Raw genomic sequence first — 72,089 nt, 5'->3', positions numbered from 1 at the left:
GAAGCATAGCTCATGTGAAGAAATCTATCCTATAATCGAGAATCTGAGCTAGCTATGATCTTAGCCATGTTTGAGTGATCAAATATTATTGGATTGGCTTGAAATTTGGTGTGCATGCTCTAGACTCATGGTATAAGATTCTGTACAAATTTTATGAGAATTGGATAAGAAATGCTTTGGTTTTAGAGTGAATTTTGTCAGCTATAGTGTAGCAGTTTTCAGCATGTAGCAGTGGCGGAAGAATTAAAATCTGGTAGCAATCTAGAAGTCAACTGAAGCTCAAATTTTACAGCTGCTAGATGACTTAGTGAAGCACATCTCCACCAAATCTCGTGGCATTTGGATCTGTACATTGGGAGATATGAATTTTTCATGGAAGGGTACAGAATCTGCCAGGAAAGTAACAATTATTAGATTGATTTGGAGTCACTTTGATTGAAAGGTCCTCAAGTTGAAAATATGTTTACAAGTGTTTGAGATACCTAAGTTTGGTTTTGGATTGATCTAGAAGCATGGCAAGCAAAGAGTACAAGGCCATTTGATTGTGGAGTGTACTTGTCACATATTTGGTACTCAAATTAAAGATGAAGATCAAGCTCAAGATGAAGATGAGGTTTAAGTTCCAGTGATAATTGGAAATCATTTGGTAGAAAGAAAATGACTTAAATAAGTAGAAAGAAAATGACTTAAATAAGGAATCAAGGTTACTCATCAAGTTAAGCCCATCACTTGGATCAATCAAACAAGTCATTTCGAGTGATTATCAATGATGATTCTTTGGAGAGAGATCACTTTTTCCTAGTGTAGGGGCTTGCCGCCTATGTGTAGGTAAACCAAGTGTGGTACTTGGAAGGCTAATATGGAAGTGGTGATCCTAGGAACATTTGAGATGCTTAGTTGAAGCAATCAAAATGATTCATCAAGAAAAGCAAGCAACACCCAAAAGAGAACTAGTCATGATATTTCAAGTGATATTCTCACATTGATGCTCTCATGCAAGCAAAGATGAAATGAAGAAGTAAGCAAACCACAACATGAAAGTGCACTTGATCATTAGTGGTTCTTAAATCATATGGGTGAAGAATAGATTTCATATTGATTATTGGTCTTCACCAAGCTACTGAATTGGACTTCACATTGTGTTTACAACAAAATTTGGGGAGAAGAATGCGGGAACTCGAAGCTTCTAAAATTGTGTCGATCAAGGACTCGATTGCATGAAGATCGATATTAGCTGATTCAGAGGAGGCACTAGAATCGGCTCTCTTTGAATGACGTCAACAGATAACAATAATGGGCTACGATTGGCATTAGAAAATACATATTAGACTCTACAAAAAGAGAAAGATTAGGGTTTAAGTTATCTTAAGTTAGGAATATTCTCTTTTATACCAAAGATTGTAATGAGTCGTGCCTGAGTAGGATTCATGTTTAAGCTTCGGGTATAAATATTAGACCCCAGCTATTGTAAAGGGACATCCAATCAATCAAACACAAGTTATTTACTTTTTTGGCTCCGACCAACCCTTAGGAGTAGGAGTAGAGTAGATCTCAGCGAGTTCTTCAGTAAGCAGGGTTGCATCGGTCTGGCCGACCACCGGTTTGTCTGTAAGTACCATCATGGTTTATACTTTGGTTTGTACGGCTGCATCGATCCGGTCGACCTCCACTGCAAACTTTAGTATAAGCTAGTTATCGACTCTTGTCTAGTTCAAGTACAGCTGCATCGATCCAGTCGACCTCCACTACTCAAACTAGATTAAGGTCAAGTTATCGGCTCTATCTAAGGGTGACGTCCCTCGGGTAGATTCATTAAGTTACCAATCTTGCTAATGTTTTTCATTGTTATTAGTTTACAGCAACATCAATCCATCCGATCAAGATCGAGTTAGATCAGCCTTATATCATTTCATTCCGTCGTTCGCTTTACTATAACGTGGTGTTTCTTACTCTAAGTGAGGGGTTACGTTTCATCGGCCATTCTATTTCGATCCTGATCATGCATAGTACGCGGTTAAGGCATGCATAATCTTGAAGAGGTTTGCTGGCTAGTTAAATCTAGTTTATAGTTCACCATTATGGCTATAACGATCCGGTCGATCCCCACTGATGGCACTATAGATTGGAGGATGCTAGTTAGTAGATTTGTTCCTGATTAGGTGTGACCTTAGCTATTTACTATGCCTGCATCAGCTAAATAGCTAATCGCCTGTGCGTTAACGCATACAGCGTGCATCCAAGATTTTGTTAAGCGTGAATAGATCTGTGTACTTTAAGGGTTTGATTTGTTGTCTTTATCATAGCTGCATCGATCCGGTCGAACCCTACTGTTAGATATAATAGGTTAAGTCTGAGGAGTCCATAGGTTTATCCATATGAAATAGTCGATTGTTCACACGCTGTAGTCCCTTTTCACCTAAATCGGCTATTTCAGCCGATTCATCTGAGCCTTCACGTATAGCATGTTTTTTCGGAAAGTCTGTCGAAGTGTAGATGGTTTTATGGATTCTTCGGTTTTGGTTTGTTATTATCATCATAGCTGCCATCAATCCGGTCGAACCTCACTATTGATAGTAACAGATTAGATTCAGAGCATTTGCAGATCCATTGGTATTAGACAGTCGATTTGTTTGCATGCTATATCTTTTCCTGATTAGATTCATCGGCTCAACAATTAATACTGGTAATATCCACCTAGCTGATGATCTCATTTACGTCTATGGACATTGTACCTATCAACATAAAATTAATCGCTATCGATGAGCTTTACTATCCGTAACAGCCAATTTCTGTGTGTATCGTCTATTTAGTCGATTTTCCCGTCTGGCTGCTCCTGAAGTGACACACTTGGAACTGTCTGAGCATAGACCAGCATGTTCCACCTTAAATTACTGATAAACTTTCTCTCCTTGTCAATTGCAGGGTCAAATTGACTAGCACGCCTCGAGAGGAATACGCAGGATCGGTTATCCCTGCGTTGAAGCCAAGCGGATCTCCAGCTCCATCAAGCAGATCCTTCTGGCTTGTTGCGTGTCGACGCATTTTTCGTTCCGGCACATTGCTATTGGAGTAATAAATTGGAATCTATGTGACTATCCTCTACTCCAAGATAGCAAATGTATCATTGTAATATGCATGATCATTTCATCCCTTACTAGTATGCGGCTAGTACATATAGAACATGCTTAAAGGATCATGCATAACAAATGAAAATTTTAAATTCATAACCTACCACTATTACTTGAATGGTTGATTAATCTAGTGGTATGAGTATGAGTTTGTTTAAGAGCTAGTGAACCCATGTACTTGATTTAATTTGGATTGCTAACAAGTGACAAGTACAATATTGGCAAGATAACCCTTGCAAGAGGTGTGAAGAATCTTGTTATTGGTTCAAACCGGACTTGGAAGATTAGGCAAATCAATTTAGTTCAAGCCAACTTAGAAGCTCATGATTAGTAACAAGAGTACAAGCACAAGACAACAATACAAATGGATATCTAGTTTGAATTGTGTCATAAATTCAAAACTAGAGAGCTAATATTAGGTAAGTTAATACTTGTAGGAATATTTGTGGATAATTGGTGATAGATATAGCCACACTTGTTGTAAATGTTGTAGCCTTAGAATGAGTTGTTAGATAGAGTAGCTATTACCTTTGCTTTATCGTATATTGCGTAAATTAGTATTAGGAGTAAGAATATTTGTAGTTGCTATAATAATCATGAACATCATACTTCAAAATGGTTATCGGTAACAATAGGTAGCCTCGTACCGTGGTCGGTAGCAGCAGTTTGGTAGTTATAGATGTAATTTTATTTTAAGGGTTGTTGTTGTCATATTGTTAATCATTGCATCATTATTTCATGTAGATCATGAACTGGTAGACTTCGTGCCCGTCGGCGAGCCGGAGTACGATGAGATGATCGAGGAGTACGAGGAGGAGATCCTCGTGCAGGAGGGAGCCTAGGAGCCTGTTGGTGCTGACCCTACTGACCCGGCGCCTGCCCAAGGCAAGCCCCGGAGCATAGCCCATATTTTTATGATCACTGAATATATATATATATGTGATGCACATTTAAGTTACAGACATTTTATGGAAACTACCTGCATAAACATACTTACCCATGATCCTACTAGTATAGGCCGAGTAGCTACTATGCTCAGGATACCGGTAGCGTGAGTAACCTGCCGTTACTCGCAAATAGGTAATAAAATATGAACACTCATGATAAAATGATGGAAAGAAAAATGGTGACTGGGCAGGGATATGAATTGGGTACGGGTGGGTGTAAGGGGTTGTGTCCTGCGGCCAACAGGGCATGACTCGGTTACACTTTTCCCTGTCCGTGTCGATTAAGGACTGGTCGTTGCATATGGCTCTAGGCAAGTCACAGATTTATTGTCCCGAGCGCATACTTGGGTATGGGTGCAGGGGAGACTTGTTGCTCTCTTGTCGCAGATCCGGCTCTTTCCGGACCGACTGATTGGAGGCGGGAATGGTGGAGGTCCTTGCACCACACGGAGTCAGGGACTCAAGATGTGGGGGCTTGGAGTCCAAGTTTGGACGGGGACCTGAACACCCGGGACAGGAGAGTGATGGGTTAGTCCTGCTTGTGCCTGGGGTACAAGCGGGGCGTGTGTTTCGGGGCACCCAGCTGGGCACATTGATTCGTTAATCGCCGGGAAATCCGGTACGGCTTGTCTGCGGTTTAGCACCGTAGTAAGAACTGAAAATGGAAAGGAGAAGAAATATAACTGATTGCTCAACTCTTGCTTGAAAATAGAACAGGTGCTTATATAGACTGGCTAGATGCTAACTTAATACGGCTAATGATAATAATACATAAATAAGGACTCAATATTAGTATTGCTTTCTGCTAAAGAAAACCAGCAAACCATAAAATCTATCATATTCCTTGGAGTCGGGAAATTATTCTCACTAGTCAGATAAGTCTTGCGAGTACATTGTGTACTCAGGGTTCATTTACCCCTGTTGCAGGTGAGGCTTGAAGAGTACCTATGTTTGGAGGATCCTTCTGGTGGGCTCAGACGGAATCCTCGCCCCTACCGCTAGATGTTATTTTTAAATTCCGTTGTTATCATTCCGCACTCTGGTATTTGGTATTGTAATAATGTACTTTTTAAGAAACTCTGATGTATGAAATGAACTGGTATTGTAACTCGTTCTCATTACTGGATACTTGGGAAAAATGTGGATCTTTTGGGTTCTCCCTCGGGGTGCGCCCGACAGACACCGCTCATTGTAGCCTGCTTTCGGGGTGCTTAGTGTCTGATGGAAGACGAGCGCCTCCGTGAGTATGCTATTTCGGACGGTTCTGCCACAGACATGACATGGAGTCATGTGATCAAGGTGGAGAAGATCGTGACAAGACTTGACTCGACAGACCGATTGCAAGTGTGAAGGGCAAGTTGAGTGGTGACTTGGCGCCGATGGACCGAAGCAACGGTGAAGAGCAAGTGAAGTCAAGATCGATGAACCAATACGTCCACGTGATGATATGAAGTGGCTAACTCCTTTAGAAAAATGTTTGTGAAATGCTAACACACTTGCATAAGTTGTTGTACACTTGGTGGTGTTGGCACATTTGCAAAGGAGAAGATGTTGGAGTTGATGTGGATTAACTCGGTGAAGAAACGGAGGTGAAAAGAGGTCACTGTGAGTGACCAGACTCTGGCTCCGAGGTGACCGGACTCACCCCGGGAGAGTCCGGTCATCACGCGCAGAGAATGGCGCGGCTCAGTTCAATGACCGGACGTTGAGAAGAAGGAGGTGACCGGACGCGGGCAGAACAGTGTTCATGTGTCAGGTCATGGTGATGTGGCGGCGTTTGAACTTGGCGCGCAGCGGGAGAGGGGTCGGACGCTGGCTTGTGTCCGGTCGAGTTGGACCTGACACGTCCAATCATCTTTCAGCGTCTCTTGGCTAGACCGATAGTTATAATTCCGCATTTGTTTCGGTTAGCCAACGCGATTAATTTTAGAAATGATTATTCACCCCCCTCTAGTCCGCCATCTCGACCCTACAGTACTGAGATAGCACCTTCAACTTTTTTCAGCACTAGGATTTAAAATTTGGTACTGAGATAGCACCTTCAACTTTTGTTTGCATTTGGATTTGAAATTTGGTACTGAGATAGCACCTGCAGCTTTTGTCAGCACTAGCATTTTGTACAACTTTGAACACTGATGCTCTGATTCATGCACAACTGATTAGTCCAGCTTTGCGCACTTCGCTGTCTTACCCATTGTCTTTTTTTTTTGAAAGATCTGGTAATCCGGGTTACCCATTGTCTTACCCATTGTCAATATTCAACTCACTTGCATTGTTAGTTTAGTGTTAGGAGCTAGCTAGTAGGACGCTGACACTGACGATATAAATATATTTTTTGAAACATAAACGATATAAATATTTTAGAATATGCCTGATCGATGTGTCATACAAGTGCTAGAGAAGGTAATGCTAGCTGCTACTGATCTGTTGAAGGTACACATAGAAATGGATTCACCTATAACTGTGAAATGGTAGCTGATGCAATTCTGAAACTTGAGATTCATATTTCTTTACCTCTCTGTCATCTGTCCATCATGAACCTACGATCTGAAAATGCTTATCTGAAAATATTGCAAGCTGTAGCTTATCTGAAAATTTGGACTAAAAACTTGTTATTGAGAATTACTTGTTCTGAAAATTATGGGTTCAGGTTCAAGAAATTTATGCTTTTTCCTGAAGTTCTGACTTTTGTATGAATGTTCAGGTTCATTTGATATAATTTACTATGTATGTATTAGGCTGAATGTTTTGTTGTTCTGTAATTAAAGTTCTCTGAAAATAGCTTATTTTTTGAACTTCTGAAACTAGCTTTCAATTGCAGTCTAACTGAATTGCTTGTCACTTCTAAAAGTATGCTGCCTTCTTCTCTGCAGTTACAAGTACCTGGCGAACCAGAAGATCAAGATGAGACTAGTTGTTGTCATCATGACTCATTAACTATGTAGTATGTTACTCTCTGTTTGATTCTGGAAATGGCAGTGTGAAATGTTACATGATAGTGTGAGTCTGAATGTGAAATGACAGTTTTGCTTGTTTTTTAGTGAACTGAATGATGACAAGTGGTAGCTGTACTTGTGCATTTTACTTGTAGTGATCATCCCAGGTTTCTGTTCCCTGTACAGATTTCTGGTCCCTGTATATTTTCTGAAATTTCAGTGAGGGCACTCATCAGGATGCTACCTGCACAGGTTTCTGAATATAACAGTAACAGTAACAGGAAAAGTAGAGCAATTGATAGTATGAATGCTTTTTTTTTTGTGCTAGCGTGAGTTAAATATTGGTTTATATGATCAGCTAGCCACATAATGGTATATAGGAATCATATTTATACTTGATCATAGCTATATAAAAACATTAAACAGCTTGCAGACAGTCAAATAAACAGCCCATTGTATGATCTGTCTGTTTAGCTGTGTGTTAGATTCTAGGAACTTGTAGACAACCCCGTGTCTGTGGGCTGTACATGCCCTAAGGAGCCGGTGAAGTGGTTGCTTGAGAAGTCAAGGCGAATCAGTTTGGTGCAACGGCCAAGGCTCTCTACTGGTATCTGCCCCGACAGTTAGTTCCTCTGCAGCGAGAGAACACGGAGCTCGGCAAGGCTCTCGATGCTGCTCGGGATGCTCCCTGAGAGCATGTTGCCTGAAAGGTCCAGCACACCGAGGTTTGTGGAGTTGCCAATGGACGGCGGGATCTCGTCCATCAAGGCGTTGTTGGACAGCACGATCTGCAGCAAGTACCGGGATGAGATCATCGATATGAGCCAGCTCGGCAACGGTTGTTGTCGTCGTGGCTCCGGAAACGGTTGTCAGACAAATCCAGGTACATCAAGCCCTTCATGCCCGAGATGATGCTCGTAGGCAGCTCGTCGTCCAACAAATTGTTCTCCACATCTAGAATCATCAGAGTGGTTCAGTTGGCGAGCCACCGTGGCAGCGTCCCTCTCAGATTGTTGGAGTAGAGGTTGAGGACGAGAAACCAGCAGCCTTCGGTGCTCATCGAGATGGCACGGGGGATCTCGCCAGAAAGATGGTTATTGCCGAGGTCGAGGACGCCGAGGTGTGTGGCATTGCCAATGCACGCTAGAATTTCGCCTGTCAAGGCATTGTTGGACAGCACGAGCCGCTCCAGGCTCTCCAGACGGCAGAGGGACGTTGGGATCGTCCCATTCAGCAAGTTGCTAGACAGGTTCAACGGCATGCTGGTCATATCCCCGATAGACGCCGGGATCGGGCCGTCAATGGCGTTCAACTTCAGGTTGAGGTGCCACATGTTGCTCGGGAGCAGCGAGCCCAGCCGACTGGGCAGCTGCCCACCCATCCCCACGGCGGCGGCTTCCACCTCCTGTAAGAATGGATCCAAGTTGCTGTTGTCATCGTGGCTCCGAAAACTGTTCTTAGACAAATGCACGTATTGTTAGATTGATCTCCATCGGTTGATTCAACGGTCAATTGGGCCCTTGATCTGCGTCCTGATCGAGGGCGCCCAGCTGTTCTCCTAGCTGATGGCTCCCCGTCGCGCAGCGCTATAAGGAGGAAGGTGGGGGCCGAGGTGCAAGGTACGAGGTTCACCATAGCCGTCAGTGCCCCACCGAGGTTCCTAACCTTAGTCCGATCTAGAAGGGCACGTTGTAAGCGACGGGAAGTCCATACCGCCTTCACTGTCGCAACTGGTCCGTGCCTACGCTGCTGCTACCGTCGACGACCTAACAGGCGCCTGCACGGCTTCCCCTACACCGACACGTCGCGGCCACCTTGTTGGCGGCGCCACGGCCGCGACTACACTCGACGAGGTACATTACCAAGTCTGCTTATCTAAGTTAAGAATTTTCCCACTGATCTACACCTAGAGGTCCTACAAGTCTATCAATGATATCAGAGCCATGGTCCTAGTGTGTAGATCTAGCAGATTGAGGTAGAAAACAGAATAGAAATCAAGAATCAAGTGATTCAAATCGGATCAGAACCCTAACCCTAACCCTAACCCTAGAAGAGAGGTCGGCGAGGGGAGAGACCTACCCAGGTTCTCCTCATCGCCGATGGTACCGCCGTCGTGTGGGAAGACCGCGCGCGCTGGAAGAGAGTCACCGCCTTGCCGACGCTCTGCGGCGCCACGTACACGTGCGCAGGGCGCAAAGAGCACCACCACGGTGCCGCTCGACGGCGCCACGCGCGGCTCCGGCCGCACGCCTGCACCGGCGAAGGGCGCCATGGCGACACCGCCACCTGCGTCGTGTCCGCCCTTCAGATCTCAGGTGCGGCAGCTATGGTGTGCGGCGAAGAGAGGGATAGAGCTAGGGTTAGCGCGTATGGGGGACTAGGGTACCATCGCCCAGACCACTCGACGACGGCGCACTCAGCCAAGGGCGAGCGCGCACGCCGGCGAGGGGACCGGCGGCGGCGTCGCTACACCGCTGCTCCTTTTGTTTCTGGCTGCGGCAATGAAAGAGAAGAAGAAAGGTAGAAATGAGTTAGGGTTAGGGCATACCGTCGAGGCAACCGGGTTTTGATCTCGCGAAAATGAAGGCTGTCGTCGGATGAAGATGCACGGCTCAGAGAGATTTAGGCCGAAACCGGCCCAGGCGGGGTTGGAAAATCCCGGCCTAGGCCCAGGTTGCAGCCTGGGCGCGGGGAGTGGGCGCACGCGCGCGGCAAAGTAGGCCGCTGGGTTGACGCTGAGCCGCGCGCGTGGATCCGCAGAGAAATGGGCTGCGCACTGTTTCCCCGGGCTGGGCCGAATGCACAGTAATGAGTGTGAATTTGCTTATTATTTTTAGAAACAAATTTTGATGAATTTTGATTAGTTTTTCATCTCTATTCAATTTTGAACCAACGGGATAAATTATCTAGAGAGTAGATAAGTACACAGTAAAATGCTTCTGAAAAGTAGATAAATTATTTTTTCTTGTTTCCACTGCAAAGTTTAATGTTGATTATCTTCTAATTAAATTTGAACCAACGGGAGAATTTAATTTGAAGAGTCGTTACTTTTAGTAAATTATGATTATGTTTATTCTCTAATTAAATTAGAATCAACGGAAAAATTTAAATTAGAGGAGTAGTCTGATTTGTTTATGTTAAATTATGGTATTGTTATTTTCTATCCAACGTTGATGATAACAATATTATAATGAGTTTAAGGTAGAAGTTTAAATCTCTGATAAATTTTACACCAACATGGTCAATTTTTCAGAGAGTAGATAATGACCAAGAAATGCTCCTGAACTAATAGAATGTATTTTATTATTGTGTTTCGCTGCAATGATGTTGATTATCTTTTAATTAAATTTAAACCAACGGGAGAATTTAATTTTGAAGAGTAGTTATATGTCTTTCAAGTTAATTTATGAGTTTTATACATTAATTCTATTTTCTGCCCAACGGTGATGTAGAATTGATGCAGAAGCATCTTGTGAGTTTTATTTTTTAACCGACGAGATCACTCGGCTACATGCCAACGGGCTGTAATACTAGGGTATGTGAATGAAAGGGCTTGAGTCAAGCCAGTTCAGGATAGTTTTTTGTTAGTTTACTAATTTTCTGATTAAATTGGAACTAATGGGAAGATTTAATTGAAAAATAAAGTATAAGTGAATGTTTTAGTCATTGTGACTAAATTTTTCGTTATCGTAATTTGTATATAGATTTATCCCGCATGGGGATAAGTTTAGCATAGTACTTATGCTAGTCAATCCTGTATGGCAGGAGAAGTTTTGTGATGACATATGTTTTTGTATCCCGCATAACGAGAGAAGTTTGGGTAGCTCTTATGCTATCCTAGTATTGATCATGGCATAATAGAAATGCACCGTCATGGTCAATACTAATCAAAGGACAAGAAAAAGATGCAAGTGTAACTTGCAAAAGTACAATTAATAAAAGACCTCATCGAGTTCTTGAAGTGGAATGAGGAAAGTGTACTCCTATACGGATCAAGAAATAACTTTATGTGTGGCATAATCGTGTGAATGAAGTAAGTCATAAGTGTCTCCTTGTTCACCGTTTTCTGAATAGTTCTCGAAATTATGGCAGTATGGTTCATGCCATATTTCAAGGGGGGAATTGTGAGATGAATTAAGAGTAAGAATTAAGATCAATTAAGAAATTACTCTTCATTAAGAGTGAGATAAAGATGTTGATGAATGTGTATTCTTCATTAAGAGTGAGATACAGATTTTATAAGAAACTAAGTGAGATAAAGATTTTGATGAATATGACTGTCGGTCATAACAATGATACCCCTAAGCAGAGAAACAGCTAAATTTCTAGATTTTTTAAAGTTCCAAGAGAAAAATAGCATAGTCACCATCAAAGATATTAAAGCGGTGCTTAAAACGCCATATAAGGTTTTAACAGATTGAACCCAAATAAGAAATTAGAAGTTATACTATCTTTATAAAAGATGGGATGATTTGGAGGAGCACAGTATGTAGAGACCTATGACTTGAAGAGAAACGGGACTGCGTGCCCACTTTAGTGATTCAAAATAACAAATTTCTCGATACCTGTTGATGTTGTATGACTTATACAACACCTGTTGTCGGCTCTTGAAAGATGAATAATATAAACAAAGATCTTGTGATATAGGAGCCTGTAGAATCAATTGCCTCTTGGCAATGAAGAGCAACAACAGCCCCACATGAAAGTGCCAGTAGCTGAGGCCCTAGAAGGTCTTAAAGAACTAGTAAACCAGTTTTCTGATGACTATGAAGTCTATGTTAGTGAAGAAATTCAAATGAAGGGTGATCCCACCTCATTTGAAGAAGCTATGAGAAGCATTTACTCTTTTGAATGGCAAGAAGCTATGGAAGTTTAAATGAATTCGATGAATACCAATGATGTTTGGGACTTAGAAGAAATTCCTAATGGATCCAAAACAGTAGGCTGTGAAAGGGTCTACAGGACAAAATGTGACTCTAAAGAGAATGTGGAAAGATATAAAGCATAAATTGTAGCAAAAGGCTTTACGCAAAGAGAATGAATAGATTACGATGAGAGTTTTCTCTCCAGTCTCATGCAAGGATTCTTTTAGAATCATAATGGTGTTATTGGCACATTACGATTTAGAGTTACATCAGATGAATGTAAAGACGACATTCCTCAACGGGGATTTGTATGAAAACGTTTACATGGCACAACCCAAAGGTTTTGTCGTGGAAGAAAAAGAACATATGAGAAGCCGCCTATAAAATCCATTGATGGGTTAAAACAAGTCTCTAGACAGTAGTATTTGAAGTTGATGAAACGATAAGAAAGTTTGTATTTAAAGAAAATGAGAAGGACAATAGCGTTTATGCGAAATTCTAGAATAGAAAATTCTTTTTCCACATCCTGTGTATAGATGACATCCTACTCACTAGTAGTAATGTTAATCTGCTATTGAAGAAGAAGAAGTCTTTGTCCTCAAGTTTCAATGTGAATGATCTTGGTGAAGCCTCATTGATTTTAGGAATTAAAATTCACCGAGATAGATGAAAAGGGGTATTAGGACTATCGCAAAGGCATACTTAGAAAATATTATAAAGAAATAAAGTATACATACGAGTAAACATAAGCCTGCTCCTATAGTCAAGGGTAATAGATTTGAGAACTTTCAGTGTTCTAGGAACCGATATGAGATCGATCAAATAAACATGGTTCCATATGCTTCAGCTGTTGGAAGCTTAATGAATGTACAAGTAAGAATTTATCCTGACGTAGCTTACGTATCCAGGATATTTTGGTAGAAGTCCAGTCCAGGTATAAATCACTGGAATGGAGTTAAGAATGTCTTGCAATTTTTGCAAAGTATCATATGACTCATGCTGAATAAGAAAGAACAAGTACTCTCAAATAGTTGTCGGTACAAATGTTAAGTTTTGACGAGATGTGTAGTAAAATCCACAGTAGTTGCTAACACTCACAGTTAGAGTATTATTGTGGAAAAGCTCCAATAAAACAGTTGTGATGTCATCAATGATGCATACCATAGTATAGCTTGTCATAAGTCCTCAGGAACAGGCAAAAGTGGTTAAGGGAATATGTACCCGGATTTAACAATGGTAGTCAACAGCAATAACCATTTAAAGTAATTAACTCCTAAGACAACAGATCAAGTGTGCTGCCAAACACATTGACATTAAGTTATATGTTGTAAAGGAGAAAACCCAGAATCATTTTGAAAGCATTGAGCATATAAGTACCAAGCAAGTACTTGCGGATCTGCTTACCAAAGGCTAACCACCCAGTGCATTCAAAGAACACACAGTCGACATGGGTTTACAGGAAATCCTATGATTTCTGGATACTAGGGATATAGTTGAGAATTTGTTTTAAAACAGAAAGGTGTATTGTAGCTGTTTAACCTAATGACAACTGACCGTGACAATGAGGCACGCTCTATGCACTGATCTGCGATGGAATGGGAAAAAGATAAAGTAAGTTAAGTTTAAGTCATAAGGTGAGATCAAGTGGGAGAATGTTAGATTGATCTCCACCAGTTGGTCCAATGGTCAATTAGGCCCTTGATCCGCGTCCTAATCGAGGGCGCCCAACCGTTCTCCTAGCTGATGGCCCCCGATCACGCAGCGCTATAAAGAGGAAGGTGGGGGCCGAGGCGCAAGGTATGAGGTTCACCGTAGCCGCCAGCGTCCCACCGAGGTTCCTAGCCCTAGTCCGATCTAGAAGGGCTCGCTGTAAGCGACGGGAAGTCCACACCGCCTTTAACGTCACCACTGGTCTGCGCCTACGCTGCTGCTATCGTCGATGACCTAGCGGGCGCCTGCATGGCTTCCCCTACACCGATACGTCGTGGCCACCTTGTTGGCGGTGCCACGGCCGCGACTGCACTTGACGAGGTACATTACCAAGTCTGCTAAGTTCAGAATTTCCCCACTAATCTACACTAGAGGTCCTACAAGTCTATAAGGTACATGAACTTCTTCTTGCCCGAGATGATACTCGTAGGCAGCTTGTCGTCCAGCAAGTTGCTCTCCACATCTAGCGCCATCAGATCAGTGCAGTTGGCGATCTACCGTGGAAGTGTCCCTTGGAGCTTGTTGGAGTAGAGGTTGATGACGACGAACTGGCACTTGGTGGTGCTCGAGATGGCACGGGGGATCTCGCCAGAAAGACTATTATTGCCGATGTCGACGAGGCCCAACTGTGTGCAGCTGAGGAAGATAGCTTGTGGGATGGTCCCGGATAGGTTGTTTTGACGTAGTCCGAGATAGCTCATGGCCGTCAGCTCGGAAAGGGAAGGTGGTATTCCTCCGTGGAGTTGGTTACTGCCGAGGTCAATGGCTTCAATGTTCCGGAGGTTGAAGAGCTCGGCTAGAATCTGCCCCGTCACCTTGTTGCCGGACATTTCAATCACCTGGAGGATTGTTAGGTTGCTGAAGGCCAGAGGGATGCCTCCAGAGATGAAGTTGTCTTGCATGTATAGGAACTCAAGGAGAGTCAGGTTGCCGATGGACGGAGGGATGGTGCCAGAGATGTTGTCGGAGACGTTGAGGCTTTGGAGCTGCAAAAGGCTGCCGATGGCCAGCGGAATGGCACCGATGATGCGATTGTAGGCGGTGAGAAAGCCAGAAAAAAAATTAGCAGGGGCTTAACAAAAGAATAGAGATTTTTTTTATCTTCTTTTAACCTTAGTTCCTCCTACATAATACATATATGCATAAAATTTCAAGAGAGGGCTTAGGGGGCTCCACGTGTCCCAGATTGGTGGCTAGAGCCCCCCAGCCCCACCGCTGCCTCCGTCGCTGATTGTAGGAGACGTCGAGGTTCCGGAGCCTCCGGAGTGGTAACAGGTTACTGAAGATGGAAGCCGTGGTGCCATAGATATTGTTGTTGTTCATGAAGAGACTCTCGAGACGCGTGAGGTTGCCGACGGACGTCGGTACCGGGCCAGAGACGTTGTTGTTGGACACGTCGAGGCTCCGGAGGTGCGAGAGCTCGCCAATGACTGATGGAATAGCGCCAGTGATGCCCATGTTGGCGAGAGAGAGCCCAACAACGTGCTCCCGCCGCCAGTCGCAGGTGATGCCGGTGAAGCCGCAGACGTTGCTGTTGGACTCGTTCCAGTCCGCGAAGGCCGCTGCCGACGGCAGCGTGAGCCCCTGCTTCAGAGCCAGCAGAGTGGCTTTCTCCCGCTGCAGGTCCACGGCACGCCTGTCCGCCAACGTCAACGCGGATTGGAAGAGGAACAGGAGGAGAATGGCCATGCGCACCCTCATCCTGTCCTCGACGGAAAGGCACTAGGGCAGTGACACTAACCACTGGCACCGGGGGATGACGATAGCCAGCTAGAGAGTGCAGAGAGAAGTCTGCCGTCTGCAGGGTTAGAGTGGCTGTGGACTGGCATGTCTGCCGTGGGTTGGAACGGCCTAATGAAGGCCGCAGATGTCTTCCGGCCGGGATGCCATGATTGTGCGGCGCACGACGGACGGCTTTCCCCCCGCTTTGTGCTTGTGCATTATGAGTGGCTGGGTGTCTGGGGAGCATGTGTGCGCCGCCGCGCCAGGGAACAGCGACGGTCACGAAAATGGCGGGTGCGGCATCTGTGGTAGGCTCCGGCGAGCACAGCGTAGGAGATTGTGGCATTTCATTTCAGGTTTGCCGCCGCACTCAGCGGGAGCCAGACGGCCATTAAGTCGGTTAGTTCACAAACCGGCTGAAATGGTGCCTGACTAGCACATCTGAAGTGGCGTTGGCGTAGGTAGCCGCCTAGGCAACAGAGTTTATGAATCCGTTTCCCCTCTTGGCTCTTATCCAAGCACCTCAGCTTCGTATAAGCGGGCATTTGGACAATACAGAATTTCAGGAACTATCTCAAGCCTTGAAACGCCACATGATAGTCATGAAAAATTGGAAAGAAAAAACCATCAACGTGCAGTATACTGCCATCAAGCATTCGATCATATATTACAATACAAATCAATCAATGACTTGTGGAGGAAGAGGGGACAACGTTAGGGAATCAGAAGAAGAAAATATTTTTTTTGAAACAAACAGAAGAAGAAAATATCGATTACGGTTTGTTGTGAAGTCATCGTTTGAGCTGAAATCCTGTGGGATGGTTGATGGTAGCATATTCTATATCACCAATACTTTTGGAAACGTTTTTCATGCCTATTTGGTTTAGAGCAACATATTTTCCTAGTAGTATATAGCATGCATGAACTCTCTTTTCTGCTGTAGTTCCTTAAACCTCAAATAACCAATCCAACCAGTAATTATACAACATATTTTCAGCTGAACCAAAGATCAAAACCATACCATAGAAGTGATCATTGGTTTAGAAACATAGCAAAAGAGAACTCCAGGAAGAATGAGCGAGTGAACAATGTTTCCCCTCTTGTACGGTTGTACCTTAGAAGTTTTCTTGTATACGGCTAGCCTAGCTAACTTTTCCTAACAATCTGAACCAAACATCATAACTGTATTCTTAAAAGTTCATAGGCAACCTGATAGCATTCCCCTCTCGAGGCCAATGCAGAATTTGGTCCTTAGCTATCCTATATTTCTCTGGATATAGTCTATCATAGAATTTTTTAAATAATTTACACCCATGTGATATTTTTCATGCACCCAACAAGTTGGAAAGCAAAAAATATATAGAGCTCAATTAGTTTTTAGAGGGAAGATAATTAGACTATCTAAACAATATCATAACACGGGATTGGGATGTTAAAAGTTTGGGGATTTTGCAAAAGAGAACCCTGAAGACAGGGCCACCAGAGATTGAAGGCAAAATTCTGCTCAATCATATGTTGCACTCATCTGATTTAACTGTCAGTGTCAGCCAATTTCAGGGGAACATCATCGATATCCTGTTGCCATCAGAGATATTCCAGGGATGGTCCCATCTTATTGTGCCTAACATGCGCACCCACCGGAGGGTAACCCAGCTTTCACTAGGCATAAACGTTATTCACATTTAAGCTTTTAGACCCCGTTTGATCCATGCGTCAACTTATAAATATCAGCCTAAAACTGCTAATGCACAAATTGGTAGGCAGAAAGCTAAACCTACCACACATTATTTATGCCTTATAGTTGACCAAGAAATGTCAAAGAATGATTAGCACTTTGTGAACCAGAACTGTGGCCAGAAAGGTCTGCCTATACATCTAAATGATATTGTCAAACATTTTTTTAGGTACATCAAACCTTCCCTTTTAACCAAATATAGTGGAACTCGGTGTCTAATCTGTTCCTTACTGTTTCTCACTTCAAAACATGCCTAGCTTGCAGATTTATGGCACTATTCCATTTCCACCTTGGCAAATATTCCAATTGTTTAGCAGATCACACGTGCTATTATATTCAGAGTTTCACACCATTCCCATGAAAAGCGTGACAAATTAAAAAGAGGTAACACAATAGTTTCTGTGTCGAGGAATGTGCAAGTGCATAGATAAAAGTAGAGTTGGTCCTCCTAGTTCTCCAATGGTTTCTGAGTTCTGACTCATGTGCTGTGTAATAGGCATAGTAGAGTGCAACTTCTAGTACTCAGATGATGTGGGAGCAAAGCCTATCAAGCACTTTGGTTCATCAGATTCACGGCTTTACACCATTTGAGACAAAGCTATGACTATTGAGTTTGAGCAATGCCTACAAAAAGCTCAAAGCACGATGATATAAGCATCTAGTTAGCAGCCTAATCAGTGATACATCTACAAGACGAACTGGCAGTTCATAGTTCTGACCTTTAAGATAGAAGTGAATCCATAGCCATAGGCAATAGCCGTCCGTCGGTGTGTAAATGTGCGCCATTCTGTGGCATCCACTTCAGATGGAGAAGATTGCCTTTCTTTCTTCTGACAGGAGCACAACGTGGTCATAGAAGGTCATTCAGAGGTAAAAGAATGATAGAAGATATATGGCTCCATGACAAAAGACTACATAGTAATCAACCTGTGGCTCCGAGAAATGGATCTCAGCATATCTGCACATGCAACGGTAGAAAAAACGCTGCTCCTCCTGGGCTTCCCACACCCTCGTCAGCAAGGAGCTGCATGTTCCTGATTCTTGTCGAATGCCTAGCTAAAACCATATGTCAAGCTGAAGAGAAGCTCAGTGCTGGAATTCGGTTCCCCTAATGCCAATCCTCTCATGGTCCCCGCTAGCTGTCGTGGTTCCCAGCTCCCACCGCTAGCTGTTGTGGTTCCCAGCTCCCAGAGTAATCTGGTGGATGAAGGGGGTGGTGCCGTTGTGGCCGGCCGTACTGCGCATTTGCACGAGCAGGTGGTGGGCGCGTGGTGGGATCGCCCTCCGCAGCAGAAAATGGTGTGAAGGAGGCCAGCCTTGAAAGTTGAAACACGCCACGGTGGCCGGTGGGTCGCGCGTTGAGGCTAGCACTAGCAGCGACTGGCCGACCACAGTGGCAGCCGTGGCACCCCTGCGCTCGCGGCTGCCATCTTGCATTCTCGCTTGCTACAGCGTTGGCACTACGGCCGAGCCGGGGCAGCAGCATTCGTCTCACCGATTTCTCAGCAGGCTGCATCGCGAATCGTGATGCAGAGTGGGAGGCGCAGGACTGCAGGAGGGCCGGAGACGAGTCTATGAGCAAGATAGGATCGAGCCAGGCGAAGTCGGCCGGAGTGACGAGGACTGCCGGTTGAGTTCGAGAAGGGCCTCATTCCCGGTGCGGGAGTCGATGGAGCAAGTTTATGGGCTTCCAAGTTTTCCTATGGCTGCGCCCGTGGACTGGGCTGCTAGAGTTACGCCAGGTGGGCAAGACCGCAAGAGGCCTAAAGCCTCGGAGCGTATCGAGCAGGGCCGGGTTTCTAAAAAAAACGAGCAGGGGCGGTAAGAGGAATAGCAATTTTTATCCTTCACTAATGCTTAATTTTGTGTATGAATTATCAAAGTAGCCGTTTAAATTTTGAGTATGAATTATCAAAATAGTTGTTTCAACTCTTAAGTTTACTTTTGGGGTTAATCACGTCCTTGAACTAGGTTTGGGCATTCGGTTCTCGGTTTGGTTGAAGAAATTCGGTTTCTAGAAAATGGGAACCAATCGATTCCAATAAATTTTAGGAACCGAGCATTTCATTTTTCGGTTATTTCAGTTCCGGTTCTAATTGTACTAATTGAATTTTTTAATATAAGTTAATACAACAAAAAAATTAGGTTTTAAAGCAAATTTAGACAACACTACCTCTATTTTAGATAATACTAATTGATAAGGGAACAATAGCAATATAGTAACACAAATACATAGCAATTTAATATGAGACATCACACATAAATCAAACATAGCCTTACAAAAGACAAGTAAGGGAAGCACAATTCATGTATTTGGGTTTGTTCGGTTAATTCGGTTATCTGAGAGTTGGAACCGAAATTTTCCGGTTATTTCGGTTCCTTGCAATCTTGAACCGAATAAGAACCGATTTTTTCGGTTTCGAATTTTTTTGTTCGGTTTGTCGGTTTTGGTTAACTATGCCCACTCCTTCCTTGAACTATCAAAATCGCTATTTCAATCATGAAACTTTGCAATTTGGCTCAGTTTCATTCATAAACTATTAAAGTGACAGTTAAAAGTCCTCAAACTTCTCTTTTATGCACATCTTTATTCCTCATCCTATATGGCCTGCCACACTTCATTTACATTTCTTAAGGTACTAAAGTAAATCCTGGAGCTGTTGCAGATTAAAGGCCTCCACCGCAACACTCTACCGCCTAAACCCACATGCATCCCTCCACCTACAGTCATCGGACCAAGCTATGTCACCAACCCATATCCTAGCCTCCTTAGCTCAACACGGCTTGCAATCCTCTCAATAGTGACCAAAGAGAAACAAGGCACATTGGATGAGACCGAGGAGCAATGATGAGCCCAAAGAGAAATTTGACAACCGAAACATCCACTTTGACAAATTGTAGATGAAACTGAGACCAAAAGTAAAGTTTGATGAATGAAATGGCCACTTTGATAGATTGAGGACGAAATTGAATCTAAAAGTGAATTTTAAGGACCGAAACGACCACTTTTGATAGTTCAGGGACAACACTGAGCATTAGGCGATAGTCGTTCGTTCATGCAAACATTATAACCACTTCCTACAACTCTACCATGGAAACAGAATATAAACTATCTATAGTGCACATATTATGCTAAGAGTATGTCACATTGAAATACTCAACTCAGAACAAGTTTAGTTTTGGTAATGTGCTTTGAAGCCTGTGCGATGTGGAAAATCACCAACACAACTATACAATCTATCTATCTAGTAGTGTGCCATGACACGGTACTCCGCTTCTATAGTGGAACTAGCAATTGTCTATTGCTTTTATCTCATTCGAGATAGTGGAGAGTCACCCAAAAAACAGAGCCTATAGTTGAGCATCTATCTAAAGACCCAATCCGCATCAGTAGTTACACGCAACTTTAAAGAAGACGATGGAGGGAAAAAGGACGCGTACTATATGTTTAACAATAACACTTATTATTCATTGTAGGGGAAATATATGTGTGATAGCTTGCTTGTAATAGTCTTAATTTAAGTCAAACCTTGCTTGTACTATTCTTTTTTAGGTAAATAATTATTGGACCTTCGATATTTACCGGACCTCCCATCCTGATTTGTCCCAGTGGCTAGACAAGGCCTTCGAAAGGTGCTTTGGGTCTGCCCATTATAATATTTTCTGGATTTTGAGGGGCAAGTATATATACTCTCTCACCCCCTTATCTTGTGGTTGTGGCAGCTCTTCCACCACTGAAAACTACCTTTTAGAGGTAAAGAAGCTCTCCCCTCTCCCACTTTGTGATGCTTGTGCGATTTGTGATGAATCTAAGAGTTGGGGTCAGAGATTGGTGATTGAGAGCAAGGGATAGCAAATCTCACCCTAGAGCAAGTAACTCATAAACTTGGAGGTAAGCCTCCTAGATGGCTGGGCATTGTTCGGCAAGCTTCTAAGCTTGTGGTGAGTAAAGTTTGTGGATGTTTCAAAATTTCGCCTCCGCGATAAAAAAAAACTAAGGTAATGAAGGCCAAGGTCAACCTTTGTGGTTCCTTTGGCGAGGGTAAGTGGTCAAAAGAAACCTAGTTCCCTTGGGAGCATCTCGATTAATGGAGACGTAAGATTCACATAGGTGAATTCTATCTTCTGTAAACAAATCACGTTTTTTTTTGCTTGTACCTGTTATGCAAGTTGACTTTTGAGCGGTTTGTCCCAATCTATTTGTTCTTGTGTTTCCAGTTGTTGGTTTTAGGAGGAATTAACTCACTACATCTCTTAGGGCAGTCCCAATGGTGTATTGATGATGGTTTCTATCCTCATTAAATGACTTGCCACGTAGGTAAAACGCTGACATGGTAACGTAATTAATGAAGAAAGAGAGCAAAAATCCTAGAAATGGTTTCCTCATGAAGAAATCAGGTCTTCTCTTGACCCAATGCACCAAGAAACCATGAAATCGCCATTGGGGAGAAATCACCAGTTTCTAGGGGGCTCGTGCCGCACTCCCATTGGAGGAAGAAGATAGAGTTGGGAGAGAGAAAGAGAAAATAATTATTACTCATAGAAACCATGGGTTAAAAAACCGTACTTTTTTGTGCAGTATCCTATGTTATAGAAACTACTAGTTTTTTTCATTGGGACTGCCCTTACAATCCTAGGTAACTAGTAGACTCAATTAAATATGTAATTTCTCTCGATTTGTGTTCTTCCCGCCACCCAGTAAAGAACCTCCGGTCCTCTAATATTTTTGCAAGGTCTATAAAATTCACAAACACCTATTGACCCCTCCTCAGATGATATCTCAATAGCATGCCCTTTATGCCCCCAACCAATAGGTCATGTTTTTCTTTTCATCCATCCCACGAGGAATTTGGCTGGCAACTACTACTAATGTTTGTGCCTGTCAACAATTTAATCTAGAGTTGATTACGGTAGCATGTAACGTAATCCCTCCCAGGGAAAAAAATACCATACGTTCACTGGTATATATTCATGCGAAAGCTGGACGCCTCAAATAAATTAGCACGATCTTTCCCTTGTCAAAATCAGATTAAACAATGTCATTGGTCTTAGCTTTGACAGGTTCCAGGGTGAGACTAGTGATCATGCAGTATAATAAGCAGCGGAGGGATACGTTTGATTACGCATTTGCAGCATTTCCATGCCTGACCAGTATGAGTGAAAATGGTACGGATATTTTCCGACCGTATTTGATACCGAATTCGTTTAGAGGGGTTTAAATCTGTCCATATCCGAGTCCGGATATTCAACACCCGATATCATATCCGTATCCGAATCCTCAAATCACATATTTATGATATCGGTATCCAATCGTAAACTATCCGGCATGGTTGACACTATCCGTATTTGAATCCGAATTCGAACAGAAATATAAAAACAAATATAATATTAATGATATTCGTTCGTATCCGATCCGCCTAACACTCGGAGCAGCCAATAGCCATCAGCCCATCACAGCTGAAGGAGCAAAAACTAAGGAAGAAGATAAAGGAGTTACACTACAATAGAGTACTTGGACTGCTACTACTACGATGATGATTGACGAAACGGCCGGCAGCCGCACGCGTAAGCACACCAGCTGGCACGTCGTGGCGTCGAGGTCGATCAGGCGGCGGGAATGATGATTTCCTGCCTGCCGCCTTCGGTCGACATATATGTTTACTGTGTCGCGGTACCCATTCCGTTCTGTTGCATTGTTTCCTCGTCGTTAGGGTCCGGTTTGGATGCATGCGTATTCACTTTAATCCATGTGTATTGGAGTATAAGAGAATAGAACTTAGTTTAAATCCACTTCAGGCTTTATTGGCATGCATGTATATTCACTTCAATCACATGTGTCGGAGCGGAATGAAATAAAACTTAATTTAATTTCACTATAATTCACTTCAACACATATGGATTAAGATGAATACACACGTATTAAACAAGACCTCAACACATATAGATTAAGATAAATACGTACGCATATGAGCAAGGCCTTGAAAAAACGCAGCTACAGCATCGCCCATTACGAGCACGTAATCATCATAGTGTTGCGCACGTTGCTTCTGCTCTAATCCATTTCTGCATCCGTACGTGCATCGTGGCGTACTGGATGGGGGGGCACTATCGGAGCCGATCATAAGCGTTCAGCTTAAAAAGGCAAAAAAGAAAGAAAGAAAAAGGACACCACTGGTACGCTCATGCATGGTTGCATCACAGATATAATCCTCCTTGATCCTGGACAGATCGACGATCTGCATGAATCGTGCCGCTGCACCTCTGTTGCGCGTTCGTTCCTGGATCCGGATCGCAGAAAGCATGCCAGTGGGCAATTTGCCCTGCTACTTGAAGCACCCTCCCCCCGCACGCTCGCACCTCGCATGTCGTCGGCTCGTCGCTGCTCCGTTCCGTCAGAAAAAGAAAATCTCGTCTCTTCTCCATGGCGCAGCCGCGCAGGGCGCTTGTCCGGGTGTGGCGGGGCTCGGGAGGCCAGGCCGCGGGAGAACGTGCCGCGACCGGCTGCGACTTGCTCGGTGCGCCCCAGATGCCATGCTCCATGTGCGCTCAAAGCCGCTCGCGGTCGGCGATCGCGGAGGCGGGACAGTGGGACACGGAGGAAGCGCCCGGCAACTGGCGGGACCGCCGTCCCTCCTACGGTGTTGTGGTGCCCGCGCGCCCTGCTGTGCAGCTGGGGGACGCCGCGGGGGCAACGTGGCGGTTGGCGAGCGCGGGGCGTGGGGGCCGACGTCCCTCCAGTCCTACCGGTGGTGGCGGTGGCGGGAGAGACCGGCCGGATGAGTGGATGACGACCGAGGCCGCCAGCGCCAGGGCCGTGCAAGGCGAGCGTGCGCAAATTTGAATGCGGTTGTTTGCAAAGAGCACGCAAGTCTTTTCCACTGATTTTACGTTTTCTGTCCAAACACAGTATCACATAAGGGACCAGGGGTTCATATATTTTGTACAACACAGGTACAATACTCATACATGTACGTACCATAAAAAGTTTAAGATTGAGCTACGAGATTCATCGTCGTCCACGAGTACATCGTCTTTCATTAAAAAAACGTCACCATTAAAGTTTAAGATTAAGCTACACTCAGTTCGCTTGTATCTTATTATTTGCACAAAACACTTATATATAAACCTCACCCTATGAATGCTTACGAATTGACATAGGCTGAATCACTGTATTTTTCCTAATTTTGATAGAGGCATATCTACGTCTACCTTCGAAAGAATTGTCATAAGTAGAAAAACATTCATGTCGGGTTAGGTATTCGAATCGAGGTAAATACGTTTCTTTTTGTGCGTCTGCAAAATCAAATACAGTACGTAACAAGTTTTTTTCAAATAGCGTGGTTGCCATAGGTGAACAGACTTTAATTTATAATCGTGACAGCTTTGGTCGATGGTTTACGTAGCTCATGGATTCATGGATCTGGCTTGGAGTTTGCATTTGACCGGGAATTTTCGCAACTACTGGTTGCTATTCCTGGCCCGCTGGGCGCTAGCTGCCATGGTCCTGGATGCCTCGAGGCGAGCAAGGCTGCAGCTTCAAGAAACGTTCAACCAAAAAAACTCGGAAACACGACTTTTATTTTCGAGAGTTTTTTTTTAAGGAACATCTCCGAGAGATTAGGTCAACTATTCAGACCCAGTACCGAGCTTGGGAGTACCTGCGGTGCATGCGGCCAGGGGCCGGTAATGACCCGGGCCTGTGCGTGTTACTTTCAGTCCAAAGAAGATCAGATGAGCTAATCCATCCAGCAACTTGATCGTTTCCGCTGACCGAAACCAAACCGAGGGTGTCCATCTGATTCTGCACCAGCAAAACATGCGGCCGGGAATTGACCTTTTCCAGCTTTCCTGCACCCTGCACAGGCTTTTTCAGGTCTGCCATGGCCCAGGCATTCCAAGCCTAACGCACGCTCGGGGTACACGCGCCGGGGGAAACCACGCTGTAGCTTAACAAGAGAGGTGCAATTAGAGAGCCGTTTGGTCTCCCTTAACTCGGCGACCCCCTCCTTAATTCTCTACTTCCCTGCCGCCGAGGCAACCGTCCTCCCTAGTCCCTCCTCCTCCACCTCCACTCCCCACGCCGCGCGCGCGCGCGCCCGCCCTCTCCTCCTCCCGCTCCAAACCGGAACCGCGTCGATCCTGCGCCGTCCGCGTGGCGTGTCCAGGAGATCACACGACCCGGCGACGGGCGGCGCTGCGAGGCTGAAGACGCGGCGGCGGATTTAAGGGCCTCGCCGGCTCGATCGCTGCTGGGCCGCGCTCTCGAGGTGAGGAGGTTTTCTGGCGCTTGCTGCGTGGGTTCCGGAGCTAGCGTTTAGGAGGACCTGTTTGGGGCGTAGCGCCGTCTCGATCTATACGCCGTTTTTCCTTTTCCTCGATTTGAGCTGGGGAGCAGGACGGCTGAGCTTGTCCGGGCGTGGGGACGTGGGCGATCGGGGTGTGCCGATGGGAGAGGTGATTGGGCTTAGTGTTGATCGCGGGCTCGGCGGGGTCAGCTGGTTTTGGAATTCTGGATTCGCTCTCTGCTGTTTTGTAGTACGGAGAGGACGCGAGGGGTGAATTTCCGGTCGCTCTTCCTCGTGTTCTTCGCTGCTGTGCCACTTGGGCTTCTCGCTGCGAATTGTACTGGCAACTTTGGCATGGAGTGTCTCGTGATTTGGTTTGGTTAGAACTTAGAACACGACTCGAGCTTGGCTGCTTGCCAAGTTAATCTTGCCATTTGCAGACATTTGTTTTTGCTCCGTGCTTTGGGCACTTCGGTGATTTCGAAGCTTAATTACCCCGCGGTGCATTTTGAAAGACTAGGTGCTTCGCGCTAGTACATTACCTGTATGTATTCTTTAAAAAAGTTAAACGAACATAGTATACCAAAACCCAGCGGTAGATCCTGAATTCCAAACTAAATGACCCTCCCCATGCTGTCTGAATTTCCCAAGGGACTATTGATTTATTCGCGCAACGATGCTGCAACATGTGCATCACCTTTGGGTACAACGAACTTTTATATCATTAGTCGATTTTGTCCAAGTGAATTCTCGGCAACTTCTATGTGTGCACTGTCGTATTTTTCCCTTGTCTCTGTCATGGCGGGCACATCCTTGATGCATGTGCATAGCTCATAAGTGGCAAGTATTAAAAAATGTCCCTGTTTCCCATGCTGCTTCTGGAGAGAAATTATTAGGAAACTGATTCGTCTCACATCACATGCATGTGCATTGTCCTGTCTGTTCTAAAACCTTCAGAATCTCCGCGAATAATGTTTATTTGCTTTGTCCCTTGCTCAATTGATGTATGATCCCATGTAGCAGCTGCCATTTGTCCAAAAGATCTTCTTTTTTATGCTTTATAGTAGATCTACAATGCATTTATACATTCTGATGCGACCTTCCTCCCCTGTTTCCTAGCCTCCATCTAGTCACCCCCTTCCCAATTTGCCATTATATCCAGACGAGAGGGCTTTGGGGCACTAACTGTAGCTGTTCAAAGTTTTGGAGATTGAAATTGGTAAAATTTCATTTCCATATGCAATTCAGTCACCTACAATTTGTGGTTTTATGGATGACTCAGGGTTCATTGTTTTACATGCTAATTTGGTGCCCTTTGTTGTTTTTGTTTTTATGAGCAGAAAGTTCATGTTGCTTGTTTCAAATTGAAATTTAGATCAGCTCTGTTCTTAATTTGAGGCTTACCCTATTTATTTGGTGTCTGGTTGTGTGCCGTTAGGTACATATTGGTTGTTGCAGCAAGCTTGTTTCCTGAGATCCACATTGATGTGGTTTGTTCTGGAAATTTCTATTCGTCATGGATGCTCTTAAGAGCTATGCAAAGAAGGCTGATCTTGCTGATGAGACTCTAAGACCACCACTAGTTCCATCAGAGAAGCACAATGCTTTCCGAGTGAGGGATGTTGCATCCAGGTGCAAAACTGATATGGCTGATGCCACTAAGATAAGGCGATGTACATCACCAAGTCTTGGCCGGACCTCAGCAACTGAAGGCACACCAGCACCCAAAAGAGCTCAATCAGCAGATAGAAGAAGGCCGTCGACACCTTCAACCCCTCCCTCTAAGGTGTCAACGCCCTCAACGCCTGCATCAAGGTCCATTACACCAGTTCGTGATACCACTAGAGACTTACACAAGAGTTCCAAGCGTATAGCAAGCACAAAGGCTCCTGATGGCTTGTGGCCAGCAATGCGTAACTTGTCTTCCTCCTTCCAGTCGGAATCTGTGGCTGCACCTACTACAAGAAAAGATAAGGTAGTCACTGCCTTGGATTGTAGCAAGGGGCAGGCGAGTGTTCTAACCGAGAGGAAGAGAAGTCCTTTCAGAAGGAGAAACATTGGTGAACATTGTGAGAATGCTCAACCTTCAGAGGAGCCCCCTAAGAGGGTAATTGAGCAACACAGATGGCCAGCCATGATAGCTGGGCAGGCGCCAAAGAATTTCATGTCAAGAAGCATTGACCTTTCTGACAAAGCTACTAGACCAGTCCTATCATCAAATACATCAAGAGGCCTTTCGCCAAGGAAGGCACCTTCTGTTGGACCAGTCCAATCATCAAATACATCAAGAGGCCTTTCACCAAGGAAGACCCCTTCTGCTGAAGCTTCAGTCAAACTGTCGAATCAATCATTGGATGAAGTGGCAAGGAGTTTGGCTATTCAGGCAAGCAGAAGAGATGATAAGGTAGATTCACAGGCAATAGAGAGATCCAAATCTTTGAGCCGACCAAACAGAACAGTTACTTTTCCTGTTCCAGTTCTACAACGCTCATCATCACCAAGCAGAGCATTGCCAGCTACGTCCTCAACTTCCAGGGCCTTTCAGAGCCCATCTTGGACAAGGCCTTCAACACCCTGTCGGTCCCAAAGTGCTGGAGCTATCCAAGCAAGTGTTCCGTCTCCTCTTATTAACTACATGGTTGATGCACGAAAAGGAAAGAAGAATGCCAGCCAAATCGAAAATATTCACCAAGTGCGTTTATTGCACAATAGACATTTGCAGTGGCGCTTTATAAATGCTCATGCAGAAGATGCTTTATCTTTTCAAAAGGCTACTGTTGAGGTAAAAATTAGCAAATTATCTAGTTGCTCTTACTTTTTTTTAATCTAATTTTACTTTAGTTGGCCTGGTTTGTGTCATTTTGCCTTGTTCTTTCTTGGATTCCAGTACTTCATGCAGTTAGAGGCTTAGAGCAACCTCTATGATAACATAACAGCAGTTCATGTAATACTTCCTCTTCACAAGTTAACCTTGCAGCTGCAAAATATATACACAAAATTGAACATAAGCTTTCTGACTAGGGTACTAGGCACTTCTCTTCCAAAATCAATTGGTTTTGTAGTTATAGTACCAACTGTTTGACCAAAATAGCTGAGAGAAACTTTTTACTCTGTAAAATTTGCCCATATCTATGATTTTATGTTTAGAAGTTTGTTTGTGATCTACTACTACTTAGAATTGGAACTTTTTTGGTGTACTTGTTTATTTTAGTTTTTTGAGTGATTTTATTCATGAAACTAGTTTTCTGTCTTCTTATGTGAAACAGAATACCATTTATAATGTTTGGAGGAATACTATAGACCTGCGGGATTCTGTTAATATGAAAAGAATAATGGTGCAAGACTTTCAGCAAGAACTCAGGCTTTACAACATTCTGAAAGAACAGGTACATTCCAGATCATTACTTTCTACGCTGGTACTAGTATAGTATTACTATTGTGCTAGCATGATAATGGTAAAATGTGGGAAAAAAAGTTCGCATTGTTCGATTGCATTGAACAGCACATTATATAAGTATATATTTATTTATCACATTATCTTTTCAAAGGAGGATGGTACAAAACATAAAAACTATGACTATTTGCAGTACTTTTTTTAGCACCCGTATTGCTGTAGTTATTACCGTCGATCGAATGCACAGATCAGCATTTCTAAAATATGCTGTTGTTTTGGTTCAGATTGCTTACCTTGAACAATGGCCAACACTAGAAAGGGAGAATAGTATCTCTTTATTAGGGGCAACTGAGGCTCTGAAAGCAAGCACCCTGCGCCTGCCAGTTACATCGGGGGCAAAGGTATGCTAGGAACTCTATTACTGAATTGCACACATTTTAGTATGCTGTTCTTGTGATTTCTGCCATGTTATTGACTATCATATGAACAGGCTAATGCAATTGCTATCAAGAATGCTGTATGCTCAGCTGTTGATGTCATGCAAGTTTTGGGCTCATCTGTTTGCTGCATGCTTTCAAAGGTCAGATAATTGCATGCATTTGACTTTGAATTTAGTATTCACTTTTATGTTGGTTTCTTTGATAAAATGAGGTCTCTATGTCATAGAGTATGTGCTCATTCTGCACAATAGCTATACAAAAGAATGTTTCAGATGCTCACCGCATATAGTTGATGTTAAGAAAGTAATGAGAAATGTTCTTCTCTGACAAAGAGAGTGATAAACCCACATTCTTAAAGTTTATGGAACTCAATAGATTATGACTCATCTACTAGCATTATCTTTATATTCAACCAAACTATCTCTGATGACAGTTTGAGAAGGTGTGCACCTTGAGGTGTGATTCTAGTCCCAGATCTTTACGGATGGGTGTGAAAACGGTTTCCATTAAAAGCATTTGCTATCCATTGTACCTCTGAGCCATTAACAGATGCCCCTATTCTCCAAATAAAAGGATACCCAAACCAATTATCTCGCACTTGTTAGTGCTTAAAAGCTTGTTTTACACAGTCTGAATAGGGCCTTTACAAAACTCATGACCCCAGGTAGAAAATGATATCCTTTTAGTATTCTCCTTGTTAAGGTTTGTTTTGATTAACATTACAATATCTTAACAGGTCACAGACAGCACATCCTTGGTTTCAGAACTCTCTGTCATAGCAGGACAAGAGAAGGTCATGCTTGATGAATGCAGAGAACTCTTAGCTACAGCTGCAAAACTTGCAGGTACTTACATTCTGCCTAATCTAATAAGTGCAGTTGACTGAAAGTTTAGAGGCTATAGTATCCCGCCACATTGGTTTTATATTGCGGCCCTTCAGTACCGTGCTGTTTAATTGTTTATCCACTAATTGGGAATCAACCTATCCTCACTACTTTTGCACGATCTTTATCATCAGAAATCAAGGGTCCTAGACTACAATTTCATAATTGCTTTCTACATTATATATGTGTAACTTGGTACAAGGTAATGTTAGTTGTAAAAGACAAGGTGTCCACATTAAATTCAACAGTTGCAACTAATGACTTGTGATATTTAGATCAGAGGAGAAATAGAGTTGAATCTTTTCTCTCCAGGTTTAGTATGTAAACTAATGTCTCCTACCAGTAACTTTTATCGTCTCACCATTCACCTTAGCTTGGAATATCCCATGCAAAATTAACTGTAGCCTATGTACTTAACACCACTGAGTTTGTTATAAGAAAGAAGCCATTGAACTGTATTAGAGGAAAGTAGGCTTGTACAATACTTGACCATTGATGTTGAATACTAGTCTGCATCGATGGATCAACTGTTTTACGAGTTTTCTTCTTGGGAGACATGGTCACAGCAGCTTGTGGCACAAAACTTACCTATTCCGTTCCCAATTCTGTTCAGGTGCAAGAGGGGAGCCTACGGACACATCTTGTGCAACAGAGACAAAGGGCTTCAGGATTGAATTTGGCAACCTGAGCAAGATGCAGAAGCCCCAGGCCATGCCATTGAACAGGTACAACTGCGCAAGTTGAACCTGCAACCTATAAGTACTGCAAACAGAAAAGAAATCTGTAGAGACGAAACAATAGGAACAAAACAAATGTTAAACATCCCCTGGAGATTCATGGTGTGATGCGACAGCTAACTACCCGCAGTGCATAGATATGACAGGTTTACTGAAAGACCTCATCATATGTAAATGGTTTTCACCATATAATGCACTCCCAGCCTTTTCTAGTAATTTTTTCCTTATTTTTGTTCCTTGTATAGAGTGGAGCCCTCTTCTTTGCCATTGTATTTTTTGACATTTGGAAAGAAATACATAGATGAAATGGATGGGCTGAGATGTTGATATCATTTTTTACATCTTCCCTTTTTTTGAAACCTATATATAACAGTTTTTAGCTTTGCTCTCTTTGGCAACGTAAGCAACTCCAGCGTTATACTTTGAGCGCTGACATCGTATTAACGTTCAGATTTATCTTTTCTGTACCCGAAAGTACTGGTGCTGAAGATCCCATCAGTTTTTATAAGCGGATGGTAACTCACCTGGAGTATGGATTGCTGTTTACTCAATAGATAACACTGGTGCCAGAGAAACATCAGTTTGTTGAACTATAGACTTCGCTTGTTCTGCATTTCGCTTGTGTTGCCAGCAAAGTTTTAATGTTAATGTATCACCTTCAGCATTTTCAGGCTCTTCACTAGACTCACTAAAGTACGATTAAGCAAGAGCATCCAAAAGTAAATCTCATTGCTTGAATTCATGTGCAGATTGTAAAATCCAATTTTGAAACGATGGTGCCCTTGCCTGAATGGATGGCTTGGGCTGAATTTGCTACTCAGTCCATTGCAAATTATAATACGTTTTGATTTTTCTGTATACATAGATTTTGTTGTGTACTTAGATATACATTACGTCCAGATATATAGCAAAAACTATGTATATAGAAAATCCAAAACGTCTTATGATTTGAAATGGAGGCAGTGGTTGCTATCAGGATTACATTTAGCACGACTGCACGAATATCATTTGCCATTTAACATCCATTCAAACCTTGTTCTTTGCTCAATTCCTCCTCCGACAATTCTGGGTCCCAGAATATTTTACACAAAACATAGCATAAGCTTCAAAACATCAACAATACAAAATTTCTAAATTGTTGTTTCTCCCTATGCACAAGGTCCAGAATTTTTTAATCTTAATAAACAGCTCAGCAGTTGATGCCACACTGCCTGACGTCCGGTCCCTTGGTCCTGACGATGAAGGGATCGATTCCTGACCCAGAGCAGGGAGAAGATCGAGGCCAGCAGCACGGACCAGATGACAACGATGGTGGGCGTCCGGTTCTGGCGCCCCATGAGCCCCTTGAGGAACGGGTAGAGGTGGACGATGACCCAGAAGGCGAAGAAGAGCTTGCCGAAGAGGGGGCCCCAGGACTGGTACCCGTTGTTGATGGCGTCGGAGATGCCGGCCACGACGCCGATGATGTTGATGATGAGCAGCGTGGTGGGCGGGATGAGGAGCGTGGTCCACTTGAAGGCGTAGAGCTCGGCGAACTCGTCGTCCTCGTCGCCCGTGGCCTTGGAGGTGACGGTGAAGTTGGTGTCGATCCCGGCCAGGACCTTGAGCAGGCCCTGCACGACGGCGAAGAGATGCGCGGACACGCCGCCGATGACCCAGAACTGCTCGTTCCTCCACCACTCCTCGATGCTCACCCCGCTCCACCGCATCTCCAGGATGCCCGTCGCGAAGATGGACATGAAGAGCGCGATGAAGAACAAGCTGGCGAACGTGCTAATCTGCAGATTTTTCACATAGCAGGGTGTCAGGGGCTGGCAACATTCCAACCGGTGGTTAAGTTTCGGCGATGAAGGCGGTGGCACTGACCGACGGCATGATGAACTTGCCGGTGAGGAGGCAGACGGCGGGGAGGGTACAGTAGGCGAGCAGCGGGAGCGAGGTGAAGGGGTAGATGGTGGTGTTGATGTATGCGAAGCGCTCCAGCCACTTGAGGTTGCCGTTCTTGTAGCCGTACAGCAGCGGGCTGTGCCGGCTGAAGAAGATCTCCACGGACCCCAGCGCCCACCGGAGCACCTGGTTGAGACGGTCGGATAGATTGATCGGCGCCGACCCCTTGAACGCCGCCCGCTTCGGCATGCAGTACACGGAGCGCCACCCGCGGCAGTGCATCTTGAACCCCGTCAGGATGTCCTCCGTGATCGACCCGTAGATCCACCCCAGCTGCATTCAGTGCAGCACCAACGGAACAGACATTGCAATTCATCACTGGCTGGAGAAATGCAGGGAGCTTGGCGAAATCGATGATTTCATTCAGTGCCTTTACCTCCAGTCCCCAGTCGGTCTTGTCCTCGTAGCCGCAGCTGATGACATGGATGGCCTCCTTGAGGAGCGCGGCGGGGCTCGACGACGGAGGGACGCCGCCTTCCTCCATGAGCGTGGACGTGACGAACGCCGCGGACTGCCCAAACCGCTTCTCGAAGTTCATCTGGGACATGAGCATCTCCTTGTCACTGTCCACTCCTGAAACAAGGAAGAAACACAGGGTGTGCAGCTCCATCAGTCTTCAGAGACACCTAGTAAGAGACTTAACTGAATGTTGTGCAGGAAGGTACTGTGTTTCAGACATCTGAAACTGAAACTGAAACTGAAACTCACCAATGTCCGCGGTGCCCTCCGGCAGCCCGTCCATAGCGTGCTTGCGCTTCTTGCGGCCGAAGCACGGGCAGCAGTCGCAGGTCACCATCTTGGGCCTCTTGGGCCCCTTGGGAGGGTTGTAGCCGTAGAGCGCCTGCCGCCGGAACACGCACCCTGTCCCGACGTACACCGGGCCCTGGATGCCGTCCAGCCCCTTCATGTTGATCTGATTGATCACCAAGAGGAGAGCTACCAGTGTCAGAAACTCAGAACCCATCGATTGATCGCTCGCTCGCTCATGGTTAATTTGATCTGCAGGAGCCAGGAGGCTTACGTCGAAGAAGACGGTGTTCCTGTTGGCGTATCGGTCGTGCGAGTCGATGCCATCGAACCTCTGCGGGAACTGCACGTAGCAGACCTTCCGGCCGACCTGAGGATCCATGAGGAAGCACATGGCTTCCCGGATGGCCTTGCTGTTGTTGATGTAGTGGTCACAGTCCAAGTTGAGCATGAAGGGCGCGTTGGTCAGCACGGCGGAGACTCGGATCTGTCGGAATTCGGCAAACGAAAAGCCGTTCAGTTCAGTTCAGAGAGTCTCGTCACTCGTCAGGCTGCTGGCATCGTTCGTTGCCTAGTCGTTCAGTTCAGTAATCAGTACGTACCAGAGCGTTCATGGCGCCGGCCTTCTTGTGGTGCTGGAAGCCCGGCCGCTTCTCACGGGAGACGTACACGAGGCGGGGCAGCTCGTTGCCCTCGGTGTCGTGGCCGCCGCTGTGGCCCAGGAACACCTGGATCATGCCGGGGTGGTCGCGGGTGTTGTTCCCGGGCCACGGCGTGCCGTCCTTCATGATCCACCCCTCTGCCGGCACCTTCATGGCCTTGGCCACCAGCGCGTTGATGCGGATCTTGAACTCCTCGTACTCTCTCTGCCAGTAGTAGAGTAGTGCCAGACCAATCAGCAAGCATGATACGTACAGCGTTCTTGCATTGAGAAATGCATGGAAACCATGGATGGATTTGATGTGACAGACTAGAGTACCTTCATGGCGCGGCGCTCCTGCACGAAGGTGGGCTGCACCTTGTCCTTGAGGTAGTCGACCTTGAGCGAGAAGTAGAACTCCGGCGCGCGGGGCTCGATGCTGAACTTCTTGCAGAACGGCACCCACTTGCGCGCGAACTCGGCCGTCTCCGACAGCGCCTCGAACGTCAGCATGGACGCGCCGTCGTCGGAGACGTAGCAGGACACCTTGTCCACGGGGTAGTCCACGGCGAGGATGGAGAGCACGGTGTTGGCGGTCACCAGCGGCGGCTCCTTGAGCGGGTCCACCGTGCTCACGAAGAGGTCCACCGCCGACAGCAGCGACGGCTCCCCTTCCCTCTCGTACCGGAGGGTGAGGCGGTCCAGGTACGTCTCGCGGTCGATGGGGAACCACTTGGGGAACTGGTCCAGGATCCAGGAGATGGCGAACCAGATCTCGCAGATGATGGAGACGAGCCACAGCCCGATGGCGTCCGGGACCGGGTGCAGGATGCGGTAGCGGAGGAAGAAGGCGAGCACGACGAGACGCACCACGATGACCATCCGGTACGGGTTCACCTTGCTCGACGCGATCGACACCTTCCGCGACAGCGGCTGCCGAGCCTCGTCGTCCCTGCTCGTCGATCGTCGATCAAGAGCAAAAGTTCAGGTGATCGATCTGTGTCTGTGTGTTGTTGGGAAAGGAAAGGATACGCTGTTGTCGTGGAACAGCGGAGCTGGAGCTGGTTGGAGGGATCGGAGGTTTACAGTGGCACGTCGGCGTCCATGTCTTCGGGATCGGCGCCGCCGCCGAGGATGCCCTGCTTGGACTTCCAGTCGTCCATCCTCTCCTTCCAGCTCACTTCTTTCTTCTCATCCCACTTGGCACTCCCTGGCGAAATCGAATCCATCCATCAGGTATATATAGTGATCAAATCTCGTATGATTTGAACTTGCTTTAAACCAACATTTCCTCTCTTTTTTTATTACTAGCAAAGTACTAGCAAATTTGATGATGAACAGGGACGAACCTGGCTCAGACACAGGGTAGGGATGGATGCGCTTGTGCAGGGAAGACGAGAGCTCGCCGTGGCCATACCCGTTGGTGATCGGAAACTCACCGCTCACCTACATCATTTTTCATTTGCGATCGCTCGGTTAGAACTAGCTCGTTGGTAGAACTAGAAGGGCGTCACGTCAGTCGACTAGTCGAGTGGAGTGGAACTGGAAGGTGGTGCATGTCATGGATACATACCGGCACAGAGCGGGAGCCGGTGATGATGGGCGGGATCATCGGGGTGTTGTTGCCCTCGCCGTCGTCGGGGCCCCTCCCGTAGCTCATCTTGCCGTGCAGCATCGCCTCCGTGATCTGGCTGTTCTGCATCATGTTGCCCTCCAGCTGCTTCTGCTTCTCGTCGTCGATGTTGAACTCGTGCTCCAGGTCGTCGATGTCCTCCTCGTCATCGTCCCCGGCAACCCTCGGGCTCCCTTCGATCGTACGTTCGAGCAGACTGTGAATCACCAAACTCAAGTTGACGACGGCGATCGAAGGCAAGAAGTCAGTGGTAGAAATGTACTACGACGTACCCTTGAGGCGCTTGTAGCGCGTCTTGCACTGGGGGCAGTTCTGCGTGCCCTCCCGGCGCTCGTACTCGTAGCAGGGCCGGCACACGGGGAAGCCGCACTCGTTGCAGGCGACGAAGAGGTCGCCGTCCACCGTGAGCCCGACCTCGGTCGCCGCATATCTCGCACACCTGCCCGCTCAGCGCCCGCAGCGGCTTGGGGTCCTCGTGGCCCCGGATCAGCACCAGCTCGTTCCGGTTGTGCGACCCGGCCACCAGCCCGGCGCTGGCCTCCATCGCGCAGCGCGGCGGCACCGACGAGCAGGACGGCCGGCCGGCGTGCTAGCTAGCTAGCTCTTGGCCTCCGATCCCCTCTCAGGTGCTCGGATCGAATCGCGATGGCAAGGCAGGGCGACGCAGGTGTGGTGTGCGAGCGATGGCTCTGCCTTGTGGCAGGGGCTGCTAGTGCTAGACTGCTAGCTATATGAATGTGAGAGGAGAGAGGAGGAGGTTTTGGCGGGTGGGAGAGGCGAGGGGTGTCTGTTCGATGGAGGGAGTGCGATTTGGTGCGCGCGTCGGTGATTCTGCTCGTGGGACGCGCGCGTCGCGGCGGGTGAGGGGGAGCTCGATCGTGTTGGTTTGGTTGGGTGCGGCGTCCCCGTTGCCGCTAAGTGAAGCGAAATCCTCCCCCTGACTGACGCCTGCGCTGGCTTGCGCCTGATGCTGCATTGCTGTGCTGTTGTCAGGCTGCGTCCGGACCAACCCCTCCTCGACCAACAGAGACTTGGCTTTCCCGCCATCTCATTTTTTTTAACTTGCTGGTACTACTTTCTTTTCCAGAAAACATTTCTGAGACTGATCAGCGTGGGGTTCTTCATAAATTCGATTGTCTTTGCTTGAGAAAAGACACGTAGATAGGATTAGACATTTTCTCTTCCCATGGGACATGGGACCTGTTATTGCTATGAAACAAGAGATTTTATCATAAAATTTACATTAAATTACAGCCTCTCAACTACTGGTCGGGTTTCCAACATTTAGGTACAAAGTACCTTGCTTTCAACCTTCAGATATTTAAACAACTCAATTTTCAACATTGGGTCAGTTTTCAACTTGGTTTTTAAATAGCCATAAATGGCTTGTAACTAAATTTTTTCTCAATTGCATTGAGAAGTAACTGTAACCTAAAAAAAATCCATATAAAAATAAAAATACAATAGCAGTATAGGACGAAGGTAAACTACTTTCAACATGTCAATTAACTTAATTCACTTCCGCTGGAGGTACTCTGTTTAGAGAAGCTAAATTTCCTCTAGACATTCAGTTCGGTTCTTTTGATGTAAATTATGCTCCACGTTCTTGCAACGTCTGTGCACATGAGTTAGCTCGCTGCGATTTGCTATGGGACCCGGATCAATTCTATGTTTGGGTTGATCCTCTCCCAGAGTTTGTAATTTCTTTGGTGGTTCGTGACTTTCACGATCCACCTGAGATGTAATAAAGCTGCGAGTCTTTGTTTTAAAAAAAAATTAACTTAATTCGCTCCATACCAGAACTGATTTATATATCGAATACTTATATGCATGTGTGCAACTGAAAGGCTTCTAGAATTTTTTGAAGCCATAATAATATACTAATTTCCATAGTGAGAAATATTACATGGCTTTAAACAATTCTAAAATAAACTTTGATGTATATGAGTATTATTGAACACACATGTTTTTAAATCATCCAACATATGGCAGTTTTCTTACATTTCAGTTACAGTCCTTCTACACTACAGTTACATATAGTTTCTATTGGAGCTGCAATCATTTTTTTTTTGGTGTATTCAAGAACTGATGTTGTAAATTGCAAATCAAGTGTCTGAGTCCTCAATGGCACTTCATTTATTTTCTTAGTACAAAACTTGATCAAAGACACCTCTCAAATTGGAAGGACAAAAAGTAAAAAATTGTAGGGTTGTGTTTGCTTCATCTTCTGAAAAGTGCTTCTACTGCCAAAAAGTAGGACGCCAACCAAACAAGAAGAACCTGAAACTGCTTTTGTGTAGTATACTTTTCGCAGCACCTTAGACTCCGAACACATTTTTTTCCCCTCAAGGGCATATGCTCTTATGTTGTGGGCCACTAGATATGCATCTGGATGCGCACACATCAGGAGGGCTTTCAACTTTTCCAAATGGGATGGAAATGGAGATATGTTTTACAACTATTTCAAGGGAGAAAGAGAGATGGTAGATTTTATAGTTGTTTCAACCAAACAGTTTATAATATTTTCACAGCACATAGTTCACAGCTGAACCAAACACACCTAAGACCTCAAGACACTCAGTTGTTATATACATATCCTAATTGCGTGTCCGTTTAGTTATGATGCATGTGTGTGTGCGCGTGTGTGTGAAAAATCCTCATGGTGTTCGGAAGAGCCAACTTTATGAGTATTTTTCTATGTCCTTGTCGGGGTTTCTCCTACCATTTCGTTTCAAACAAATGAAAAGTTTCCCATCTTTAAATGGACAAATCTTCTCTCTATCTCCCACCTCTTGTCCTCCTCTCCACTCCATGTATCTTTAAGCTATGGTATCAACCCTAGAGGCTAGAAGATGTCTTCCACTTCTTTGTTATTGTTGTAACTCTTGACCCCTTGTGTTAGTTTTGTTCATTGTGTATATCTCGGTTAGTCATATTGACCCAAACATCATGGGAACCTCAGGTTCAATTATTACCTGAGAGGCAATGTGCAATGTCATTTGATAGACATGATTCATATCTTGGTTATTGTGGAACAATAATGTAGGAGTTGCACCTTGGCTCTCAACAATTACATGTGGAGCTCTGTCTAGGGGCTTGTATGTGCCTTAAAAGGGTACAAACGGACTTCCCCCTATAACACCAACAAATTTTAGTGGTACCTGTTAATCATGCTCTAGCATGGTCTAAATTCTTAAGATAAATAAGTATTAAAATTTTTGTGGATAAATTTTGTAAGTACACCTAATCAGATTAATTAACTTTATTTTATTTATTTCTTAACACCAATAACCATTTAGGATGTGTTTAGTTCGCAGGCATGGTTGGATGGGATCATCCGTCATCCCATCCATGTTTTTAGGGATATGATCATTGAAATAGTCTGTTTGGTTAAGTCGATGGGATGAGCTAATTTTTCTATTTACTTGGCTGGACAAGAATTGAATGGGATGAGTCAATTTTTTTTGTTTGGATGATTGGACGAGGATAGCCCGACTAATTATGGCATGCGGGGCATTTATTCCTTTTTAACCAAAATATAACCATGTGCTCATTTTGTAGATTTTACTGTAACAAAAACAATGATACAGTCATCTCAAATTAGATGAATAGTCAACGAGATCAACTCGTTTGAAGATTGCTAACAGAAAAGCTAAGCACTTAATGCTATTGACCACATAAGCTGCAACTAATCCAGCATACTCCCTCTATCCTGAATATAAGGAATCCAAGCTTGTCTGAAAAATATTGATTATGAAAATATTTTATAATGTCTCCAATTATTTTAATTTGATGCCATAACTATTATTTTTCTTTTCTACAATTTTGTCAAAGACAACAAAGATTGACTTAGAACAAAACTGTATACTTTATATTTTAAGACAGAGGGAGTATATGGACAAGCCCATTCGGCTGATTTTTATGGCTCGATGCATCCAATAGAATTAGGAAATATTCCCTTTTGATGGATGTCCATCTAGATCATTCATAAACCAAACATTTTCCATCTATGGAACGCTATCTCCTATCCATAGATATCTATCAACATAAACACACTTTTATAGATACTTTATGATCTCCATATTACTCTATATAAGTTTTCAACCTTTACATTGCACCTATATAGGTTTTTAATACATATTTAGTTGAAATCTTAATTTAAACTCTATTATCTCTTTGGTGCTTTTTTGGCATGATGAATTTATTTTTTGCTTTAAATTTTGTAAAATCTTATTTGTCATTGCAATTTTCTTATCCATGTATTAAGTTCAAATTCTACTGCTGATATATTATATATTTATTCAATGTTTTCTTTTATATAGTTTGCTAAAATAGTTTTAGGCCCTAAATTTCATCTCTTAGTTACTGCAACAACATAAATAGTGGTTTCAACATGCAAACAACATTCAAGAGTCATGATGGTCAATTTTCTCTATCAAATAATTATATGTGCAATATCGTTATTTTGTAAAAAAAAATGAGTGCATAGAATTAAACTACTAACATTTATATGTCATAATATTTCAGTTAAAATATATAAACTTATCTAAAGCAACACCTAAAATTTATTGTCATAGATTTAATATAACTTTAAGGGGTCATTTGGATCCCTATTTTGGAGGAATTGAAATCTACATAATGGATTAGGTTATTTGGCTTGGAATTTGACATTTCATAACATTCCTAAGCTCACAAACAAGTCTATCTCAAATTTGTAGTGTGGGAGATGGAAATGGATTTTACAGATCACTATACTATAACTCTATTCTCTAACTTATAGCACACTCTTTAACTCACTTCCCTATAATAAAAATACAACATATAAATATGTCACTTGTATGCCTAACAATAAATATACAAATATATTGCATATATATATAACTATATTAGCTTAATTAATCTATGCCTAAATTGTAATTATTAGAATGAATTCAATTCCAAGGATCCAAATGGGCCCTAAATGAATTTCTAGTGCTATAGGCATGTATTTTGTTAAGAAAATTTTTAACGATAGATACACTATAAAAGTACATATATATTTATCTCTAATATGTGCATGTATAATCGATATACATGGTGCTAGTATTTATTTTTATTTTGAATTTGATAGTATAATGTAATTTTTGGTTATTTAATATTTTAGTTATTTTCATAGCAACTTATATTGGTAGCCCAGACATAGATTTGAGGGATATTTTAGTTTATATATTACCACTAGTAGAGAACAGACTTTCGGTTTAAGGCTTTAGTCCTGGCCATTTTTGGGCCCGGGACTAAAGTCCTCTGCCCAATGGCTAGAGGCGTAGCTTTTGCAGGAGAGGACCTTTAGTCTAGGTTGGTGGCTCAAACTGGGACTAAAGGTCATCCTCCAGTCCCAGTTGGAGCTACCAGCCGTGACTAAACCTTTAATCCCGGTTGGTGACTCTAACCGGGACTAGAATTGTACCTGTAGTCTAGATTTATACCACAAACCAGAACTACATGTCCCGGGCTATATACTTCTCCTTCTTCCTCCCCTAGCCCGAGCCATTTTAAGGTCTCTGCCTGCTCTCTGTTCTTGCTCATGGAAGGAGTTCATGCTTGCGGAATTGGTGAAGACTTGATTTCTCCATCCATTCTTCGATTCTAAAGGTTACCAACTTCATCCTCCCATGTTTCATCACTAGCATGGCTCATTTCTTGGTCTAGAAATAGAGAAATTTGTGGTTTTTTAGATTGGGAACGATGATGGATTTTTTATTTATATACCATTTGAGCTCGAAATCACTTGATAGTTTGAATGTGAAGGTGAAGGAAGCTTATAGTAGTTCATCAAAACTAGTATGCACCTTTCATTGCCTCATTTCATGGTCTAGAAATAGAGAATTTTTTTTCTAGAATGGGAATAATGGTGGATATTTTTTATTTATATGCCATTTGAGCTCAAAATCACTTGATAGTTTGCATATGTAGATGAAGGAATCTCATAGTAGCTCATTAAAACTAGTATGCACCTTTCATTGCCTCATTTCATGGTTTAGAAATAGAAAAATAAAAGTTTTTTAGTATATAGCTCATTTAATTTTATGGTTCACAAAATGAAAAATTTATAGTAGTTGATAAAAATGAGTATAGAGAGTCATAGATGGTGATTGCTTCCGGGTCCTCGGCCTCGCATGGGGTCCCTAAGCGACTGAGGTTGGACCTCCCTCTCATTGCGTGCGGCAAGTGTGGGCAGAAGACTGTGAGGGAGTAGAGGGTGAAGAAGGGTCCTAACCAAGGGTGCATTTTCTACACATGTCCGAATCACGAAGTGAGTAATTTTTTTGTCATGTTTTGTTATGCTTTGTAGCCATTTTTGTGATGATTTTTATTAAAGTTCTTAATTTGTTGTTGTAATTTCAGTGGGATGGCACTGGATCATGTGATGGTTGATACTGGGAGGAAGAGTATGTTGAGCACGTCCAAAAATCTCTTGCAAAGGTGACTGAGACGACTAATGAGAGTGCACCTTTGTGTGATGAGACAGTGAACCAGCAGAAGAATGATCTGTCTATTTAGTTGGAATTGGTCGCGAAATCCTTAGTCTGCTGAAGTGCATTATAGGTTTAGTTTGTTTAGTTCTATTTGGGATTTGTCTACATTGTATCAAGGCTTTAATACATTAATGTTCGAGAGTACGTGAAACAATTGTGTGCTATAGGATATTAATTAATCATGTTGATTGATAGATATTTTGGATCTTTTAATTAACTACTAATCATGCATGTTGTATAATATGGGTTATTACAAGTTTTTGATGTGGTGTACGTCATGTAATGCAGATGAACCGGCAATGGATGTACAACATTGACTGCCGCTCCCCAGAGTTCATTAGGGGCGTGCATAAATTCATAAATGTGGCCAAGGCAAATACGCAGAATGGTTTCATGTGCTGCCCATGTGTTCAATATAGGAATGAGAAGGATTATTCTTGCTCAAGGGTCCTACACGAACACATGTTTACGTCGGGTTTTATGTCAAACTATATTTGTTGGACTAAGCATGGAGAAAGAGGTGTTATAATGGAAGAAGATGATGAAGAAGAAGGGGATGATGACAACATTATTATTCGTGGTTTTGCTAAATATGGTGCCTTTGATGATACTGCAATAGGGGGAAGCTAAAGAAGAGGTAGCGGCAAAAGATGAGCCCGCTGATGATCTTGGTTAGGCCATCCATGATGCACAGAGAGAATGCGAAAGTGAAAAGGAGAAGATCAAGTTGGAGCGCATGCTAGAGGATCACAAGAAATTGCTATACCCAACTTGCCAAGAGGGGCAAAAAAGTTGGGTACCACACTTGAATTGTTACAATGGAAGGCAAAGAATGGTGTATCCGACATGGGATTTGGGGAGTTACTGACTATCGCAAAGAAGATGCTTTCAAAGGCAAACAAATTGCCTGCCACTACATACGCAGCAAAATAGGTCGTCTGCCCTCTAGGATTAGAAATCCAAAAGATACATGCATGTCCTAATGACTGCATCCTCCACCGCGACGAGTATGAGAATTTGGATGCACATCCGGTATGCCATGCATCACGGTATAAGATCAGGCGAGATAACCTTGGTGATGTTGAGGGCGATGGTGAATGTCCCAGGAAGAGAATCCCTACCAAGGTGATATGGTATGCTCCTATAATACCATGCTTGAAACGTTTGTTCAGAAACAAAGAGCATGCATGCAAAGTTATTGCGATGGCACAAAGAAGACCGTAAGGTAGATGATATGTAAGACATCCTACTGATGGGTCCCAGTGGAGAGCATTCGATAAAGAATTCCTGAAGTTTGCAGATGATGCAAGAAACTTAAGATTTGCTTTAAGTATGGATGGCATGAATCCTTTCGGAGAGCAGAGCAGCAGTCATAGCACTTGGCCTATTACTCTATATATCTACAACCTTCCTCCATGGCTGTGCATGAAGCAAATGTTCATTATGATGCCAGTGCTCATCCAAGGCTTGAAGCAACCTAGAAACGATATTGATGTGTACCTAAGGCCATTAGTTGAGGAACTTCTACTTTTGTGGAGCAGCATAGGCGTACGTGTGTGGAATGAGTACAAATAGGAACACTTTGACCTACGAGCATTGTTGTTCGTAATAATCAATGATTGGCTTGCTCTTAGTAATCTTTCAAGATAGTCAAACAAGGGATATAATGCATGCATGCACTGTTTTCATGACATGGAAGGTATATTTTTGAAAAAATATTGAAAGGTCATGTACATGGGCCATCGTCCATTTCTTCCATTAAATCAGGCCCTAAGAAAGAGAGGTAAGCATTTTAAAGGTAAGACAGAGCACCAAACAAAGCCTGACAACCATAGTGGTGAGGATGTATTCAATATGGTCAAGGATGTACAAGTAATCTTTGGGAAGGGACCTAGCAGCCAACCTATTCTGAATGATGCTAACGGACATGCACTCATGTGGAAGAAGTCCATATTCTGGGAGTTACCCTGCTGGCAAGTCCTAGAGGTCCACATCATGATCGACGTGATGCACCTGACGAAGAATCTTTGTGTGAACCTGCTAGGCTTCATAGGTGTGTACAGGAAGTCTAAGGACACACTGAAAGCGAGACAGGACCTACAGTGTATGAAAGAATGAGAGAACCTACATCCAGAGAAGGTAGATGATGGACGCTAGTACTTAAATCCTGCCAGCTACACTCTTAGCAAAGAAGAGAAGGAAAGCATATTGGAATGCCTAAACAACATCAAGGTCCCATCTGGCTTCTCCTAGAATGTAAAGGGGATAATAAATATGGTAGAGAATAAATTCCTAAACTTAAAGTCTCATGACTGCCACATGCTTATGACACAATTGGTTCCAGTTGCATTGAGAGGGATTCTACCTCCAAATGTATGATTAGCCACCGTGAAACTATGTGCATTCCTCAACACAATTTCTTAGAAGGCAATCAATCTAGCGCATCTAGCAAAGCTACAGAATGACATGGTCCAATATCTTGCCAGCTTTGAGTTGGTGTTCCTGCCATCCTTCTTTAATATTATGATGCACCTCCTAGTTCACTTGATCAAAGAGATTAGTATTCTTGGTCATGTGTTCCTACACAATATGTTCCCCTTTGAGAGGTTCATGGGAGTCCTGAAGCAATATGTTCACAATCGTGCTCGGCCAGAAGGAAGCATCACCAAGGGCTATGGAACAGAGGAGGTCATTGAGTTTTGCGTTGATTTTATTCTTGACTTTGACCCAATTGGTGTTCCTGAATCACGGCATGAGGGGAGACTAAGTGGAAAGGGCACACTAGGGAAGAAAGCATATATTGGCAAGAAGGATGATTATTTCTGTAAAGCACACTACACAGTTCTGCAAAACTCCTCCTTGGTGGATCCATATATCGAGGTATATAAGGACATTGTACGTGGCAAGTTCCTGGGGAGGACTAAAGCCTGGATTATGCGACGGCACATGGAAACTTTCGGTGGTTGGTTGCGAAAATGATGTCAGGGTGACGAGAGTCTAGATGAGCAATTGTACTTGTTGTCTAGGGAACCATCTTGGTATATCCTGACATTCAAAGGGTATGAGATAAATGGTAATACATTTTACATGATAGCCCAAGATAAAAGGAGCACCAACCAAAACAGTGGTGTCCGCATGGATGCCACGGACCTAAATAGAAATAAGGAAACATATTATGACCGCATAGAGGATATATGTGAATTAGACTATGGACCTTATTTTAAGGTCCCTTTATTTCGGTGCCAATGGGTGAAGGTGACCGGAGGTGGGGTAATAGTGGACCCTCAGTACGAAATGACAACAGTGGACCTCAACAATCTTGGGTACAAAGGCGAACCATTCGTCTTAGCCAAGGATGTGAATCAGGTGTTCTATGTGAAGGACATGTCTACCAAACCGAAGAAAGGGAAATACAACAACAACAACTCAGACAATAAGCCAAAGCACCATATAGTTCTTTCAGAGAAAAGAAACATAGTGGAAATCAAGGATAGGTCTGACATATCAGAAGATTATGAAAAGAATGACGGAATTCTGCCCTTCACAGTAAATAGTGACCCAAGCATCCTGCTAAATAATGAGGACACTCCATGGTTACGACGCAATCATAACCAAGGGACATACGTCAAGAAGAAGTTCATTGCTGTTCCTGCTTAATATGGTGATGTACTAGACCTATTATGTAATAATTGTGACTTCATATTTTCTATCGTGTTTTCATATTTTCTACGGTTTAAATGAATTTCCTGCTTGACGATGGATTTCTTATGGAGAATATGTGATGAAAAACCAAATGATCAACGTTAATAAGATTTGAAAACTAATTTCCTATCGAAAAACAATAGATTTAATGATTTTAATTAAGTAGTACATTTTTACATGGTGGAAATTATGATTATTATTTACACTATGTTAAATATTTATACGGTAAAACAAAAGAGTTTAGGTTATTGATTTTTCTTGTGTACAATAATGCAAAACCAGATCTAGGAATTTTTTGTATTTTTTTGGCTAATATTTTATTTACTAGGCAATTAACAACTCTCTACATATTTATATAAAAGAAATTTATAAAAAAGGAAAAACTTCTAGAAACTAGTGGGAAGCCAAACAGTATCCCACCTTTACTCCCAGGTGGATCAACCAACTAGGACTAAAGATGGGACGCATTTTCGTGGCCCGCCAAAAATCACTTTACTCCCGGGCCGTGGCTGCACCCGTGACTAAAGGTCAGACCTTTAGTCCTGGTTCTAGCCATCACCTGGGACTAAAGGAGCTTTAGTCCCAGGCTATAGTTTCACCCCGGGACTAAAGGTCCCTCCTATATATCGCCTCCTCTCTTCTCCCCCTCCATCATCTTGTCTTCTTCGCCCGAGAGCCATCGTGTCGCCGCCGCTCGATCATCATCACCTCCAGCACTGCCTTCATGCGCACGCACCTCTCTCGCCATCTTTGTCGGTGGCCCTGCTCGCGCCTTTCTCGTCCATGCATGGCACCCAAATCCTAATCCATCACTGTCATCCTCACCCTTGCCCAAATCTGATTTGGATCCACCGCCATCGTCGATCCTCGTCCTCATCATCGCTGGCTCCATGCGCCTGCCTCCAGCACCGCCTCTCATCACACGCGTGCTTCGTCGTCCTCGTCTCTGGCCTGCATCATCTCCGATCTAGCACCGGCCTTGTCACCCCGCCGGCGCCCTCACTTGTCCCTCGCTCGTCCTCACCACCAGAGCGTGTCGTCCATGCGCGAACTTCGTCCCTGGCTAGCTCTACATGCATGCGCTCATCATCCTCGTCTTCAGCTGACCGCCGGCGCATCACGCGTGCCTCGGTCCCACCATGCTCGTGCTCGTTGTGTGCTCTCGTGCTTATGCTCGTCGTCCTCATCCCTTGTTGTGCTCGCTGGAGGAACTCCGCCCCGTTTGCGCATGTGAACAATTGCAACAGTGTGTGTGTGATGTATGAGTGTGTGTAATGTGTGTGTGCATATTTTTTTGGCATAGAAAAAATAGATAGATATTATTTGTAGACAAAATTGAAAAAATGTAGTAGTTTACTTTAATATATATATAGAAAAAATATTGAGTGCTATGAATTGTAGAAAAAATGTAGTAGTGTACTACAATATATAGTTGTAGAAATATATTTGAATCTTCATCACAATTGAAAAGATTGTTTTTATTAGTGCTATGAATTTTTTGGTATATATATATCTGAATTTTGATATATTGACATTATTAGTGTGACATGAATTTTGATATATTTTGACATTAACCTGGCCGAGCTCCACTCCAAACCCTAACCCGGCAAGTTTCGTTCCAAACCCTAACGAAGGCATAAATAATAACCCTAAATTCTATATAGGTATATATATTTGAATTTGATTCTTCATAATTAATGTGACATGAATCCGCTCCAAACCCTAACCAGTGCGCAAACCCTAACTAGATCGAGCTCGGCATAAATAATAACCCCTGAAGTCTATCTGTAGTTATTTAAGTTTAAGCCACTAACTCGCTACATTTGCATATGCATGACTAGTGTATGGTTTTCATTTATATATAGTTGTGGTAATTAAGATGGCCGATCTGCAAGATGACTACGACCAGAATGAGGCCATGATGAACATTATCAATGCCGGCACTTAATATGGCCCCAACAACCAGAACGAGGCCGACCCAGAGTTCAATGACAGCTCTCAATACTTACTGAATTTTGAAGATGAGCAAGAACTTCCTATGCAAGAAAATGCAGGTGAGGTATATTTGTTAATAATCTTGCATCTCTTATATATATATATATAATTAAACATAGTTCCAATAATTCCTATATATATATATGTATTACTGAATCTTTGTGTTTCTACATATGTAGCCCTCTGGATCGACGACGTCGATGAAAAGTAGTAAAAGTGTACGAGGCCCGACAAAACCGTTGGAGGGCCACTACATAATCACAGAAGTTGATCCTAATACCGTTGAATCGCTCCAGCCAAAAAACAATGCAAAGAAGTCTGTAAACCACTATGGGGTTCTTGTTAGGGATAGGGTCCCGATCAGTGTCCATGAATGGAAACATAAGAAGGATGATCCTCTGATCAGTTGAAAGGTCCTAATGGCTAGAGGGGGGGTGAATAGCCTAATAAAAATTTCTACAACAACACTTAACCAAATGGTTAGACAATTATGAGGCGAAGCGAGTGTTGCACTAGCCTACTTAAAATGCAAGCCACCTACCACAATTCTAGTTTAGATAGTGTCTATTCACACAATAGCAAAGACACTATCCTATGTTAGTGTGCTCTCAAAGACTAACTAAAGAGCCACACCAACCAAGCAAGCAAGCTCTCACAACTAGCTACACTAAAGAGCTTGTCAACTAGTTTGCGGTAAAGTAAAGAGAGTGGTTAGGATAGTTATACCGCCGTGTAGATGAAGAACCAATCAATCACAAAGATGAATAACAATGAAGACCAATCACCTCGGAATCAATGATGAAGACAATGATTTTTTACCGAGGTTCACTTGCTTGCCGGCAAGCTAGTTCTCGTTGTGGCGATTCACTCACTTGGAGGTTCACGCGCTAATTGGCTTCACACGCCAAACCCTCAATAGGGTGCCGCACAACCAACACAAGATGAGGATCACACAAGCCACGAGCAATCCACTAGAGTACCTTTTGGCGCTCCACCGGGGAAAGGTCAAGAACCCCTCACAATCACCACGATCGGAGCCGGAGACAATCACCACCTCCGCTCGACGATCCTCGCTGCTCCATGCCATCTAGATGGCGGCAACCACCAAGAGTAACAAGCGAAACCCGCAGCGAAACACGATCACTAAGTGCCTCTAGATGCAATCACTCAAGCAATGCACTTGGATCACTCCCAATCTCACTATGATGATGAATCAATGATATAGATGAGTGGGAGGGCTTTGGCTTAGCTCACAAGGTTGCTATGTCAATGAAAATGGCCAAAGATGTGAGCCACAGCCGGCCATGGGGCTATAAATAGAGCCCCAATCAAATAGAGCCGTTATACCCCTTCACTGGGCAAAACGTGCTCTGACCGGACGCTCCGGTCATATTGACCGGACGCTGGCCCTCAGCGTCCGGTCGCCCGATGGACGCCACGCGTCATCAGCTTCAAACGCTGTACGTCAGATTCCAACGGCTACGAAGCTGACCGGATGCTCCGGTCAAAACTGACCGGACGCTGAAGCCCCAGCGTCCGGTCGTTTCCAGTAAGCTCCCCGAGGCATGTTTTTTCGACCGGACGCGTCCGGTCCACCTTGACCGGACGCAGCCAGCGTCCGATGCTCAACCCTAGCCCACTGTGCCGTCTGATAGCTCGACCGGACGCAGCCTTTCAGCGTTCGGTCGCTGAGTGACCCAGCGTCCGGTCAGTAGATCGACGCCAGCATCATTTCGATCAACTCCACTTCAACTCTAACTTCTTCACCCTTGCTCAAGTGTGCCAACCACCAAGAATTTTGCATCCGACGCAATAGAAAATAGACATTTCATTTTTCCAAAAGTGCCGAATCCCGCCTCGCAAGCTCGGCGGGAGGGAGAGAGGGACCCAAACCCATCTCAACCCTGCAAACACCTTGTGCACATGTGTTAGCATATTTTCACAAATATTTTCAAGGGTGTTAGCACTCCACTAGATCCTAAATGCATATGCAATGAGTTAGAGCATCTAGTGGCACTTTGATAACCGCATTCCGATACGAGTTCACCCCTCTTAATAGTACGGCTATCAAACCTAAATGTGATCACACTCTCTAAGTATCTTGATCACCAAAACAAAATAGCTCCTACAAGTTATACCTTTGCCTTGAGCTTTTTGTTTTTCTCTTTCTTCTCTTCAAGTTTAAGCCCTTGATCATCTCCATGCTATCACCATTGTCATGTTATGATCTTCATTTTCTTCTCTACTTGAAGTGTGCTACCTATCTCATGATCACTTGATGAACTAGGTTAGCACTTAGGGTTTCATCAATTTACCAAAACCAAACTAGAGCTTTCAATCTCCCCCTTTTTGGTAATTGATGACAACCCTTATACAAAGATATGAATTGAAATTCAATTGAATTCATGTTGCTTGCCCAAGCATATTTACCATGTGTAAAAGGATATGGACAAGTTTCATGAACCCTAAGTGGTAGCAATTGCTCCCCCTACATATGTGCTAAGAGTTTGGATTGAAGCATGCACATATGCTTAGATAGGAAATGTAGGAGTCAATGTCTACCATATGATGCTAAGGTATAAAAGATGGACCTTTGAAGCGTGATACCAATCGGAGTGCACCAATACACCATCCTTAACATCATGGTTAGCTCAATACCACTTAGAAATATTTGGAAGTGAAATCACTAGATATCCTATACATGCTAGTTTGCATTTCATCATTCAAATCTACAACTAGCATACATCACACAAGCATGGATATTATAAATATGGAACTTATGCCATGCAAGCAAACATATGAAATGCATGTTTAAATGCACCATATAAGTTCATGAGCTTGCTCCCCCTACTTGTGTGCTCAAAATTTTAGTTGATCCCTTTCCTTTGTTTCTCTCCCCCTTATCCCCTTTATCTTTGTTTCTCTCCCCCTTTGTCATTAATGACCATAAAGGTTCTAAATAGAATTACTTGTAGGGTCGAGATTATCAATGTCAATCAATGGGGTGAGGGTCATTTTCCCAAATTTGGTTCAATTCTAGATTATTTCCCAAAGATATTTAACTCGGTTTGATCCAAGGACAAGCTTCTTCACACCTCCAAACAAGGGTTATCTTGTACCATATTGAGTTAAACACTTATAGTTCTTTTTCTAGATTAAACACTAGGTTTACAAGCCCATAAACATGTCATATGTCATCACTAGATCAAGTCAAGCATAGAAGCAATAGTGATACCATATTGACATCAAAATTCATTTGATTTTCATGAATGAGCCTAATAAGATAGAACCATATGCAAGATCCTACTAAGATTGAAAATATGACTAGATGCACTAAACATGTCCTTAGCAAGGATGTATGTCATGCCAATCAACTTTTACCTTAGAGTGCTCGAAGGAGAGGCATGTCATATGAGTGGGGGTGCATCAACACATATTTGAGAAATCCAATATGTTCAACTCATTCCTTAGCTTGCAAAACCTTTTCTCATCCAATAGCTTGGTGAATATATCGGCAAGTTGATCTTCGGTGCCTACACTCTCAATGCAAATGTCCCCTTTTTGTTGGTGATCTCTTATAAAATGATGGCGGACATCAATGTGCTTTGTTCTTGCATGTTGCACCGGATTGTTGGTTAGCTTGATTGCACTCTCATTGTCACATAGCAATGGCACTTTCTTGAACTTGATTCCAAAATCACTCAAAGTGGCCTTCATCCAAAGTATTTGTGCACAACAACTACCGGCGGATATGTATTCGGCTTCGGCGGTTGATAATGCAACACTATTTTGCTTCTTTGATGACCATGAAACAAGTGATCTTCCCAACAATTGACATGTGCCCGATGTGCTCTTCCTTTCAACCTTGCATCCCGCATAATCCGAATCGGAGTAACCAACTAGCTCAAACTTTGCTCCTTTGGGATACCACAAACCAACATTCGGTGTATGCTTCAAGTACCTCAATATCCTCTTTGTAGCCTTCAAATGACTTTCTCTTGGTGAGGCTTGAAATCTTGCACACATGCATACACTAAACATGACATCCGACCTTGATGCGGTCACATAGAGTAGGCTTCCAATCATAGACCGATACAACTTTTGATCCACCATGTTTCCACTTACATCACTATCCAAGTTGCCATTGGTTCCCATTGGTGTGCTAATGACTTTGCTATCAATCATTCCAAACTTCTTGATCATGTCCTTGATGTACTTGCCTTGACTCACAAATGTACCATTCTTCAATTGCTTGATTTGAAGACCAAGGAAGTAACTCAACTCTCCAATCATGGACATCTCAAACTCATTAGCCATCATCTTTCCAAACTCATCACAAAATTCTTGATTGGTTGATCCAAATATGATATCATCAACATATATTTGCAACACAAATAGATCTTTTCCAATCTTCTTGATAAAAAGAGTGGTGTCAACCTTGCCCATGGTGAACCCTTTAGAGAGTAGGAAATCTCTTAATCTCTCATACCATGCTCTAGGTGCTTGCTTCAAACCATACAATGCTTTCTTCAACTTGTACACATGGTTGGGCTTCTTATCATCTTCAAAACCGGGAGGTTGCTCAACATATACTTCTTCATTGATGTAGCCATTGAGAAATGCACTCTTAACATCCATTTGATAGAGCTTTATGTTGTGAGCACAAGCATAGGCTAGCAAGATTCTAATTGCTTCCAATCTAGCAACCGGGGCATATGTTTCTCCAAAGTCAAGACCTTCAACTTGTGTATAGCCTTGTGCTACCAATCTTGCTTTGTTCCTTACAACTATCCCATCTTGATCTTGCTTATTTCTAAAGACCCATTTTGTTCCAATCACATTATGTCCCTTTGGTCTTTCTACCAATTCCCATACTTGATTTCTTGTGAAGTTATTCAATTATTCATGCATAGCATTCACCCAATCAACATCCTTCAAAGCTTCATCTATCTTCTTTGGTTCAATGGATGACACAAAAGAGAAGTGTTCACAAAATGATGACAATCTTGATCTTGTTTGTACACCTCTTGAGATATCTCCAATGATTGTATCCAAAGGATGATCTCTTGCAATACTTGTTGGTTGGAGTAATGGAACTTGATTGCTTGCACTTGCTAGATCATTGGGTTGAGATGATGTACTAGCCACTTGATCTTGATCAATATCATGAGAGTTACTTGCACTAGCTTGATTTGTATCATCTTGCACATTAGAGTTGGAGAGCACTTGCACTTGATCATCTTCGTCATCAATCACTTGCCTAGGCCTCAATTTACCAATATCCATGTTCTTCATGGCATTTGAAAGTTGAATGCCTCTAACATCTTCCAAGTTCTCATTCTCTTCTTGTGAACCATTGGTTTCATCAAATTCAACATCATGAACTTCCTCAAGAGTACCACTATCCAAATTCCAAACTCTATATGCTTTGCTTATAGTGGAATAGCCAAGTAGGAATCCTTCATCACATTTCTTGTCAAACTTGCCCAATCTTGTGCCTTTCTTCAAGATATAGCATTTGCAACCAAAGACCCGAAAATATGCAATGTTGGGCTTTCTACCATTCAAGAGCTCATATGGTGTCTTCTCTTTCAATCGGTGACAATAGAGGCGGTTGCTACAATAGCATGCCGTGTTGATAGCTTCGGCCCAAAAAGATTGACTCACATTATACTCACTAAGCATAGACCTTGCCATATCAATGAGTGTTCTATTCTTTCTCTCAACAAGGCCATTTGATTAAGGTGTGTACTTGGCTGAGAATTGATGTCTAATTCTAAATTCATCACACAACTCATCAATTCTAGTGTTCTTGAACTCACTACCATTGTCACTTCTAACTCTCTTGATGGTTGTTTCAAACTCATTGTGAATGCCCTTGACAAATGATTTGAATGTAGCAAACACATCACTTTTGTCCACTAGAAAGAATACCCATGTGTATCTAGTGTAGTCATCCACTATCACAAATCCATATTTATTTCCACCGATACTAGTGTATTGTGTTGGCCCAAACAAATCCATGTGCAATAACTCAAATGCTTTACTAATGCTCATCATGCTTTTCTTAGGATGGGTGTTTCCAACTTGTTTGCCGGCTTGACAAGAACTACAAAGCTTATCCTTTTCAAACACAACATCTTTCAAGCCTTTAACTAAGTCATGCTTAATCAATCTATTCAATTGTTTCATTCCAACATGACCAAGCCTTCTATGCCATAATCAACCCATGCTAGACTTAGTGAACAAGCATGTAGATAATCTAGCTTCAGTAGCATTGAAATCAACCAAGTATAGATTCTCATATCTAAAGCCTTTGAAGATCAAGTTAGAGCCATCTACACTTATGATTTCTACATCATCTACCCCAAATATGCATTTGAATCCAAGATCACACAATTGAACCACGGATAGCAAATTGAAGTTCAAGCTCTCTACTAGCAACACATTGGATATGCTCAAGTCATTGGATATTGCAATCTTACCAAGCCCTTTGACCTTGCCTTTGCCATTGTCACCAAATGTGATACTATCATAACCATCATTGCCATTGGTGTTGATTGAGTTGAACATTCTTGCATCACCGGTCATGTGTTGAGTGCACCCACTATCAAGAACCCAATGCCTTCCTCTGGCTTTGTAATTGACCTACAAAAGAAGATCAATTCTTTTTAGGTACCCAAACTTGTTTGGGTCCTTGAAGGTTAGTAACCAAACTCTTTGGCACCCAAATGGCTTTCTTCTTTGAGCCCATCCATGGTTTGCCAATGAACTTAGCCTTCACACCATTTGTACCCTTAACAAGCATATAGGAAGAATTAAGCTTAATGGAGGATACATTAGTATTTTTGCTTTTGTTGGTGCATTTATGCTCTCTATGACCAACTTGCTTGCAACTAGTGCAAAATCGACCATTGTTCTTCACAAAACTTGTCTTGTGAGGAGCAAAGGCCGCTTTGCCTTTCTTGGGGGTATAGCCCAATCCCTCTTTGTAGAGAGAAGCTCTTTGGCTACCCAAGGCCATAAGCAAGCGGTCCTCACCACCATAAGCCTTAGCCAAGGTGTGAGTGAGCTTAGTTACCTTCTTCTTGAGGTTCTCATTCTCAACCACTAGTGAGGTATCACAAGTGTGACCATCACTACTAGATGAGGTAGAAGTGGAAGTGCTACAAGAAGGGTTAGTTAGAGGAACAATGATAGGCATAGATAGTGATGTATCAATTAAATCACAAGTTACACCTACATCACAAGTTTCAACATGCTTCTTTTTATCTTGTTCATTAAGCAAAGTGGAATGAGCTTTTTCAAGCTTTTTGTGAGCCTTGCGAAGCTTCTCATGGGCATCCTCTTGCCTCTCATGAGATGCACTAAGCTCATCAAATGCTTGCTTAAGGGCTTTTAGTTCCTTACGCAAGCTTTTGCATTCCTTTCTTGAGATGTCAAAGTGTTCTCTAGCATTTTCTAGCATGTCAATTAATTCATCTTTTGTAGGTTCATCATCATCATTATCACTATCACTATCATGTTCACTATCACTTCCATCATCACAAGTTTGTACCTTAGTGGCCTTAGCCATGAAGCATGATGGAGAGTCGAAGAGAGAAGGCTTCTCATTGATTGCTATACTTGCAAGAACCTTCTTCTTGGTGGTCTTGTGATCATCACTATCATCATCATCATCACTTGAGGAAGCATCACTATCCCAAGTGACCACATATGATCCACCCTTCTTCTTCTTCTTGAAGAATGTCTTGCCCTTCTTCTCCTTCATTTCTTTCTTGTCCTTCTTATTCTTCTTGTTGTCATCATCATTTTCACTATTGTATGGGCATTGAGCAACAAGATGATCTTTGCTTCCACACTTGAAGCATCTTCTTGACTCATCTTTGTTCTTGGATGAAGACTTCTTTCTTCTTGCACGGTAGCCTTTCTTCACCATGAACTTGCCAAACCTCTTGACAAAGAGAGCCATCTTCTCATCATCACTATCATCCCATGAATCATCATCCTCACTTGATGTTTCTTGCTTTGCTTTGCCCTTGGATGATGTGGCCTTGAATGCCACGCTCTTCTTCTTGTCATCCTTCTTCTCATCTTTCTTCTCCCTCTTTTCTTCCTTCTCATCATCATCTCTATAAGCATCATCGGTCATGATATCTCCCAAGATTTGATTTGGTGTCATTGTGTTCAAACCACTCCTCACTAGCAAGGTGACCAACATTTTAAATCTCCCGGGCAAACATCTCAAGAACTTGTTTGAGAAGTCCTTGTCCTCTATGTTCTCACCAAGTGCTTTGAGATCATTTACAATCACCTCCATTCGGTGGAACATGTCCGGCACACTCTCATCCTCCTTCATCTTGAAGCTCGCAAACTTTTCTTTGAGGATGTATGCCTTTGCACCCTTCACGGCTTGAGTACCTTCAAATGATTCTTCCAACTAGATAGATGCAGATTTAGGGGGTTTGTTTATGTTTTTTTATTATGGGAAAGTAGGTAGTTTTTTTTACTAAATAGACCAATAGCTATTATTCTCTATGATAATTAGAGTTGACTAAACTATGGCTAGATATTATAATTATTATGATGATTTCAATAATTATTTTCTTTTCTCACATCAATGTTGATCATTAATATTAAGACGCTCATTCTTTGCTCACACCAATGTTGATCTTCAATATGTATTTAGTTGAAACCTAAACTTAGTTAATATCAGATCTTGTTGCATCTCTTTCTATGTCATCGTTAATCTATGTTTTGACTTTTAACCTTTTATATCATTATTACTTGTTGCTATTTTTTGTCCACGTAAGTTGATACTCTAGTACTTATTGTATCTATTATTTAAAAATTTTATATTTTATTAAAAGTAGATTCTAGGTCCTAAACTAAAATGGCAAAAAAAAAACCCCAATCATTTCAAGTTTACACCACGACACTCAAGATGTTGAACTTAGTTGCCATATCAAATAATTATGTGTGTAGTAATATCGTTTTATAAAAAAGAACATTGATCGCTTAAAATTGAATAACTAGTACTGATATTCAAAATGTTTTACTCAAAATATACATAAACTTACCTAAATTAACAACTTACAAAATTTATTGTCATGGGTGGCATTGCTAGTGGTTTGTTTAAATGTGGATTTGAGGAATCTTTTAAGTTATTTCTTATAAAAACTGAGATGACTAATTTGGATAATTTGGGTACAGATTAAAGGGGGCTACTTTATATTATATTTCATAATGCTAGACATCAGTAATTTAAAAGCAACTTTAGAGTTTAATATTTCGTAGTGGTAGATATGGATAATTTTTTTTAAAAACTAGGTGTTACTTTTTTATAATCTTTCATAAATCCAGAGATAGGTAATTTACTTACAAATTTAAGTGTTATTGTAAATTGTACTTTATAGCCAACACTCTCACGGTGCAACTGGTCAGCACAACACGCAAAAAAAGCGGTTCGCTAAGTCAGCCTGGTTCGAGTCGCGGCACAATCTTCTTATCTTAAGACAAAAATCAGGGGGATGTCTCTTCCCCTGCTCGAGTTTTTTTTAAAAATTGTACTTTATAATGACATATACGAGCAATTTTTATATAAATTTAGGGGTTTCATTTATGTATGTTTATAATGGTAGAAGTGAGTAATTTTTTAACAGAATAGATCAATGGCTATATTGATGATGATTATAGACTAATAAATTATAGACTAGATGTTTCTAATTATTATAAGAATTTCATCCTTTTCTTGCCTCTTATAAAAATTAACATGGAGACTCTATTTTAGTCTAGTTACTGGTATTAAGATAGCTTACATCTCCATGCATCCTAGAATGAAAGGTGGATGTGGTAAAAGTCTCGTTTCGGGCCTTGTTTGGAACCAATCCACGTTGGTGGACGGGGACGGGATCACAGGTTCACGTAAGCCAAAATCTGGAGCATCAATTTGTGTCCCAAAAATCTTATCACATAAGAGTATTTGGGTAGGACTATCTCCTGGGCAGACTCGTTAGGGAGGTTGTTTTATGATCGGCAGGTCACCTAGAATGCCTTCAAATCTCGTCGAGAGAAATGACAAATATAGTAAGGATAGAGAGAGTTAGAGCAAATGGTGTAGATGTGTTTTTTATCGATTGAAAGTTGAATTCCTTGATCGGACGTGATCCTCTCATTAATATAGATGGATGATCTTATCTTAATAGAAAACATCTCTAAGACATAATCTTTAAGTTTCCCAAAATCAAAATTAGGTCTAGACCCAGCTAGAACCCGGTCTCGAAACAGGAAAACCAGCCTGGCCGGTTTTGGAAACCATCTTGACCAGTTTTTTCGGGTCTCAGTAAAAACCGGCCAAGCTAGTTTGGGCTGGCCGGTCTGGGAACCCGGCAGAGTCAGCCAAAACAATTATCTTTTCTTCACTTAAACTCCAATTTCATTGTTTCAAATACATTTCTTCCTTGATGTCGTCAGCAACTTAGTAATGGAGCCCATTACTCCTGTTACCATATTTTTCTGTCAACAAAAAGATGGTTTGCTCTCGAAGCATTTGGTAGGTTGGTCCGTCGTTGCATGCAGATCCAGCCCATGTTTCAGCCGCTCGCCCGTAGCAGCATTGAACGAGAAGCTAACGAGACGTCGCCCTTTTTTGACCCACGGTGATCTGCGGAAACGTGACCAGGCACCTTAATTTGGTACGAACGTGCCCCCTCCAACCACCACGGTATGATCGTGTGCACACGCACGCATGCCTGCTGCCTGCTGCCTAAGGATAAAAATGGTACGGAAATATTCCGTACCGAACCGTATCGTTTTCTACATTTAATCCGATCGAATTCATATTTTTGGATAAATTCAAATTCGATTCGAAATTCAGAACACCAAATTTGAAATCGGAACGAAAACGGTTTAGATATTTTTTCGACCGTTTTCTACTTTTCTAGTTTTAATTCGGAATATCCCGAATTCGAAATTCAGTTTCGAAATTCGGTTTAAACCAAATTTGGTCCACTACAAGTCCAACCTTAGAAAAATTATATCTTTTTCATACGATTTTGGATGAAGATGATTTTTATATGAAAATTATAGCTCTCGACGAGATCTACAATTTTTTAGTTCTTAGTTTTTTCATTTGATGTCTTGAAGATGTTAAAAAAAATTAAACAAAGTCAGCGATATATTAATCGCGTACAAGCGCTTGTTGCCTTAAAAAATCATATCTTCCTTACATCGTGTCGAATGGAGATACTTTTTAAGAAAGTTGTAGGACTTGTTAATTATTATGTACTTACTAATTGTTATGCACTTGGTCCTACGGGTCAATATTCCGTATTGATTTTTCGTATACCGACCGTGTTCGACATAATTCCGCTCGAATTAGTTCGTTTTCAAAATTTTTGATATTCCGTAAGTTCGTGTTCGTTTTCGTGTCCGGCTTTACCACTTTCGTTTTCGTTTTCGTATTCAAATGTAGAAGTAGAAAACGATTGAGAGGTTTTCCGACCGTTTTCATCCCTAACCTACTGCTGCCTGCGAGCCTTGCTACCTGTTTGCATTGTCAGAGTTCAGCTGTGTTGCTGCTAGCTGTTGGCTCGGAGAAACCGTCACGAGGAAACTAACCAAGTGCGTGCGAACACATCCTTTAATTTGTGCCATCGTTGGAGAAGAAACGTCGCAATCGTGAACGAACGCGAAATGTAGGTGCGCGGTTGCAGCATCTTACGATCGACGCAAGTTTTGATCTAGTTGTTGGCTTGGAATGCGTGCTTTTGTGTGTCGTACTGTCGTTGTGTGATGCATGGTTAGATCGTCATTATACTATATTCCAGCTCAAAACAGCCTGAGATTAAAGCCAAATATATGACTAGTTGCATGCGCGTGCTACACAGCTACAGTGAAGTTTAATGTGACATATCATGATAGCCTTGTACGTAGGATCTCTGTTCCTCTTGTCCTTTCTGACCCATTCTTGTTTGGGCTCTATATATATGTTGGGCTACTCTCCCTACTCCACTAAGGGGACTGTACTTGTTGATGCCGTCGTCATGCGTAGCTCTCAAGTTCCCTAAGTGCCATATAACTACTCCGTTTAGAGGTCATTTGGTTCCATGTGTTCTATACTTCTATCAGGGCACCATTACAAGGGGTGCGTGTAGAAGTACATGATGTACTTAGGATGGGTCTAAGTTTGTCGTCTATCTATCAATAATCAATTATCTTATTAGTCTGTTTCCAAGACTTCTAGGTGTTCTCATTTCATCCCATGAAGCTTTTATCATTTCTCTATTCATTTATACTATGTCATATTATCTTATTTAATGCCAGTGAAACTCTCGTTGAGACTGGTCTTGTAACAGATATAGAATAAGTTGCCACATTTGTAGACTGGACCTAGAAATTCAAGCATTAATTAATCAAAAAAATAAGGAAAAACTACACCATTTGATTTGTGATGGTCGAACGTTCCAGATTAAACCCAGAAATCAATATGCCAAATTCAATTAGTAAATAATAAATTTGAAACTATAATTACAGGAAATTAGCATGTAGGTTTTTATATGAACATAACAGGGGATAAGACATCTAAACAAAAATCCAAGTGGAATACGTAATAAAATTATGAAAAATTACTCAGGCCGAGGGTTTCCCGCAGTGATTCGAACGAAAGGTATCCTAGTGGGGAGGTGTTGAAATAAATGTGGATCAATTGCTCATTAAATTGCCCAAAAAACTCTGTCTGAACACTAGCACTCCCGGGTATTTATAGGCCACACCCGGGGCACTATTGAGTTTACAAAAGGGTGGTCCGAAGATTTGCAACGCCAATACAAGGCCTAAGGGCACAAAAGTAACTCCGCGTACCCCTGACCAACCACTCTAAACCCTAACGGCGGCGCCGCCATCCTCTTGGCCAGCTCTGCTTCCAACCTTCGCCGCACAGAGCAAGGGTTCTCCCATTCTTCCGCCGGTTTCGGATCCTCCCACACCATCCGTTGCCTTCGACTCGACCTTCGCCACGGCTACCTGAAAAGGAGAGGTGGAGAAGGAACCTCCGACTGCGGGGGTGACGTTGCACAGGCGAAGCACCGAAGCAGGGTCGAGGGAGGCCAAGTGTCAGGCGGGGGGTCATGCAGAGGGCGCCTTCCCCAACAGTAATTGGCGACTACCGCCAAGGAAAGAAAGAAAAAAAAAGAAGTTGCACTAAAAAAGACACTGAAGCACAGCAGCCACAGCCGAACCAAACTACCTCATTCAAACCTTGGAGCGCCTAACTATCGCCTTTGAGGGATTTATGAAAATTTACTCTGATATCATATATTATAAATTAAGCAAAATGGAGATATATATAATTATGCTTGCAAAAAAAGAGATGTATATAATTAAGCAAAAATAGAGTGACTCAATAGCGTTGGAAGTTTTTTATAATAAGGAATAGCGTTGGAATTTGGAATATGTATGTCAATCCTTATATCTTGGAACCGAAAACAAATATATAGTAGTATATAACTACGTATATAATTTTGATTTAGGTGCCAAATAGATATTTGATGAAGGAGAGAGAAAGCACAGCACAAGTTGACCATGAGGGAAAACTAGATGCATATGTTTTTTTTAGGGGAACTAGATGCATATGTTGGGTCTCTTCTAGCGAGGAAGACGCGACGTTCTGTATGAGTTGGACATGGCTGGGCGCCTGGGCCTAATGGGCTGCCTAACGAGTATGATATGAGTCAGCCTAGGCATTCGGTTAATCGAAACCGATCAGTTTGGTTCCTCGGTTTTCTAAGAAATTCGGTTACCTACAAACTGCTAACCGATTACCTTCTTTTGAGAAGTGAGAACCGAGGGATTCAGTTTTGGTTCTTTTCAGTTCGGTTTCGGTTATCACCAAACTAACCGATTCTTCAAAATTGAGGATTCAAAAATACACAAATCGATGATCAAAATCAGAAAAAAATTGAAGATCCAAGGTCGGTTGTGCACGCATGGGGCCGCCGTTGCCGCTGGAGGCCCACAACCTCAGGACCTCCATGGCTCCATCCCACGCGCCATAGGGGCCGCCGCCGCCGCCAACGCCGGCAGGAGGTTTGCCACCGCCGCCCGCGCCCATGGGAGGTTTGCCGCCGCCGCCGCGTTTCCTGTTGGAGGGCCGAGCCGCCGCGACTTGGACTCCAGGCGCCGTGGTGGAGAGGGAGCAAAGAGCCAGAGACTAGGGGTGTCGGGGAGAGCGGCGGCGCATGAGGGTGCGACTTGCGAGAGCCGCGCGAGCCACTGGGCTTGGACGAGGTGCGGCCGTGCGGGGAGGAGACTGGGAGTTGGTGGTGGCTGGGGGAGGAGGAGTGGAGCTGGTGAGTGGGACTAGGGTTTACAGAGGTTATATATGCATCTATGTCTATTGGGATAGGCTTTTTTCTTTCTATTACGGGGCCTTAGCAATTTTTTTGGTTTTTCGGTTAACCGAGCCCAAGAACCGAATTAACCCTGCTTATTTCGGTTACCTAGAACTAGGAACCGAATTTGGAACCAAAATATTCGGTTTCGTTTAGTTTGGTTTCGGTTCCGGTTATTTTGGTTTAATTTTCAGTTCTCGGTTATTTTTGCCTAGCTTAGATATGAGAAGCCCAGGTCCAACGGAAGACAAACAACTTTTGTCAACGATATATATTTTTCTGGAAAATCTACGTTCCATAATGATAGGCACCAAGCGTCACGTACGCACGTGTTTCTGTCCTCTGGGCTCTGCTGTCGCTGCTCCCACCCGTTCTCTGCGTCGTTGTTGTATCCCACCCTGTCCTCTGCGTGCCGTCGCATAGCTCTGTGTGGCGTCGCCTTCTGCGCATTGCCAAGCTCCTCGTTACTGCGAGCTCCACGCCACTGAGATCCACGCCACCGGTAAGCTCCTCGCCATTGAGCTCCACGCTAGTGACCTCCATGCACCGTCGTCAAGTTCTACGTGCCGACAGCCTCCGTTCGTCCAAGCAGAAGGACATGTTGCTCTGAAAAGCCTATGTTTCAAATGTTTGAGGTGTTTTCGAGCGTATGTTGCGGGTGCTTTAGGCGCATGTGTGCAGGATGTTGTAACAACGATATGGACATGTTTTAATAGTGATATGGGCATGTTTCATTAGTATATCGTTGATGTTGCAGCGTTGGGCCCGAGTGTTCGAACCGATGGATGCTTCGTCTCAAAACGTGCGTGCTCCTGTCCTCTGCGGGCCGCTGCCGCCTCCCCCGCCCATCCTCTGTGTCATCGTTGCGCCCTACCCTGTGCGCGTCATCGCCTAGCTCCATGTGGTGTAGCCTTCTTCACGCTGCCGAGCTCCACGCCGCCGAGATTTGTGCCACCGGTGAGCTCCACGCCATTGAGCTCCATGCCAATGATTTCACGCACCACCGTCGAGCTCTACGTGCCGACGAGCCTACATTCATTCAAGCAGAAGGACATATTGTTCTAAAAAGCTTATGTTTGAAATGTTCTAGGTGTTTTGAGCGCATGTTGTAGGTGCTTCAGGTGCATGTTGCAGCTGTTGTGTTTATGGATGTTACAACAACGATATTGTACATGTTTCAACAGTAATCTTGGCATGTTTCATTAGTACATCGCCGATGCTACTGCGGTGGGCCCCAAGGGCATCCGGACGGAAGCCAACGTCCACTACATGCAGTTGCCACCACCCCATCCGTCCTCTGCATCGTCGCCGCGCCCCTCGCTGTCGTCACCCCTACTCATCGTCTGCGTTTTCACCGCGCCCTACCCTGCCCTCTACATGCCATCGCTGAGCTTCGTGTTGCCGGTGAGCTCCACGTCACCCAGATCCACACCTGGACGCTTTGTCCCAAACGAGTGTGCTCCTATCCTTTGTGCGCCACTGCTGTCGCCCCACCTCCTCTGCGTCGTTGCCGGACCCAAGGGCGTTCGAACGGAAGCCAAAATGTCCAGACATACGGGCGCTAGTTCTGCCAATCTACATTTGCCAAAGGCGAGGCGACGATCGATCACAAGTTCACGACATCTCCATCCATCCCAAAACAAGTGCACATCTCGCACTTCGAGGAATCAAACTGAACTAGATTTATAGAAAATAGTTATAACATTTGTATCTCTATAATAGGATTAGTATGAAAATATATGATGTGATTAACCAAATGATGATTATTTGATTACAAATCTGTAACACCTCGGTGTTAAGCATGCATTAACATTCCGTCTCATGAGCATAATCATCATTTCATTATGCATAAGCAGCATCTATGCATTCCATTCTAAAGAAAGGAAGTGTCATTCCATGTGGTTGCTCATGTTGGGTGATATGATTTCTTGGTTTGATCACTAAGATAGCTTATAAATATTTAGGATACAATTTGGAGCAAAGTTTATATTTAAATTTTTGCCAAATTTTGCTTTTAAAAATAATTCTTCAAAATTAGGGTTTTGAATTAATATTAATTTTAATTATGTAATTCAAAATCTATTTGGAATTTAACTTTGGTCATAAAAGCAAAGTTGTAGATAATAAATTTTTGAGCAACTTTTATTTTTGGGCCAAAGTTTGAAACTGCTTTGAAAAAGTTCAAAAATTCGTTTGAATGAAATTGGGAGAGAAAAGAAATTGAAAAAAAATCATTTTTACCTTGAATGGGCCGCCGCCTCCCTTTTGGCCCAGCTCGTAGAGCCGGCCTGACCTGCCTCCGCGTCGCCGTCCGCTCGCCCACGCCAGCGCCCCGACCATGTCAGGCCACGACCGCCGCGTGGCGGCCATGCGTCGGCGAACTCGCCGCGCGGCACCACCGGCCTGCCGCGTCCCGATCGTCCCCGCGCTGCCTTCAAGGCTCGGCCAGACGCGCCCTGGCGCCGCACTCCCCCCTGCCTCTCTCGCTCGGACAGCAGCAGCAGCGCACGCGCCCACCACCGCCCGCATAAGCTTCCTCACCGGAGTTGGCCGTTCCAGCCGCTCCAGTTCGCCGTCGACCACTCCGTCTCGCCAGCAGCTCCGCCTCCACCTCGCGCACCCCGTGCTCGCGTCGCTTCGCCGTGGTAAGCCTTCACCGTCCGGGAATTCCTCGCCGGAGTGAGCTTCTCCTCGCCGGAGCTTGGCTCCGCGCGGACAGCCCCTCTCCGCTCCACTTCGCTCCCTTTCTCCTTCCGATTTCGCGCGCGTTAGCACCGCATTGCCCTTGCGAACCTCGTGCGCGCCTCCCCGTGCCTTGCTGTGGCCGGGAAGTGCCCGCACGCGGGCATGCCACGCCGGCGAGCTCACTTCCGAGCTCCTCCAGTGCCCGTTCTTGGCGCATCGGGTCCGCCTCGTAGCGGGAAGCCGCTGGTGGTGACCTCACTGTCAGCGAGCTCACCGGCGGTGAAAGCCGGCGGGTCAACGACGACCCCTGCCTCGGCTCCGGCTGACGCGTGGGCACGACTTGACCGTGGGTCCCACGTGGCAGCACCTCTGGGTACACTGCACCGGGTGCACCTAGCAGATTAGGGTTTAGTGGAATTTCAGTTTTAAAGAAAAGGATTTCTAAAATGATTTCAAAAATTGATTAAAAAGCTTGTAAAATATATATCTCGAGTTATATTGCTCCAAAATTGATGAAACAAATTTTGTTGTGTTCCTTGTCACCAGATCTACATGATAAAAATATGGCATGCCATTTTTGAGATACTTTAATGTAGAGCTTTATTTAATTCTTGATGTTGCTGATATCTTGTAAAATGTTTAGTAAATCCTATATGTATCAAAAAAATATGATTCCAATTTGGTTGATCTATTCTTGAGATGTACTTTCTGTGAAAAATATATGCCATGCATGTTCTGTAGAGAAATATTGAGGTGTAGTTCAAGTGCTTTTAATTGATGATTTTTGTTATTTTAATAGAGAGTAAAAATTGTATAAAACATGTGTATGATAATTTTTGTACAATGATTGTTTACTATGTAGAACATAGGAAAAATACCAAATCTATTGTTTGACACTTTTCATAGTACAAAGTATTTTTATGCTCATAATTATGCCATAGCTTGTCATTTCTATGTAGGCTATTTTACTTATCCAAATGCCATGAAAATTTTATGGTAGTCTACTTAGAGTAGTACTATGCTATTGTAATTTTCTCAGATTTTTATGAGCACCAGAAATATATGTTACTGTTGTAGCCCTAGTTTAAAATAAAATAAACAAATCTTCTTTAATGCATGATTAGTTAGTAATGTTTGCTTTGGTGTATCTTTGAAGCATCTTAGATTGCTGTGGTGACTTGGCATGTTAGTACAGTGCTTGTAGTAGTAGTATGGTAGTACATGTTCTTGGATGATATTGGCTACCTTGTAGAAGGGCTTTACTTCTACTATGTCCAATAAAGTTAAACATGTTCATCTACATTTTATGCATTATGATCATTACATGTCATCTCTTCGATGCACCTATGCATTAGCACTCATACATCTGCAACATATAGGATCACAGGAGGAGTTGCCAGCAGTAGTTCAGGAAGAGCAGACCGGGACAGATCCACAAGAAGTCCAGGCACAGGAGGTGCCAGAGGAAGAGGAGCCAGGAGAGGACTTGCCCGAGTGCGTGGATCATCAACCTAGTTCGTTCGAACGAGGCAAGCCCTGGAGCATTATAAGTCTCCTAATTTATAAAAGCAATTCTTTCTATATATATGAGTTTATATATTGTTGCATTAAGTTGTATGAGATGATTGAAACCATTGATGCATTTATTACTATCCTTGCCTACCTTATTACCTTTTACCCTGTTAGGTCAGGATTGAATAACTGCTTAGCCTTGCTTAGACCGGTAGCGATCGGTGATATCCAGTCACCTACATTATAGGTGGTTACTGGAAGAATTTAGCTATGGAAAGAATAATATCCTGGAATTAACCATGTGTGATGGATAATTGGAGACCAGACGGAAAAAGTTGGAGGCAACCAGACAGGGTTCTGGGGTGCTATTAGTTTTCATCTGTGTCGATTAAGGACCGATCGTTGCTCGTCCCTCTTGTCATGTTGAACGCATGCCTCACATTTAGCTGGCCGAATAAAGTACTTTTCGACCGCGAAGCTAGTGACACTATTCGAGCCGGGATAAACTCAGATTGGTAGATTGGTGCTGAAGGGGGTATGACGGGGACGCGAAGAGTGAGCCCAAGGTGCGTCCTGGCAGTCGGGCGGTCCCTGGGTAGTGCGGTCCCGGCTGTTATCCCGCGGCTACTTGGAAAGTGTCATTGGTGATCTGTAGCTCACGTGATCGGTGAGTGTGGTTTGTGTGAGGAATAAATCACCAGCTAGTTAGAAATCGATTCGAATCACCATTGCTCCTAGATAGTGAGCACTTGACTCGAGCTATGGCATCGTAGTAATTATTATGGAACAATGATGGTTATCTGGATGGTATGGGATATGCTAAATCTAAATTGGTAACTGGATGTTATTGGTTAATCAAGTGATTGCTATAGTACAGGTGCTTACCTAGGTGGATAGGTTATAATAAAGATGATGCAAAGTACTTAAAATGGTTTCTTCATGATAGCTTATGCTTTTCGCAAACAAGTCAGCTAGCTCACTAAAGAAAGCCTTGCATAATCCTTGGTGTCGCTTTATTTTGGTTTAAGACGGGTAAGTCTAGCTGAGTACCTTCTCGTACTCATGATGTTGTTCCCATTATTGTTGTAGATGGTCAAATATACTATGACTATTGCATTAACTGCTGGTACCCGGCGATGGGTGACAACTAGGACCAAGGGCAATGGTCACTCCGTATCTCTCATCTGATGCTTTTGTTGAAGATGACTACCTACTGGCATTGTATCTGAACTAAAAGTGTGTGTGGCTTTAAAACTATTTGCTTCCGCTATTTCAGAATGAACTTGGTTTGTAATAACTTTATATTCTAAACTCTGATGTATCCAACTGTCATTGCGAACTTTATGTAACATGTGACGGTACTTGCTAAACTTGTACGATCTTGGTTTGTATGTCGATTGGTTTGAAATCCTTCGTGGTTTCATGGACTACCGGGTTATACGGGCTTAAGTTTGTTAAATTATCTACTTCGGCGGAAGATTTCCTTACTTAATCTCGTATAATTGGTCGGTTCTGTTATAAAATCTTAGTATTTTTTCATATAAATTTGATCAAACTTAAATTTGTTTGACTCCTCGAAGTACGAGATGTGCACTTATTTTGTGACGGTGGGAGTACTAGATTTATATTAGTAGAAAAGAAAAAGGTTAGGCCCTATTTGGATCTTTGGAATTGAATTCATTCTAATAAATTATAATTTAGACACATATTAGTTCAGCTAATATGGTTGTATATGGAATATATTTGTGTACTCTGGTTAGCTATGCAAGGGAGATGTTTATAAGTTGCAATTTTACTATAGGGAAGCGAGTTGAAGAACATGCTATAAGTTGTAGATTAGAAACATAACATGGTGATATGTAGAATCCATTTCCGTCTCGCACCCTATAAATTTGAGGTAGGCTTATATGTGAACTTTAGAAAGTTGTGGAATCTTAAATTTCAAGCCAAATAGCCTAATCCATTAAGTAGATCTCAATTCCTTCAAAACGAACATATCCAAACGGCTCTCAGTGAAATTGAGCCATCTTTTTGCGAATTTATATTAGAAAATCATTTATACATATTTAATACTTTGATTACATCATTCTTTAATTGAAAGTCATGGGCCTGAATAGAAACCTATGTCGACCACCGCCAAGGAGCCGAAAGAAGCCTTTGAAAAAACAACAAGCGGGAAAGACGCCTTGCATACGGCAAGTGCAAACACCAAGACTGTGCCGAGAGAGAGGGCTCGTCGGGCTGCAAGGCCCAACCCATGCTATGCCGGAGGCGAGTGGGCTACGAGCCAGGAGGTGTAAGTTTCGGCCTGTGCGGTCCAGCAAGGGCTCTGTTCGCTGAAATTTGGCTGCGGTTGATATTGATTTACTGTGAGAGAAAAATAATATTTCTTTGCTGAAAAGTACGACTGAAGTGTGAATGGGCCTATGGACCTGTGGTAGGGCAATCCAGTGGGTCGCTATCCAGCAGGGTTCAAACCCTGGTGTGGCACCTATTTTCTGGATATTTTCCAAAAAAAGCAGGGTACACGCAAGCGTGCACGTTCGGTCGTACTGCGCATTTTCCGCGCACTTGAGGCTAGAGACCCTCCCAAACTTTTCTTTACGTGTGTACGGACGCACACGTGTGTGGAGTGTATAGATTGTATACGTCCAAGTTGTACCCGATCAAAAAAAAAAGTAGTGCTAAAAAAAAGGACACGACACAGGCTATGACAACGTGAGTTTTATCTGCAAGGAAAGTGGCGTTTAGATTTGGGCTATGCCTTACTCGTTACTCCCTCTTATCCATCTAGACTAGAAAAGAAAAGAATGCAACTCTCGTTTTTTACGGGGCAAATGTCTTTAAGTTTAACTAAAGTTATATAAAAGAAAATACTAACGTTTATGATATAGGCCTTGTTCGTTTCTCTTATAATCCGTCTTTTTCAACTTGTTTTTTCAGCCGGAACAGTGTTTTCCCTCACGGCAAATTAGCCGGAACAGTGTTTTGGCTTTTTTCAGCGAAGCGAACGGGGCCATAGAATAAGTACTGTTATGTTAACTATAAAATATATTTTCATAAAAGAGACACAAATGTGAATATTATTTCCTGTAAACTTGATCAAATACAAACTATTTTAACTGAAACGGATACGTTAGTTGTATTCTTATGTGGTCGGAGGTAGTAGTCTTGGCAACGGTGTGGACTGGGTGCCGGTGTCGTTCGACCAAAGCGTTGGCAGCAGTGATTCTACCAAACACTATATGTAGAAAATGCCAACATCTAAAGAGAAACTTTCTCTTCTCATAATTTCAGAGAGGTCGACTATGTGGCTTCAACTACATTGCAGAGCGGTCCTCGATTATGTGCCTTCAACTTGCGTCGCTCCATGTAAAAAAATCTAGGAACTACATCGCAGAGCGGTCCTCCATTATGTGGCCAGCTGAACATAGCTAGAAAGTTTGCTAGAAAACATTGTTTACACAAAAACCAAGATAGTTAGCAAGCTAACCAAATTCATCCACTTGCCTAACATCCTCACTTGGCAAGGGTCCCGTCATCAGCGACCCAGGGGCCGACTGCCAACAAACGCGAGGGCATTGCATGATGCCGTGGCACACCAAGAAAGTGGAAGGGAGAAAAACGTTTGTCTCGCTAGAGCCGGGACGCGTAGGAACGCCGATTTTTCTCGTATCTGCAGAGCCTGGCTGGGAGAGCCTTCTTGCACCGCATGGGCCAGGCCCAATGGTCGGTTCAGGCTACCAATCATCGTCTGGCTGCATCCGGGGAGCCAGGATGAGCTATATCCAGTTAACCAAACACCGCTAGTAACACAAGCCACGAAAAGCTTGTCAGGGCTGGCCAGCGAGCCAAATTAGCTTGCTGAACATAGCAAAAAAGTTTCCTAGAAAATATTGTTTACACAAAAAAACCAAGGTAGTTAGAAAGCTAACCAAATTCATCCACTGGCCTAACATCGTCACTTGGCAAGGCTAGGCGAGCCTAGGCAGAAAAACCAAAGGCGCACGAACTTAGCGTCTATTCGGTTCAGCTATGAACTATAAAAAAGAATTAATGTATTTGTGAGCAATGTGTTGTAAATATGTTATAATCTATATTTGATTAAAGCAGCTATGAAACATGCCTCCTCTCTTTATCTCCTTTTACTTGAAACAATTATAAACCATCTCTCTATTATTACCTATTTAGAAAAGCTGAAAGCTAAAAACAAAAACAAAGTTTTAGGTACTGCAAAAATTAAAGTACATGAAAGTGGTTATTTCTGTAAAGACAGTTTCAGATTACATCTACTTGGTTAGGTTAACGTTCTGCTTTTTAGCAGTACCATTTTCGAGAATCAAACCAAATATGCAGCCTTAGAACAAATGAATTCAAAACACATGAACAGGAAAAAAAAACGCAGGAATGAGATACGATGATAAGTGAAAAACTACGGGATTTCGAAACATAGGAATAGAAATTTTAGACTATTTGGAACACATGAATACATAACATAGGAATCTTAATATGTTAGGCAAATATGAGTACTAATTATATTTTAGTGGTGAGAAATTAAGATAAACAAACTAAAGGTGATCCTCTCTTGCATTCGGGGCTTATACTATCTCTATTGGACACCGATATGAACCCACAAGCTTTGGGTCCCATAACTGATAACTGATGCAGTACCTTAGCAGCTCTTTTTTCCCTCCACTTCACACGTGCCACCTCGGGCTTTAGCGAAGGAAAACAAAACAATGGACTATAATGGATTTTTTCGTTCCCGTGAAATTGCTTGCTAGCTACAGTATTCCAAAGAAATGGGTTGCCAGATTTCTACACGGAACTCTGGGTCTCCCGTTCTTCCCCCAGCACTCCTCAAGGGCGATTCGGGGGCGACCTCGTCGGAGCCGCAGGGCATCCCCCGCCCCGCCTCCCCCTCCAGCCGCCGTCGCCGCCCTCCAGCGTGTGGCAGCGGCGGTCCCAAAAGAAGGGCTCCGTCCGCAGCCACCCCTTCCATCTCCCTCCCTCCGCAACCTCCTCCACCCTCTTCGGCTCCGGTGACGTAGGGTGGCCGGCTGGCCGGATCCGTGCCACCAAAGCCTGGATCTGGCATTTGCTGCCCGCACCCGACTTCCTGCCTCGGTCGGTGGTGGGAAGGTCCGGGCGGACGGCAGCCGACGACAGGAGGCCCGCGCCTAGCTCCAGCGGGCGGCCGGCCGGCCAGATTGGGGCTACCAGGGCCGGATATGCAGCGGCCAGGTCCGGGCAGCCGACGCCCTCCGGGTAGGCCGCCGAGGTGCTGCACCCTGGCATGCCTACGCGCCTGCCCGTGACGTCCGGTGCCTGGCACCCGGTGGCCGGGGCCATGGCCAGCTCCTGCAGACGGTGGCTTGCGGCTGACGGTCTTGCTGGCCACGCGTCTGCCCACACGGTGGATGGTGGCCGGGGCCATGTCCGGAGCCTGCCCGCGGCAGGCACTGCGGTGGCGGTCGAACATTCTCTAGGTGAAAACCCTGCCCGATGTCTTGTGTCGGGCCGATGGCGGTGGCAAACCG

At 43.5% G+C, this 72,089-nt stretch overlaps 2 protein-coding genes, 1 long non-coding RNA gene and 2 pseudogenes across 5 annotated transcripts; 2 read left to right on the top strand and 3 right to left on the bottom strand.

Annotated features, from left to right (window-relative positions):
• Window positions 1-7,862: 7,862 nt before the first annotated feature.
• LOC136546262 (putative leucine-rich repeat receptor-like serine/threonine-protein kinase At2g24130) lies at window positions 7,863-15,374 on the bottom strand (annotated as a pseudogene).
• Window positions 15,375-17,383: 2,009 nt separating this feature from the next.
• LOC136546261 (uncharacterized) lies at window positions 17,384-18,578 on the bottom strand. The gene is made up of 3 exons (XR_010781315.1): window positions 17,971-18,578; window positions 17,763-17,873; window positions 17,384-17,667 (listed from the first exon to the last, which is right to left on the bottom strand). It is a non-coding gene; the product is annotated as an uncharacterized lncRNA (long non-coding RNA).
• A 6,410-nt stretch (window positions 18,579-24,988) lies between these two features.
• On the top strand, window positions 24,989-30,232 carry LOC136546260 (AUGMIN subunit 8-like). Of its 3 annotated transcripts, XM_066538231.1 has the most exons (7): window positions 24,989-25,310; window positions 26,448-26,547; window positions 26,767-28,110; window positions 28,595-28,714; window positions 29,007-29,123; window positions 29,213-29,302; window positions 29,899-30,230. In XM_066538231.1, the coding sequence occupies exons 3-7, from the start codon at window positions 26,845-26,847 to the stop codon at window positions 30,046-30,048; spliced, it is 1,743 nt and encodes a 580-aa protein (XP_066394328.1). In that variant the 5' UTR covers window positions 24,989-25,310; window positions 26,448-26,547; window positions 26,767-26,844; the 3' UTR covers window positions 30,049-30,230. The 3 variants fall into 3 exon arrangements, with proteins under 3 accessions (XP_066394328.1, XP_066394327.1, XP_066394329.1); XM_066538230.1 differs by lacking the exon at window positions 26,448-26,547 and having other exon boundaries at window positions 29,899-30,229; XM_066538232.1 differs by lacking the exons at window positions 26,448-26,547; window positions 29,213-29,302 and having other exon boundaries at window positions 29,899-30,232.
• A 1,529-nt stretch (window positions 30,233-31,761) lies between these two features.
• On the bottom strand, window positions 31,762-36,378 carry LOC136541961 (cellulose synthase A catalytic subunit 9 [UDP-forming]-like). Its single transcript, XM_066534155.1, is given in 13 exon segments — window positions 31,762-32,035; window positions 32,037-32,561; window positions 32,650-33,003; window positions 33,107-33,303; window positions 33,439-33,643; window positions 33,752-33,964; window positions 34,080-34,343; window positions 34,457-35,069; window positions 35,204-35,327; window positions 35,467-35,563; window positions 35,691-35,923; window positions 36,023-36,167; window positions 36,169-36,378. Coding segments are annotated over 13 exon segments (3,159 nt in total). The 5' UTR covers window positions 36,295-36,378; the 3' UTR covers window positions 31,762-31,972.
• A 6,395-nt stretch (window positions 36,379-42,773) lies between these two features.
• LOC136544112 (uncharacterized) lies at window positions 42,774-45,922 on the top strand (annotated as a pseudogene).
• Window positions 45,923-72,089: the final 26,167 nt, after the last annotated feature.

This window comes from Miscanthus floridulus, chromosome 3, assembly GCF_019320115.1.
Source record: "Miscanthus floridulus cultivar M001 chromosome 3, ASM1932011v1, whole genome shotgun sequence".
In the NCBI taxonomy this organism is placed as follows: domain Eukaryota; kingdom Viridiplantae; phylum Streptophyta; class Magnoliopsida; order Poales; family Poaceae; genus Miscanthus; species Miscanthus floridulus.
Note: the sequence above shows the minus strand (reverse complement) of the source record. Positions and strands in the feature narration are given on the sequence as shown.

Bases quoted from the DNA above. Each gene is read 5' to 3' on its own strand.
- LOC136546260 (XM_066538231.1), top strand. From the start codon at position 26,845: ATGGATGCTCTTAAGAGCTATGCAAAGAAGGCTGATCTTGCTGATGAG. The intron at 28,111-28,594 runs GTAAAAATTAGC...TATGTGAAACAG, and splicing joins TTCAAAAGGCTACTGTTGAG to AATACCATTTATAATGTTTG. The intron at 28,715-29,006 runs GTACATTCCAGA...GTTTTGGTTCAG, and splicing joins ACAACATTCTGAAAGAACAG to ATTGCTTACCTTGAACAATG.